General features: G+C 43.4%; 2 long non-coding RNA genes across 2 annotated transcripts; both read left to right on the plus strand.

Moving 5' to 3' along the window:
- Positions 1-7,882: 7,882 nt before the first annotated feature.
- Positions 7,883-47,349, plus strand: LOC114686126. Its single transcript, XR_005091531.1, has 3 exons — positions 7,883-8,045; positions 45,449-45,551; positions 46,206-47,349. It is a non-coding gene; the product is annotated as an uncharacterized LOC114686126 (long non-coding RNA).
- A 12,101-nt stretch (positions 47,350-59,450) lies between these two features.
- LOC119087985 lies at positions 59,451-64,370 on the plus strand. Its single transcript, XR_005091532.1, has 3 exons — positions 59,451-60,050; positions 64,016-64,107; positions 64,234-64,370. It is a non-coding gene; the product is annotated as an uncharacterized LOC119087985 (long non-coding RNA).
- The last annotated feature ends 7,719 nt before the right edge of the window (positions 64,371-72,089 follow it).

Below are 72,089 nucleotides of genomic sequence, written 5' to 3' on the forward strand. Positions count from 1 at the left end.
ACCTTGAACTGTTTGATCCTATCTAAACTAGCCACCACGACTGGTTTGTGACTTTCCCCCTGTAAAACTGAGCTCTTTGAAAACAATTGTAAAAATTGATATTATGTGTATAAGTGTTTTGACTGCATGAATGTATGTACCTCATGTGTGCAGTGTTTTTGGAGGCCAGAAGATGGTGACAGATCCTCTGGAACTGATGGCTGTGAGCAGCCATGTGGGTGCTGGGAACTGAACTGAACACAGGCCACGTGGCAAGGTATAGATTTATAGAAATGGGTTAATTTAAGATATAAGTACAGTTAGCAAGAAGCCTGCTGTGGCCATACAGTTTATAAGTAATATAAGTGTCTGAGTGATTATTTTATACTTGGATTGTGGGACTGCGGGGCTTGGTGGAACCTGGAGAGAAGCTCTCCAGCAACACTGGCACCTCAGCATTTGTGGCTAAAGAGACAGCTTAAGGGTGGACAGGAGCCTTTCATGTGAATATTGCTGCTGTTGAGCAAGAGCCCCCTTTAATTCTCTGGCAACTGACAGCCTGTCACCAGCTGGGTGATGTCAGTTTGGCTAGGAGACAGTATGGAGTAGTGGAGAGATTTAGCCTTGGCTGCTGGGGAGTCATGTGGCCTTCCTGAGTCTCAGTTTCCATGTCTGAAAAATGGAATAAAGCCCTTCTTCGCCTCATTTGGAATCTTCAGGTCCAGGGTAAGAAGGAAAGGACTCAAGATCTACTTACTGTAGGAGTGAGAGAAGGTGCTGTGAGGTATCTGAGAGTGTAGGTCATAACACAACCTTGATGTCTTCCAGGCTCTCTTCCCAGATATGAGGTACCCTGTCACCAGGGCTACCTCTGGTTGTCTCTGGTCTCACCCCAGCTGCTCCAGCCCCTCCTAGCCATGCCTTGCTTCAGATTGGAGGCCAGATTTGCTTTGTGGTGTGTGAGTTTAGAGATGCTTCTCCTTGTACAGAAGGAGGTAAAGCCCAATTTAGTTCAAACAGACTTCTTCAAGTTGGTTGCAGCACAAGTTTTGTGTTTGGCTTCTAAGGCTCTAGGATGTCTGCAGTCCAATGAAATGATCTTCTCCTTAGGCTCAGCTTATGTGGCAGTAGTGATGCTGGAGTGATGGTGTGTTTTTGTTCTTTGGTCTTTTTAAACAATGTTCCAAGCATATACAGGAAAATGGCTTGAAGTATTAACTTCAGTTGCTCAGATGCCCTGTGTGTGTGTGTGGGGGGGAAGCTAGAGAAAACTTTGAGATAACTTGCTAAAACAACAACCACACAACTTTGTAACAGTAGCTGAGGAGATTGATGGTGTGCCAGAAAGTGTGCTCAGTGCTTTAGCAGCATGAATGCCATTTAATTCTAAGAATGACCCCAGGGAATAGAAACTATTATTATCCCTGTTGGGTCAGTGAGGAAACCAAGGCACAGAAAGGTAGCTGAGTAAATAGCTCACCTGTAGCATGAATCTTAAAAGTTCTTATTAATAAAATCAAACCTGAGGCCAGTTATTGGGGTGAACACTGGAAGATCAGAGAGCCAGAACAAGCCACAGCTACCTCACCTCGCTGGATCCTCAGCTGGTCTTGTTTCCTCAGACTGGAGGCTTCTGAGTCCTCATCCAGAATGGGTCTCAGCTGAACTGCTGCTCAAAAGCCTGAATGCTTAACCAGACCAAATGCTTCTAGTTTCTGGTCATCACGCCTTATATACCTTTCTGCTTTCTACCACTACTCCCTGGGATTAAAGGCGTGAGTCATCATGCTTGGCTGTATCCTTGAACACGTGGATTTCTGCCTATGGAATGCTAGGACTAAAAGGTGTGTGCTACCACTGCCTATCCTCTTTGTTTAATATTGTGGCTATTCTGTTCTCTGACCCCAGATAAGTTTATTAGGGTACACAATATTTCAGGAAACACAATACCACCACACTCACCCTTAGGTCAGACCAAGGTAGGTCTTTTCTAGTCCATCTTAGAGACCTAGACATGCACTGAGAGAAGGGGCACTCATCCCCTCACCATGAGTCCACTCTTCATTGTTAACTCTCTCCTACCATTAATGGCATGAATGATGCATTGATTTTTTTTCATAGGGGCAGAAGTTTTTACCTAGATATCTCTTAAAATATTTTTCTCTCAACTCCAAACTGGGGCCTTAAGTTTTAACACATTAATTTTGGGGACATATTCAGACCACACAAGAGAATTTGAAGGTGGAACTCATCTATGACCAGGTGGAGGTCCCTCATCCCCACCTGTTCCTCTGAATGTGCATGGCTGCTTCATATGCATTCACACATTAAAGCAGGCATATCACTTCTAATGTACTGGCCACCTTCATGAAGCTGGTGTCCATGGTTTTTACAGAACTCTGGGGTCTCTGAACTGCTTAGTGATGGGGGAGGAGTTTCCAGAGTAGTCAGAGAAGAACGGATCAGGTGTGAGCCAGTCAGCATGCCCAAGAGACTGAATCAGGGTATATCCAGGTGTAAAGACAAGCAAGAGGTATAAAATAGTTTAGGACTGATTCTCAATCAATAACAACTTTATTCCTGCGTCCTGGGGGTAGTTAGAGATGTTAGGAGATATTTTTGGTGTCATGGTTGTCATGGAAGTGAACGGATAACTACTGGCCTGTTGTAGATTGAAGCAGTTTAACAATTGCTCACATTGTCAGGACAGCCTTTATTGACAATGAATGATCTTGCTTCACATGCCATTAGCAATAAGAGGAACCCTAGCCCAGGATCAGTGCTGATGACTTGAGGATATGGAGAGGGAGAGACTCATGTGAGCCATGACTAGGCAGATTAAGATCTTTCAGAAGCTGTCAGCTAAGGTTGCTGGGCATGACCCACTGTCTCCAGGCCAGTACCACCTGGAATTTAGAATATACCTTAGAGGGACCTGCAGGGACAGGGACCTGCCACTACAGCAAGTTTGTGAAGAGGCTGCTTGTAGCAGAAATCAATTAGTTTGATCCATTTCTCTTCAAATGTTGTGATTTCCTTCTTTTCAGCCAGAAAAATTTACATTGTGCACATGCAACACATTTTCATTATCCATTCCTCTGTTGATGGACATTTGGCTGCTTCCATTTCTTAGTTATTGTGAATAGTGCTTGCACGTGTCTTTGTGGTTTACACATTCTTATAGATCTGAGCAACAGCTTTGTTATTGATGTAAACCTAATCCAACTTCTCAGAATTGTCTTATTTGACTCATGACTAATTTGGATTGCTATCCTCTTTTTTTTTCCTTATGTAGTCCTGGCTGTCCTGGATCTCAGAGAGATCTGCCTGCTTCTGCCTCCTAAGTGCTGGAATTAAAGGTGTAGTGTATCACCACATTTGGAATGCTATTCTCTTTTAAAATTATTTATTTTTATATATTTGGGTGCTTTGCCTGCATGTGTGTCTGTACCACAAGCATGCAGTTCCAGGAGAGGGCATCAGATGAGAGTTATAGATGGTTCTTAGCATCCACATTGGTATTAGGAACTGAACTTGGTGCTCTGCAAGAGCAATAAGTGATCTTGACTCCTGAACAATCACACCAGCCCCACTATCCTCTTTTTTTAAAAATGAGAGAGAGAGAGAGAGAGAGAGAGAGAGAGAGAGAGAGAGAGAACGAGAACACCTGGGTCTATGTATACATGCCCCAGAGTATGTGTATGTGGTGATCAGAAGACATCATTCAGGAGTTGGTTCTCTCCTTTCACTGTGGGTTCCAGGGATCAAGCTCAGGTCATTAGGCTTTCATGGCATCTCACTATCTCACTATCTTCTTCCTATCTGGGGCAGAGCTGGAGCTCAGAGAAGGGAAATATTGTACCAGGTTTTGGCTGTTTGGTGGTAGTGCTGCCAGGATGCAGGGTTCATGTCCTTGGCAGATGTTCCCAGCCATGAATGGAATTCAGAGCCCAAACTTCTGCATGCCTATTCTTGGGCTAGGTAGCCAGTCCCATGGCTCCTTACAGTCCTAGCTTAGAAACTCTCTGGGACAGGGACAGCAGAATTGTCATTGTGTTTTCAGCTTGTTCTTTGCCAAGGCAAAGCACTCATTTCCAAGCAGACATAAGAAAGCTGAACCATCCAGATGCATCAGCAGGTAAGCCCACACTGGGCATCTAGAGGAAGAAGACTGTAGCTGGAGCAACACCTCTTTTGGTCTGAATTTCCTCTCTAAGGCCTTAGGGGTTTCTTCTTGCCCCTTCCAGAAACCAAATAGGAACCTTTGCACACGCTTGCAAAGCACTACAGAGTTTCCGAGGTGCTTATAGAGGGCTGCCTGACACATGTCTTCAAAGTAACATGGGATAGTGATACCAGCTTCCACACTTGTATCTGCCAGGGTCAGTTAGGGCATCCCCCCTCAGGGTACCCCTAACACCATGTAGCCAGGGTTCCATTTGATGGACTGTGCCTTGCTTCTCCCTGGAAGAGCACACTGTTGTTTTCCCAGGTCAATACTTAAATCTGCAACGGTCTGTGATGCTCCTGCAGCCATCTAAAATGGAGATAAAAGGAAGTGCCCACAGAAAGGCTCAAGAGCTGCGGTGATTTACTGGGAGGCCTCCAGTGAGGCACCTGACCTGTGCCTCATTTGGATCATCAGTAGTTGGAAGTAGGGGCTCCATGTGCAGATAGAAATGCTAGTGCTAACAAAGACAGACAGTACAGTGCCCTTGACCTTTCCTTCTCATTGCTGATCTCTCCAGGTAACTAGGCCCTGCTGCCAGAAGGTGCGGCAGCCTGGGATCTGGAGCTTCAGGCCCGGACATACTGACTGAAGGGTGCCCCCTGGTGTCCATCACTCAGATCTTTAGGCTCCAGTGAGATTGACAAGGTCAAGGATTTTCCTTTCCCTGACTTTGCTTCAAGCTGAAATGGAAGAAGACACATAAGCTGGGAAGGTACTGGAGCATGGTCTTCCTGCTCTTCAGTGTCTCCAACATGAAATCTTTGCTTAAGCTAAGGTCACAAAAATATACTTCCACCTGACTTCTCGGAAACATCTGTTTTACTTTTCAGGATTTATGCTTAAAAAGAAAAAGAATCAGAAATTTGTTTAAAGGCAGATATTGAGGGTCTGGGGATGTAACTCAGTTGATAGAAAACTTGCCTAGCATGTCTGAGACCCCAGGTTCCATCTTCAGCATTACCAAAACAGGATGTAGCAGCACATACCTGTAATCCTACAACATTCCAACCTTTCCACAGTACTGCAGTTCTAATCAGTCAATCAGGCTCTGCAGACACAGCTTTTTTCCAGGTGTTTTCAACCACACCTGCTTCTAAAATGTTGTTCCAGCTGTTTCTTATTCTTCTTGTTATGGTGTATTTATTCCATTGTGGAGCTGAGGGTATAGCTCAGTGGTAGAGAGCATGCTCAGCATATATGAAGCCCTGAATTTAGTTCATAGTGTACATACCTGTATGTATGTGCACGCGCATGTGTGTGTACGTGTGCGCGCATGTGTGTGTACGTGTGCGTGCACGCGCACACACACACACACACACACACACACACACACACACACACACACACTGTATTAGTTGTTTTCCTTGTAACTGTGACAAGGTGTACTTGGCAGAATATCATCATAATGATAGGAGCAGATATAGGGGGAAGTTCTTATTCAATGGTGAACAGGAGTCAGAGATCTTGAGACAGGAGGTAGCTAGGGAACCTCCTGAGGATTTCCCACTAATGACCAGTTCCTTCCAGCCAGGTTCTACCTCCTAAAGCTTCCAGAACTTGCCAATGTAGTGCTACTATCTGGGGACCCAGGTGTCTACACATAACCCTGGGGGGTGCATTTCAAATTCAAACTGTATCAAAGCCCTTTATAATGATTTTAATAACAAAGACTCCCAGGGGAGTCATTGTTTTGGGAAGAGCTTATTTTATCACTTTTGTGTGGATATATGGTGGGTTACTTTAATTTTAGGGATAGGCTCATGAGCTAATTACAAGTCAACTTCTCAGGTGTAATTTATCTTCTAAGAGGTACAGATTATACTATGAAAAAAACAGCTTTTTGGAACATTTCATGTAAGTTGGCTTGTAAGAGAAGAGTCTTTTGAATGCTCATGGGACAAACTTCAGTTTTGTTTTGAGACAGGGTCCCATGTAGCTTAGGCTGGCATCATAATCAAGGATGGTCTTGACCTTCTTATTCTCCTTCATCTTTCACACTTCTGTAAGTGACCCTAACTTACATTTCATAAGCAAACCCAATAAACTCATTGGTTCTTGGAGTTGGACTTTGGTACAATTGTTCTTTGGTTTGGAACCCTCCTATAAAGAGGGGATAGATGTTCATGTATGTCTCCCCAGGGAAAGAGTTCCTGAAACAGCCATGCATTCTAGGCAAACACTCTAATAACTGAGCTACACCCCCAGCCTAGAACAAGCTTGTAAAAGAGCTTGTTTTCCATTTAGCTCAGAAGTGTGACAGATTGTTTCATAAATGCTGCTGAGTGTTAAGCTTGGGGATGTAACCCACACTTATTGCCATGTAAGTTTCTAGTCACAATTGCTGTTGGAATGTGTTTTATTGGCTGTCTTTCTGGAATAACTAGACTTGGGCATTTGATTTTGATTGGATATAAGCACTGCATTCCTCAATGCACAATGCTGGGGTATGTAACGTGAAGAAAACATCCTAGGTGCTTGGAAGAAAGGAAGCAGAAGCCTTCTTAAATGATGCTTTGTATGCTCCAGGGTCTTTGTATGAAAGAGTGACTGGACTGATTCTCTGGGATTCATTCCTGTTATACCTTGGTCTCTGATGCTAGTAATGAGGCTGCATTTAAAAGTCCTTTAACATTTGGTAAAACTACTTTCTTCCCTTGAATGATGTAGTGGCCAAAAGCTGATTCATTGTGTGATTGCCTCTGTGTCCTTTCCAGTTGACCACAGGACATGTGGTCATATTATTCCACTAAAGAGGAAGGATCCTACTGATGAATGCATTTGGGGAAAAATGCATTAGGAAATTTGAAAATGCATTTGGAAAAAATGCATTAGTTTTCTGAGACCCAAAAGAACTTCTAACCAGGAATTTGAATCTCAGGCTCTGTGTGAGATTGCTTTTTCCTTCTGCCTTTCCTGGGTGCCCTGCCTGTGCAAATGGCTGGGCAGCCAGGACTTCATTTGTGCCTTCTGTTCCCTTCTTGCTGGAGGGTGAGAAGGAATCCTTGTGCAGGATGAGCTTCTCCAGCCCACCCTGGGAACCAAGAGGAGTTCATTGGCAGTCTTAGTCATTGCCTCACTGTTGGGGGCCAGGTGCAGCTTTCTTGGGGTGAGTTGTCTAGTAGTGGGGTGCCAGTAGGGTTGGAATTCTGAACTGGGCCTCCACAATGTGTGAGTGCAGTGGACAGTTCTTGTGTGGTCTGAGAGCTGTTAGGTGGAGTTATGGGCTGAATGAGAAATGTCCCTGAGAGGTTCATGTATTTGGTCACTTGGTCCCCAGCTGGTGACATTGTTTACATAAATAATAGAACCTTTGGGTGCTGTGGGATAAAGCTTTTGTACACTGGTGTAATAAAATGCTGACTGGCCAGTAGTCAGGCAGGAAGTATAAGCAGACAAAGAGAATTCAGTGAAGAGGAAGGCCAAATCAGGAGATGCCAGCCAGCTGTCCAGGGAGCACCATATAATGGCACACAGGAAAAGCCATGGAACACATGGCAACATATAGATTAACAGAAATGGGCTGAGTTTAAGTGTAAGAGCTAGTCAGTGGTAAGCCTGAGCTAATTGCTGAGCAGTTTTAGTTAATATAAGCCTCTGTGTGTTTACTTGGGCTTGAGTGGCTGTGGACCAGGTGGGACACAGGAAAACTTCTGGCTGCATTAGGGACAAGGGGCCTAGACATTGTCCCCTTGAGTATCATAGTTCTATTCTGCTGCAGGTCCCTCCCTCTGATTCCTGATCCACTGTGATGGAAGAAGCTGTCCCATAGCTTCCTGCCGCCATGGATGGAACCACTCCAATGACCCTGCTTCCTCTGCCATAATCGGCTGTGGACGTGAGTCAAGACACACCTCTCTTCCCTCAGTTACTTCTATCAGATGTTTTGTTAGTGATAGGGAAGCTTGGTGAACTACAAAGCTGAGACCCTCTTTGAGGGCAGTTGTGTTGGCCAGCCTGGCCCCTAGCCTCTGATCTCGGCACCTGGACACCTTGGCTCCCATCCTGGCTCCAGCATCTGGCTTCCTGGAACCCTAGAAAAGTCTTCTCCTTCAGGTTTTTCATTAGCAATACCAGGAGGCGGTCATGAAGTGAGGTTCCTGTTGGCTCTAACAGTGCAGCATCATTGCCAATCTGGAGTCCCTGAGCTTGTGTCCCAGTGACAGACCTACAGCAACAGCTCTGAGCCCAGAGGCTTTCAGGGTCTTCCTTTTCTTCTTCTTTGTCATCGTTGTCTCCTCCTCCTCCTTCTTCTCCTCTTCTTTCTTCTTCTTGAGACATGGTTTCTCTGTGTAGCCCTAGCTGTCTGGGAACTTGCTCTGTAGATCAGGCTGACCTTGAATTCAGAGATCCACCTGCCTCTGCCTCCCAAATGCTGGGATTAAAGGTGTGTGTTATGATGCCTGGCATCCCAGCTCTTCTTGAAGAACACTGTGTCCTATGTATCATGGTCTCTAGAGGAAGGTAGGAGGGACAATTCACGTGGAGTTGCTGATGAGTGATGCCCAGCACATCTGTCAGGAAACCTCATGTTTATGCCCTGTCCTCAGATACTGACTGAGCCCATGTCCTCTGAGGGACAAAGTATACACCTAGCCTGCTCTCACTTTTTTCTGCTACTACATAAACTGCCATGAACTGGCTGCAAGAAGTCAAATCTATAATTTCTCAGTTCCATATGTTAGGAGTTTGAGGTGGCTTTTCCTGGGCTAAAGCCAAAGTGTGAATGGGTCTGGCTCTTCCTGGAAGCTAGAGGACAGAATCTGTTCCCTAGTCTTTTCTGTGGTTCCACTTCCAAAAGGTTCTGTTGCCATACAGCAGTGCCATCAGATTGGGACCAAGTCTTCAACATGTGAATTTTGGGGGAATATTCAAGATCCAAACCAAGAAGGGTTGAATTATGTTCCTTATCCTACATCACATTCTGAGGGTCAGACCTAAATGCTAGAACCTCAATGTAACTTTACCTGGAGACAGGGTTGTTGTAGAAGTAGTTGAGATAAGGCCATCCCAGAATGAGAAGACGTAGGCAGAATTTGGGGGATGCTTCTTCACACCATAGTATGAGAACCACAGATTGCCAGCATCCACCAGCAGCCAGGAATGAGGTCTACCACAGATTCTCACAGTCTCAGAGAGAACTAGCTCACTGACACTTTGGCATGATGAAGGGAGAGGATATGTTTCTATTGCTGAAGCCAGTCAGCTTGTGGTACTTGATTTGGCATTTCTAGGAATGATGTTGGCCATAAGCCAGAGGGGAGGGTGCCAGGGTCACTAATGCCAGGCATGGTTGGCCTTCCTGTGCTTCCAGTTTTATCATCCCTACCCTCTGTGGATTCAGCTACACCAGCCTTTGCCATACTCAGTTTTAACAACTTTCTGGTTACTTTTCTTGCTGCTGTAACAAAATACCCAACAAAAGCAGTTTAAGGGAGTTTATTTTTGTGTATAGTTTGAGGGTACAGTCCATCATGGTGGGAAAGGCATGGCAATAGGAGTATGAGGAAGCTGATCATACTGTATCCACATTAAGAAGCAGAGGGAGGCAAAGACTGGTGCTTGTAGTAGAATTTTATTTTAAGGTGTTACTTTTGTTTATGTTGCTTTTGTTTAACTCTGTGAAGCTGTGTTACTTTGCCTGTCTGAAACACCTAATGGTCTAATAAAAAACTGAATAGCCAATAGCAAGGCAGGAGAAAGACTAGGTGGGGCTGGCAGGCAGAGAGAATATATAGAAGGAGAAATCTGGGAGAAAAAAAGAAGTGGCCAGAGAAGGAGGAAGACTCCCGGAGTCGGCCACCCAGCTATATAGCAAGCCATGGAGTAAGAGTGAAAATAAAGTTACAGAAGTAAAAAAAGGTAAAAGCCCAGAGTGGTTTTTACATATGGAATAATTTAAGAAAAGCTGGAAAGAAACAAGCCAATCTAAGGCCAGGTATTCATAATTAAGAATAAGCCTCCGTGTGTGATTTATTTGGGAGCTGGGTGGCGGGCCCCCCAAAAGAGTAAGAACAAACAACAAGTGTTCAGTTTACTTTCTTTTTATCCAGGACTCTAGTCCATGGAATGCTGCTCATATTTATAGTGGGTCTTCCCATCTCAATTAACCTACTCTAAAAACTCCCTCACAGACATGGCTAGAGATTTATTTCCATGGTGATTCTAGGTCCATCACAAGAGCCGTATAGGAAAGCTGCATCAAAGTGTGTTGTTTGGCGTTTTTTTTCCACATGTGTTGGCACCCATGCCATCGTCACCTCACCAAGATAATAAACTGATCACCCTAAAGCCCTAAAATTTCTTTGTGCCCCCCACTGTCCTCCCATCCTAGGCAACTATGGACATATAATTAGCTTGTATTTTCTGAAGTTTTATGTGAATGGAACTTTGAACATGGATTGGGCTCTTTTTTAAAGTCTTGGAGCCACTCTTTGCCTTCTTCCCTCTCCACACTGTTCCTGCCCTCAGGACAGCTGACATTCTTCCATCCCAGCAGTTCCTGGGAGAAACTTACCCAGAGCAAAGATGGAGAACTTTCCACCACATACTCTGTTGTGTCCTTCCTCTGAACCCTTAGTCCTGTGCAAGTCCAGTGTCTGTGTGACTGGCCCCAACCTCTGCACTTAGGGGACAGGCTATGATAGGCTCCCAGTACTATTCCTGGCTCCTGGGAAATGCCCCCATGGCACAGGGGGAGCCCCCGAGGAACAGAGGCACACCTGTGCTGGAATCACAAAAGAAGTCCAGGACAAACCTGGCTTTCTGACCCTGTGATCTCAGGCATTATGGCTAACCCTTCTTCCCTTCCTCTTCCCTCCCTCCCATCCTTCTTCCTCTCCTTCCTCTGTCCCTCCCTTGTTTCTTCCTCTTTTTCCTTCCTTCTTCTTTCCCTTTATCTCCTCCCCTTCTCCCTGCTTTGCTCTCATTTTCTAATCCTTAAATTGGGTTCAGTAACAGTGCCAACCCCCCAGGCTACTGTGAGGTCTAAGAGAGGCCATGCATACAAAGCATTTCCAGAGGTTCCCAGCACATTAATGATGGTCAGACATTTTTGACCTACCAAGCATCAGGCAGTTCTGTTACCCAAAGCTGGCCTTCTCATTCTCCTGAGTAAGGGGACACTCTTCTCCCTCTTGTTAACAAGACACATGGTTACAAACTTCTTGATGGCTCAGCAGTTCTGAAGAAGTGATGGTTGGGAGATCCAACACAGGAGATGTTTTTGGTACAGTGTTGGGATTTTATTAGCTGCAAGTAGTGCCAAGTCCTCAAATTTTCCTCTTGAGGAAAGGGCTGGGTTTATCTAGTGCAAAAGTTCCAGTATTGAGCCCTGTATGTATAATGGCCCTGCAGAGCCTGGTAGAAGGTGGAGCTCATTGGTGGGAAACTTCAGGCATGGGGGTGGGTTTCCCACTAACCTGACATCAACAAAGCCCTATACCTTCAGGCTCTGAGGTAGAGTCTGCCTAGGATGATGGTCATGGCCATCTGAAGGATCCCTGAAGGCAAAGTCAGGGGTTGTTGGCTCCCAAGGAACCTGGGGAGATGCTGGCCTCAGTTGAGTTTGAACACAGTATATAACTCTAAATATTGTAGTCCTTATATATGGTGTCTCTGCTCCATCAACGTTGTACAGTAAAGAGCTCCCTGTCTGGCTTGTTGGAATATGATTTGAGTTTTAAGGAGTATGCTCTGACCCTTAGGGACATTAAAGAAATCAGTGAAGAGTGGAGAAAGGAAGTCAGTGATTTGTGGGCAGAACAGAGGACACAGAGCTCATCTGTCCCCCTCAAGCTTAGTACCTTGGACCCATATGAGGAATATTGGACATGCTGCTGGTGCTGTGGACTGGGGTCACTCTGCACAGTGCTGAGTAAGTTAGGTAAAATACTGCTTTCATTTTCTTCCCTTGGAACGTTGTTGAGTTATGAGTTGTTGGGTTGAGGTGAATCTCAAACCCTCTCATCTTCTTCAAGTTACCTTGGAGCCCCTGAGGTCTGGTGACAATAAGAGAGCACTAGTCACCCATGTACCAAGTAGCCTCATGAATCTCAAGTGTTCGGAGATGATCCTGCAGGGAGACAAATGCATCCCAGAAGGCAAGGTCATTTCCTCCCTTACTGCTGTACCCTCCCTTGCAGGACTTTCTAAACTATATTCAACAGGAACAAGTCCTACCAGAAGCTTTGAGAAAAGGGTTCTGTGGTCACATTGATGTGGTGTTGTTGCTCCTTTGTCCCCTCTAAGGAACATTGGCATATCAAGGTCCTGACTAGTCCTGCAAAGTAGAAGCCCACAGAACTCCACTTAATCCAGAGTTTCCCTGACTGACCATGAAACCCCCCCACCATGGAATGGTATTTTTATTATTACCTTCATCCAAATTTCTTTAGCTGGATACACTTCAGGAAATTCACAGGCACATCATGTTCAGAGGCGGGCAGAAGTGAACTTCAAGTATTGCTCACCTGGCTTTTGTTTATTTTGAAAGGGAGTCTTTCTACATAGTCCTGGCTGTCCTGGAACTCACTATGTAGACCAGGCTGGCCCCAATTCATAGAAATCCTCCTGCCTCTGCCTCCTAAGTGCTGGGATTAAAGGCATGCATCACCATGCCCAGCTCCACCTATCTTTTTGAGGCAGGATCTCACTGATTCAGCTAAACTGGTCAGGCAGTGAGCTGAAGGGATCTGCTTATTTCTGTATCCCCAGAGCTGGAATAATTCCACTTTTACTTTGAGTTACTACAGTTTGTATGGAGCATCAGCAGATAAGCTGCTCCATTTTGAGTACAAATGCTAATATAAGAGAATGAGACATCTTATTTGTGCCAATTACAGCCACCCCCTGGCCAGGATAACCACAAGGACAGATTGACAAATGACTTCTTTTCAAAACAAAACAAAACAAACAAAACAAAACAAAACAACAACAACAACAAAACACCATCTGTGAACTTACCAAATTAAGTCAGGAGTTCAGAAACATATACTTACCAGACCATGTCAGAGACCCCAGGCACATGAGCTTATCAAACCAGACTAACATGATAGGGCCCTTGGCCTAAGCTGCACAAAAAGGAGACACACCCTAGGTTTCAGCAGAGCACATCATCCTGTCACTTGCCATGAGCCCCTCTGGTTTATCTGTTGCAGCCTCTGTCTAGAAGATCACCAGTAATGAAATTCCAACTGCTCCCTAACTCAGTTCAGTTTTGGTTGCAGCCAATTTGGGCTCAGGCTGTGCACATCTGGTATGTACTTGAGAAAACTGGGTCAAAGCCAGATGTGCTTCCCACCTTCCTCCTAAAGCTGTGCATCTTCATTCATTCACAGGAGCTGGGGGTGGCTGTAGTTATAGCCTCTGATGTGCTGGGAGGACTTAGACATCTCTATTGAGATAAGTGAATGACATGGTAATCTGAGGGGGGAGCTCAGTTTGGGGCAGGGAGCAGGGTCTCTGATCCCAACACTGTCACAGCTTGACATTTGAAAAATTCTGTCAAGCACTCTCTGTCCTATGACTGCCCTGGAAGTGACACTATTTGCAGATTTAGGTTCTCTTTGCAGTTATGTTCTGAAGGATAATCAATTGTCACAGCAAGTAAGTCCCCAGGCTTTTACAGGAAACCAGCCTGTAAAGAAGTAACTGTGCTTGGCAGCCTGATAAATTGGGAGTTTGTACGTGTCTTGAACTCATTGACTTCAAGCACATCAGCTTTCACTGTGCTTCAAGTCAGGGTGGAAAGAGAAAAGTGGAGTTAGGTTGGGGTGAGTCCAGGTAGGTTCAGACCTTGGCTAATTCTTTATTAACTTGGTGGAACCTTGAGCCAATGAGGTGGCTTCCTGAGCCTGGTGTCTCCTCTGAGAAATGGGGATAATAATATCATGTAGCCTGGTAGCCTGAGGGCTGTCTGGCTTTCAGGTCATTAGAAAGGAGAATTTTAAAATGTGTGCATGAAGGATGTTTTCTATTGGGTGGGAGGGGGAAGAGCAAGGTTTGTGGGAAGTGTGCCTGCTGAGGCAGAGAAAGGATCTGGCAGGATGGCCTGTGTTGTCTGTCTTCCCATTCTCAGCTTCAATGCCAGGTTTGAGCCCTTTACAAGCAGGAAACAGTAGCTGCCTCGATAAATATCATAAGATTTGAGGCTCAGGTGACTGCCTGGGGACAGCATGGAATCCTGACTGAGATAGTCTTAATATTCTTATAGGCTGGAATGTGGCCAGGGCCAAGGAAGTCAAGCTGTCTGAAGCCTGGTAGGTCTTGTGGTTCAGGTACTCCCGAATATATAGGGTCCTGAGCACCCTTGTAAGGATCAAGTAAAGCCTGTCCATCAGAAGATTGTGGGTAGCAGTAGGGAGGCCAGAGTGGAGGAGGTGGCCTTTTGTGCCGGAGACACCCAGGAGCACTCAGGGAGTGGTTCATAGAATGATGGAGACACTGAAGGTGGTGGCTGAGAACCAGTGAGATGTGATCTCACTGTCCTATACACCAATAAGGTGGCAGAGAACACAGAGATCAGGTGAAGAACCCATGAGAAGGCATTGTGATACCATGAGTGTTTTGACAAACTCCAGGGCATCCCACTAGCCACCTATTGGTGGCTCTTAGCCTCAGTTTCCCCATTTATGAAATGGGGTTGATGAGGATAATTGCCTTGACCTTGGTTGTTCTAAGGATCATGTTTCAGAGATGGATGACATGCCCATAGTCACAGAGCCAAGAGCACTGGTGCCCCATTCAGCTGCTTGACCTTGCATTCAGTGTGTTATATCCCTATGAAGTTGACACTCAGTAACTTTGGTCAAGGAAATAGGCAGATTTTGTTCTCTGTTCCATATAGCACTCTAAAGCCCTATTTGGTGAAGTCTTGTTCAGAGGGCCTCATGGGAACCCAACAGATCCTAGTCTTTGAGCAATGAAGGCAGGTCACTGTGGGCTGGCCTCCTAGCTCTTGGGAACACCTCCTTTTGCCCTGACAGTGATCCTATGAGACATATATTTTTATTCTAATTCCATAACGTGGAAAACAAGGTTTGGGAGAGGCTGAGGGATTTGCCCAAGGCCATAACGAGGTTAGGGACAAAGCTAGGGTGACTTACTCTGTAGCCTAGACTTTTCTCTTCTCTTCTCTTCTCTTCTCTTCTCTTCTCTTCTCTTCTCTTCTCTTCTCTTCTCTTCTCTTCTCTTCTCTTCTCTTCTCTTCTCTCCTCTCCTCTCCTCTCCTCTCCTCTCCTCTCCTCTCCTCTCCTCTCCTCTCCTCTCCTCTCCTCTCCTCTCCCCTCCCCTCCCCTCCCCTCCCCTCTCCTCCCCTCCCCTCTCTTCCCCTTTTCTTTTTTTTTTTCTTTTCTTTTCTTGTCAGGGTTTCTCTGTGTAGCCCTGACTGTCCTGGAACTCAATCTGGGTGAGAGCCTGGCCTTGAACTCACAGGGATCCCCTGCCTCTGCCTCCTGAGTGCTGGGATTAAAGGCATGGTACTACACACCTTTAACACCAGGCTTTCTATTTCATGATTTGGTAGTTGACAAGATCCTAGAACTTGGCTCCTGGATCTAGTGGGTGGACCCTGCCTAGATGCTACCTCTGGTTAATCAGCCAGGACCACATTGTACTGTACCACTAAAGACTGGGTTGCAGACCCTAGACTTCCACCAGGAATTATATGCGAGGGGACAAAGAGGCAAAGATTGTTTCAGAATAGCTATTGGAGCCAACAGTTATTACTTTTGTATGCACAATGGGTAAAATTTGCCTCTCCTTCCTTTTCCCCTGCTCGAAGACTCGATTGAATGAGTAAGGGAAACAGCCATGCGTTGTATTTGCAAACTGTTCAGTGCAATTATTGCTGCAGATTTTACTGAATTTGAAAATGATAGATAGTAAATCTTAATTTCTCAAGCTCTCCATCCTGGCGAGCAGTTTGTTAAAGACTAGCAGTGCAGCTAATTGCTTGTACATAATGCCCACCAATACACAGTCTTCCTTTACATATAATGCATTATGCTAATCACCTGGTATTCCATTTTTCAATAAAAGGTCAACAGAGCACTGTTTGTTCAGAATGTGCAATTTAAACTTCATGTCTGTGATTAGAGATAATCTAGCTTTTGCTGCATCAAGTGGGGTTGCCATAGAAACCAGACCCACAAGGTCTGTTTACAGCCTTTGGAGAATAAACACTCTGCATTCATATGTATGGGAAGGAATAATAATAATAATAATAATAATAATAATAATAATGACTCAAACATCAAAAATTGTCGAACAATTAAATAAGGACTGAAAACAAAGAAGTGATCGTGATCACCAAGGGGCGGGGGTGGTGGGGGAGAGATGGAGGAGCTCGAGCATTGCCGTTCATCAAAAATCAATAACTGCCACACAGTTGGTCTCTGGAGCATTCAAGCAGGAGATTGATGTAAGTAGCCAAATATTTCCCCTGGGAAGAGCACTGTGTTATTATGCTGAATACAGAATTAATTTAAGTGTACTAATGGGCTTTATTCAAGCTATTATACCCTTGAAAAATATTTTTATTTTTTGTGAATAGCATTGAAGTGATGGAACAGACTTTTTATGCCATGAGTTTGGACATTCAGTTGTGAACCCCACATAGCCCAGATGATTTTGTGTCATGGTTTCTCTGATCTCCCTTCTGTCATCTGTAAGGACCCTCCCTGGAAGCAGTTCAAGGATCCTGGGCTTTACCATCCTAAGATCTGGCCCAAGTTAGCATGACTATATTTATCAAATAAAATGGCAACTAAGCTCCATAAAACATTTTTTTTTTTGTTTTGGTTTTTCGAGACAGGGTTTCTCTGTGTAGCTTTGCGCCTTTCCTGGAGCTCACTTGGTAGCCCAGGCTGGCCTCGAACTCACAAAGATCCGCCTGGCTCTGCCTCCCGAGTGCTGGGATTAAAGGCGTGTGCCACCACCGCCCGGCTTCCATAAAACATTTTAGTCTAACCATGCCCCAAATATGGCACAGGGCATACTTCTACTGAAATTTTTTCTTTGCTTCTCTGAAATTCCAGTATATCCCAGGATTCACTGTTCAATTAGCATCTCTGTGAGGGCGGGGCCTATAGGGTTTGGGAGGCAATTCTCTTCTGTTGTCAACCTCCAGCCTGAGTTTCACAGGGCAGTGACGTGTATGCAGAGATGTGTGTGGTTGACTAATCCTATTAAGTTTCAGTGTAATTGTGGCTCTAATTTGCTGGAGGCACAAGCAAAGTCATGTTCAAAGAGGTAACCCCTCAGCACAGCATAGTGGGGCAAGTCTTCAGGTTTTTCCTACTGAAAGAGGGCTATGGACTCCCTCTCCTGTGGAGGAGCCAAACACCCCCAGTTACTCTTGCATCTGGTCCAGAGAACGGGCCCAAGCTTAGTCTGGAGCTGTGATCATCAGTCTGGGGCCACAGAGGTACGGTCATGTGAGTTTCAGCCCTGGCTGATGGCAGCCTCACTCTTGAAACTCTGCTCATATCACACTGATACAGGCATGGTAGAAAATGGCTTCCTTTGACTATTCTCCTGGATTGAGGTTGACAAATACCAACATACTTCAGTTCAACAAGGAAGTTAACATAGGTTGTCAGTCCTCCTCTGATAACTCAGCTGTGGGGAGAAAGGCTAGGACAGATGTCACCCTGGAGCCAGGAGATGGGGTAGAAATCTGAGGAGAGGCAGAAATGAAGTGCCTTAGGAATGTGGGGAAGACAGGAGGACTTTCACTCTGGAGGCTGGCAGTCTTCTTGGAGGAGGGGACTCTCAGTTGATCTTGACTGGCTGTTATTAAATCAGATTTGTCATCTCTAGAACTCTCATCTGCAGGCAGATACCCAAGTGGGATCAGGAAGTGGAGTTGGCAGAATTAGTTAAAATCTGAGGACTTGGTAAACCCAGCTCCATTTTAGGTCAGAAAGTGCAGAGGTTAAGGTAGACTGTGGGAGCCTGGACTTAGGTTCTTGCCCTGCTATGGGAGAGGCTGCTACCGATGTTTGCTCCACTTCCCTCTGTGTGATGTGAGGGATGGTTGTGACTGACGGTATGTACCTCATCCTTTCAGTTGGATGAGACCACATCAGAGCATCTGAGGTGACCTGCAAGAGACTCTCACAAGACAGTGCTTATTAACATTCTTTAGTGTGTATAAAGCTCATGGGACTCATGAACCTCCTCTGATTTTTACTAGGGCTCCTTCCCACCCTGAGCTTATATGAGAAGCAAACAGTTGACTAGGATGGGGCCCTTTGGAGGTGTGGCTGCCTTAAGTTGCCGGAGGACTTCTTGGTGGTATAGTTTTTGTCACCCATGCTCTCTAAGGAACTCTAATAAATTCATTGGTTCAATCAAGCTGGACTTGAATCCTTTCTTTGGTCTGTTGGTGCCTTTTCTGGGGCAAATAGTCATTTCTGGTTTTGTTTTTATGTGCACATATATAGTATGCATGTGTATATTCATGTATATTCATACATATGTTTACATGTGTATGGGTGCACATGTATGTAGGTGTACATGGAGGCCTGAAGTTCATGTCTTCTTATGTCTCTCCACTTTATCTATTGAGGCATGGTCTCTTCCTTAACCTGGAACTCACCAATTTTGGCTAGTCTAGCTAGCCAGCTTGCTCTGGGGATCCCTTGTCTCTGCCTCTTAAAATGCTGGGATTACAGATGGCTGTCATACCTGCCCAGCTTTTATGTGGGTTCTGGAGACCTAAACTCTGGTCCTCACACTTACAAGGCAATAAATTTATCTACTGGGTCATATCCCCATCCCTGAACAGACATTTCTTTATGTCTTCCCAGGAAAAGTGATGTAATACTGAATCATCAGTACTATGAGAATCAAATGAAGTAAAGTGAATAAACTCTTGGCTCAGGTTTCTGTGTGCCTTGAGGGCTTGTCCATTGCTTTTAGCCAATTGGATTCTGATCCTATCTCTAAGCCTTTGTCCAATGTGAGCTCGAGGCCCAAAAGTGACATCCTTTACCATCTGGCCCCCTGCCACCTCTGCTCTATCCCCAAGCTCAGCTTGCCATGAGCTGTGGGTCTTTGGAGTTGCTACAGATCATAACTTTTGTCAGTTTTCCAAACCTGTGTCCTGGGCAGCCACAGGAATTAGTGGTCTGGAGAATGTCCAGGGTGGCTCCCCAAATATCCCAGCCCTGTGCCCTGTGCCCCAGAAAAGGCACCAACAGACCAAAGAAAGGATTCAAGTCCAGCTTGATTGAACCAATGAATTTATTAGAGTTCCTTAGAGAGCATGGGTGACAAAGGCTATGTCACCAAGAAGTCCCCCAGCAACTGGGACAGAAATATCCTTGGCTTCTGGCTTGGCTCTGTCTTCTCTTTCTGGGTCTGGAGATTAGAGAAATCCTCCAGGTAGGAGGAACAGTGTGAGCAAGGTAAAGAGATAAAAACACAAATGACAGATTAGAGACAGGCAAGTGGTCCAGAATGGGGAAGCCAGAGAGTGCCTGGAGAGTTCAGGTAATAAAGGAGGAAAGGATGACAGCTGAGAATGCAGCTCTGCCCTTCCCTTCTATGTGGTCTTTGTCAGGTTGTCAGTCATGGTGACCTATATTCCTGGAACCTAGATGGTTCAATAGACTTTGGGATCCCTTGTGTGGGGGCTGGGCATAAGGCACAAGCAGAGCTAACTATTGTCCTTATATTCTTTACCAGGAGTTAGCTAAGTGTATCAGTTAGTTAGCCACAGTAATGTTGTGTAACAAGCAAGCACACATCTTAGTGGCACATAACCCTGGCACGCCACCTAATTTTCAAATCTGGGACTCAGTGGATCTTGTTTCGGTTTGCACATATTGCCAAACACCAGTTGTTAATCAGTGCTGGCTGTGGCAGGGATGGCTGGGGCACATAAGCACCATGCCAGGTGCATTCTCAGTGGGCTAGCCCAGGCATGTCCTCAGGACAGTCACAAAGGAGCATTTGAAAGTGCTCATTGCTTTCTCAAGACTCTGGCATCACCACTGTGATCACCCTATTGGCCAAAGGAAGCCAATATTCCTTTGGCTCAGATTCAAGGCTTAGGGCAACAGACTCCACCTCCTTAGTATTAGGAACTGCAAAGGAGATAGATGTACAGGGGTCTGAAGACCAGAGGATGAATTATATGCTGCTGAGTGATATAGTATATATGTAGAAGGATATTATTCAGGACACTGCTGACCATTCTGCATCCAGTGGGTGAAAATGAAACTTGGCAGAGAGGCTGAACCAATGAGCCAGAGCCCTGATCTAGCTGTACTCTCAGCCTCATTAGAAATTCCTCCTGTGATCTGAATTCTTACTATTTTCAGTGGAAAAGAGCCCGACTCAAAACTAACAGTGCTCTAAATGCAAAGCAAAGATGTTCAGATATTAACAACATTGTTGTTTGAGGCTAGAACTATGCAGAGAAACTCAAAATGCAAGAAGGATGAGGCTCCGATTAGGGTCTGAGCAGTACGGAGAGGGAAGAAGGGACAGGTAGGATATTTAGCCTAGGTGGAGTTAGTATGGAGGATGAGGAAGCTGGTATGATATGTGCTAAGGGACTATGAACAAAATCCTTGTTTTTTTTTTTTTTTTTAACCTGGAAACTGGAATAGGGTGTGCTGTTTCACTGGCTCCAAAACATGAGCCTTTTGTTGGTATGACTTGCTGATTTCATTGGTATAATTGCTCCTGTTGTGGCTATTTCAAGGAACTTAAATTTAGCCATCAGCAGGAAATATCCTGGCATATTTAGTAATTGGCTCTGGATATCTGGGCAGACAAACTTTATTACACTATTGGTTCAAGGTCATGGTTACATGAATTGGAAAGCAGCAGTCTGTGGAAGCATTGAGTTGGAGCTGCCTGCAGGTCTTGCCAGTGAAGATTCATAGCTGACTTTTCAGGTGTAGTTTGGGGCTCAGAAGAGAGGCTCAGATTGTGGACAGTTATTGGGGAAGTGACACCATCATAGTTTTGGATGAGAATATGTGGCAGGAAGTGCCTTTCGATCCCACCTGACTGACTGGTAACACAGAGACCTCACCTGGCACACAAGTAGATTTTGTGTGATGAAAAATTCAAGTTCAATGCTGTTTTTGTTTCCCAGGACTGATATATGAACTTTCCACAAACAGGCACCTTAGCACAACTGAGGTGTAATCTCCCACATTCCTGCAGGCCAGGCATCTGCAATCATGGTAGGTTCCTCTGGAGGTTCAAGGAGAGAGAGGGGGTCCCATGCCAGTTTCCTGGCTCCCTGTGTGGTTGCTGGAATCTTTGGTGTCTTTGACATGCATGTGCACTTTCCAGCCTCTGTCCTCACATAACCTATGTGTCTCCATGTGTTCCCTCTCATAAGAACATTTGTTGGATTTGTAGTTCATGCAAATACGATCTTAACCTTTACTTCACTACACACACTTGGGACTCATACATTCTTGCAATTTCTTGGTAGAATGATTTATTTACTTATTTTGGAGACAAGGTTTCAGGTAGCTCAGATTGGCCTTGAACTCAATATGAAGTCAGGAATGATCTTAACTTCTGATTCTGATCCTGTTTTCACTTCTCCGATGCTGGGATTAAACTTGTGAAGTTCTGGCTTCATGCATGCTTAGTAATCATTCTACCAACTGAGCTGCATACCCAGTATAGGTGGCAGTGTATTTTGGACAACACTATTGAATCCACAGTAGTGACCAATGATTATAATTTGATGAGTCTCACCAATAATCCTGAACATTGCACCTGGCTGGAGGGCCTGCAATGACGTGGGATTGGTGAAGGCAGGTACTCATCCTAGGTTCTGGGTGCTTCTCTGGGCCCTGTACCTACTCAGCCCTTGCTGTGACTCATGGGGCCAATGAGGCTGAAATCTGCTTTTTGGTCTTCCATCTCCTCCTTGATGTTTCCTTAGCAACAGGCATTCATTTATTCTGTGCACAAGCCACTGTTTAACGGTATTTATTTCCAGAGTCAGAAATATTTGATTCTAATTAGGGACAGCAAATTGAAACCCAGGCAATGTTAAAGATGCAGGTCAGGCAATAATGAAGAGCCGTGTGACAAAGGACAGGGAGAGAGAGCTCAGGCAACACAATTGAGTTTCCAGTGTGCTCTTGGACAAGTAGCTCAGTTTTGGCTAGTGTGATGGTTTGAATGAGAAATGCCCCAGATCTTGGACACTTGTACTGTTTGGAGAGGTTTGGGAAGTGTGGTCTTGTTGGAGGAAGTATGTTACTGGCAGTGGGCTTTGAGAATTTAAAGTCTCAACATTTCAAGTTTGTTCTCTCTGCTTCTTGTTTAAAATTCAAGATGTGAGCTTTCAGTTTCTTTTTCCTGTTGACATACCTGCTGCTTGTTGCCATGCCTCTGCTACCCCTTCATGGACTTTTATCACTCTGGAACCATAAGTCAAATAGGTCTTCCCTTCTATAAGTTTACTTTGGTGGTAGAGTTTGAGCATAGCAACAGAAAAGTAATGGACTCAGCTGGCTTCAGTTTCAGACCCGAGGGATGGATGCAATCATTCCTGCCAGTGCTGTGGGATCTTGAAATACTGTGCACAAAGGCCTAGTGTGCAGTCAGGACTCAGGGAATGGTGCAAAAATCATGAATGAAATAGTTATTCGAACTTTGTGCATCCTTGCTTCATACACACACAGACACACACAGACTACACATCACAACCACATATTGACATTATGGATCAAGATAACAAAATGGTTCCATCACCTCAAAGATCCTTCATTTTGCCCTTTTATAGTCACATCTACTTCCCTTCTACTCCCTGTCTCCATTGTTACTGCAGTGTAACTGACTCCTAACAACCATGAACCTGTTTTCTGCTTATGTTTTTGTTATTTAGAGAGTGGTACTGAATAGTATGCAATTTTGGGGGACTGGCTATTTTCACTTAGAACAAGTCTCTGGAGAGTCATGCAGCTATTGCGCATATTAGCAGCGTATTCTTTTATTACTAGTTACTCTAGAATAGGTATCACAGTGTGTTTAACCATCCATCGATTGAAGACCATCTGAGTTGTTTCCAGCTTAGTGCTGTTATGATTAAAACTGTTATAAATCTCTATGTACAGTGGCATTGTGCACATTACTCTTCTTTTCTCCTGCGTCCTGATAAGCATTTAGAGTCCTGCTATTTTTTTTAAAATTGAAGTCACTTGATAGGTTCATAGTAATAGTTCATTTCAAATTTGCATTTAGTTCCATATAAACTAATGATGTTGAGCATCTTTTGATGTGCTTATGTGACAGAATGTGAAAAGAAGTAAAATCTGTTGTATTTATTCATACTTTTGCTTATTAACTCCTCTCACTTCCTTTCCTCTGGTCCAAGGTTTCTTTCTTTCCTTTCTTTCTTCTTTTCCTTCCTTTCTCTTTCTTTCTTTTCATCTTTTAATCATTCACTTAGGGTGGGAAACATTCTCTTAGTTTCCCTGCATATGAGAATGTCATGATTTCTTCTGCCCCGCCCCTATCCTCCTCTGTCTTTTTGACCATGATTTTGTTGTGTAACTCAGATTGGTCTTGACTTTGCAGTCCCTTGTGGCTCAGTCTCCTTCATATTGAGGTTATAGAAATGAACTACCACGTGTGTATCTTCTATTCTTGAAGGATATTTTTCTAGGTATAGAATTCTGGGTTAACAGTTTTCCTTCCTTCCTCCTTCTCTCCACCCTTACCACAGCCTTTCCTTCTCTCTCTCTCTCTCTCTCTCTCTCTCTCTCTCTCTCTTTCTCACTCTCTCTCCTCCCTCTTCTCTCCCCATTCCCTCCTCCCCCTTTCCACTTAGAAAATAATGTGCTATTTCCTTTTAGTCCTCACGATTTTCAACAAGAAATCCACTCTTATTCTAATTGTTTTTCCTCAAAGGTAAGATGTCATTTCCTTCTGACTGTTTTTAAGGTTTCCTTGTTGTTAATTTTAGAAGTTTAATTATGACATGGATTCATATTGAATTATGATGTGTATTTGTCTTAGGATTTCTACTGCTGAGATGAAACACCATGACCAAAGCAGTTTGGAGAAGAAAGGGCTTATTTGTCTTACACTTCCATATCACTGGTCATCATTCAAGGAAGTCAAGGACAGTAACTCAAACAGGACAGGAACCTGAAGGCAGGAGCTGATACAGAGGTCATAGAGGGGTGCTACTCATTGTCTTGTTCCCCATGGCTTGCTCAGCCTGCTTTCTTATAGAACCCAGGACCACCAGCCCAGGAATGTACCACCTACAATGGGCTGGAACCTCCCCCATTAATCACTAATTAAGAAAATACCCTACAGGCTTGCCTATACCCTGATGTTATGATCTTATGGAGGCATTTTCTTAATTGAGGTTTCCTCCTCTCAAATGACTTTAGTTTGTGTCAAGATGATATAAAACTATCCAGCACAGTATTCATGGGGCTTGATTTTGTCATATATTTGGAGTTCACTCAACTTTAATTTTTTTTTTATTTGAGCTGGGTATGGTGACACATGTTTTTAACCCCAGCACTGGGGAGGCAGAGGTAGTCGTATCTGTGTGAGTTCCAGGACAGCCAGGACTACATAGAGAGATCCTATCTTAAAATAAAAAAACAAAGAGACAAAAGATTTATTTCTATGTGTGTGTCCCTGAGTGAGTTTATGTGCCTATGGTAGGTACCTGAGGAGGCCAGAAGAGGCATAAGATCACCTAGAACTAGAGTTATAGTTATGAACTGCCTGGTGTATATACTGGGAACTTAACTGCTGTCATCTGCAAGAGTGGCACCTATTCTTAACTACTGAGCTACTATGAGAACCAAGGTTACGATTTAAGTTTTAATTACTGTGCCTAAGAGATCCATAAACCAAAAATTCCTCTAACCTGTAAGCTCCTTGTCGAGAGACTTCCTGAAATGCTGGAGGCTATGGTTTATAGGAGGTAATAAGCCACAAGTTTTCATTCCCCTAAACAAGTTTGTTTGACCAACAAGCACCGGCTGTGCTTGATCTCATGTGGGCAGGAAGTACGTGGGCAGGAAATATGTCAGGATATATGCTTGCCCTTGATTCAACCTGATGGGAAATGTGAATTGTATAGGTGAAATGCAGAGGTTTTGTCTTTTTAAGCCTTTGCAAAACATGACTCATGGCCATTTTCTGGGAACCATGGGATGGTCCTGGTCAAAGCCCATCCTCCTGGCCAGTATTTAATAAAAGCTTCTTCAAAGTTGGCTCAAAATTGTAGTAGTGGTCTTATTATTAACCAGCGGGATTAACATTATCTCTTTAGCCCTTTACTCAGTTTTTAAAGCTGTAGGACTACGCCTTTTTTTTCTTTAACAGAAACTTTCAGCCATCATTTCTTTTAGCGCTTTTCAGACCCATTCTCTTTCTTGTTTGTTGTAGAATATTAGTTAAAGATGTATTACATTTGTTTATGCTGTGGTCTAGCCTGAATTCCTAAATGGTCTTTTAATAAAAAACCCAGTACCAGATATTGGTGTAAATGCTGAAAGATCAGAGAGACAAAGGAACAAGCCACCCTTTACCTCTAGGACTCCTCAGCCTGAAAAAGCTTTCCTCAGCCAAAAGGCTTTAGTTGCTGTCTCCTCACACCTTATATACCTTTCTCCGCCCACCCATATCATTTTCTATCTCAACTTTCCTAGTGCTGGGATTAAAGGAATGTGACTCCCAAGTATTAAGATTAAAGTTGTGTGCCACCACTGCCTCGCTCTGTTTCTCTCCTAGACTGAGTAAATATCATGTAGTTCCAGGTGGCTTTGAACTTAACAGAGATCCAGATGGATCTCTGCTTCCCGAGTGCTAGGTTTAAAGGTGTGTGCCAAGCCGGGCGGTGGTGGTGCACGCCTTTAATCCCAGCACCCAGGAGGCAGAGACAGGCGGATCTCTGTGAGTTCGAGGCCAGCCTGGGCTACCAAGTGAGTCCCAGGAAAGGCGCAAAGCTACACAGAGAAACCCTGTCTCGAAAAACCAAAAATAAAAAAAAAATAAATAAAGGTGTGTGCCACCACTGCCTGGCTTCTATGTTTAATATAGTGGTTTGTTCTGTTCTCTGATCTTCAGGCAAATTTATTAGGGTACACAATATATCACCACATTGTGGACTATTTGTTTAATGATACAAAGATGTGTTGCATTCTTTTATGTTGCATTTGTTTAACTCTGAGAAGCTGTGTTAATTTGCCTGTCTAAAATACCTGATTGGTCTAATAAAGAGCTGAATGGCCAATAGCCAGGCAGGAGAAAGGATAGGTGGGTCTGGCAGGCAGAGAGAATAAATAGGGGGAGAAATCTGGGAAGAGAGGATCAAGGAGCAAGAAAAGAAGGAGAGAGAACATCAGGGGCCAGCCACCCAGCTACACAGCAAACCACTGAGTAAGAAGTAAAGAAAGATACATAGAATGGAGAAAGATAAAAGCCTAGAGGCAAAAGGTAGACAGGATAATTTAAGTTAAGAAAAGCTGGCTATAAACAAGCCAAGCTAAGACTGGACATTTATAAGTAAGAATAAGCATCCATGTGATTTATTTGGGAGCTGGGTGGTGGGCCCCCTAAGATTAAAGAGTAAAAAAAAAAAAACAACCAAAAACACCCTTTTCCCTTTGGACTTTGATCATATGAATGTCAGATCTTTTATCATAGCATCAGAAATAGAGTCACTTAAAACAATTCTTTCTGTTGTTCAGGTTGTATAGTTTCTATTAGTCTGTTAAACAGAATAATTCTTCTGATTATTCCTCTGCTTCCTCTAGGAAGCTAGGAGCTCATCTACTGAGCTTTTTGTCTCATATATATTTTTAAATTTCAATAAAAATATCAATTAACTGTATGTGTGCATGTGCATATACACAGGCATGCATGCCATGGCATGAGTGTAGCAGTCAGAGGACAATTTTGTGGAGTTGTTTCTCTCTTTTTACCATGTGGGTTCTGGGGATTAAACTCTGGCCATGAGGCTTGGTAGCAAGAACCTTTAGCCACTGAGTCATCTCACCAGCCCTAGTTTCAAAACTTTTGTTTGGCTCTTCTGTGTTTATTTCTTTGGTGAGATGTTCTGTTTTCCCATTTTCTTCCCCTTAACCTTTTGAGGACTGTGTCTTCAGGATTTTGGTTTGCTTGGATTTCTTTGTACCTCTGCAGCAGGGAAAGTCTGCTTTGATCCTGCTAGGTGGAGGAAGAAGTCCGGCTTTCCATTTGACACCTGATGACACATGAGATGAAGGAGTCTTCACTACTGCTAGGTAGCAGATTTGGCTCTCTGTCTGACCTTCACTGACATTGTAGGGGTGAGCATCAATGTTCATTCTCACCTGGCAGAGATAGAATGAAGTTCCTGGCTTCCTGCTTAGTCTTCTGTGGTAGTGTCTGAGCAAGAATGTTGGGACATTTGGGTACAGTTTCATGCAGTGAAAATTTAGGTTTCCCACTTTGCCCTTGCTAATGTTGGAGGCACAGACAACAGATTTTACTATAGTGTTGTTATAAGTAGAGTGGCCTTTGGTTAAAGTTCTCTGTCTTGCTAGGCTTGTTCTTTGATGACTTTTAGTGGAAGTCATCTTTTATTTATTTAATTAATTTTTTTTTTGGTGTTTTGAGACAGGGTTTCTCTGTGTAGTTTTGTGCCTTTCCTGGAACTCACTCTGTAGCCCAGGCTGGCCTTGAACTCACAGAGATTTGCCTGGCTCTGCCTCCCTAGTGCTGGGATTAAAGACATGCACCACCACTGCCCGGCGAGGTCATCTTTTTGTTGGGACTGTGTATGTGTGGTAGGATGAGGTGCTAGAGATGAACCAAGGTGTTTGGCAGAAGAAATTTTTTTGTTATTATTAACATATTTTTTAAAAAATTGATTCTTTGGAAATTTTCACATCATTCACTCCAGTCCCACTCATTTTCCAGTCCCTCTGTATCCACCCTTCATCCTTGTAGTGTTTCCCCCTAAATGGAGACTAAAAAAGAAATAATAAAAATAAGATACAAATAAAAAATAAAAATAAAAAATGCAAAGAAGAATATTAATTAACAAACAAAACAAACAAACAAAAAATGCTTCACTCCATATTTCCTGACTCTTCATTCATCTTGGTGGCATTGGGAGCTGCTGCGTATTATGCAGTATACCATTTTGTCCACACAGCTATGCTGGTAAATGTTCATTGTGTAATGTGTTGTCGGTCAGGATCGAGGACTCTGGCTTCTGGTACACCATCAATACTGGACCCTCACTGAAACTCCTCTTGGATAACCTGCCGTTGCCCCAGTCATGGAGATCCTGTGGCTGTGGTTCTGTAGGGCCAATCCCTTCACATGCTCCAGCAGGTCATAGATCGCGTAGATGTTGGAGAATGCTCACTCAAAGCTCTGCCGTATGACTTGGTGGTGGCTGGGTTGTTCTGACCAGGCTGTTGGGACCACATCCTAAGGGGTGGAGCCTGCTCTCCCACACCTGTGGTAACGGGGGTGGGGCCATCTTTCCTGTGCCAGGGTCACCTGGGATCTGTTATCTCAGGGGTGCGGTCAGCTCTCTGGTGAGGGGTGGGGCCAGCTCAGCACAGGCAGTGGACATCAACACAGACCTCAGATGTGGCAGGACCATGGATCCAGAGGCCAGCAGCAGCAGCTTGATGCCACTATGGCACTGGATAGCAGCACAGGCCTCTCAGATTGGCACCGGCCCAGCAGCAGCATGGTCTCTGGACCCCAACATGACTCCAGGTGGCAGCCCAGACTCCTGACAGTCTTATGGCTTATGGCAACAGGAGCCATGGACCTCAACACAGACCCCAGCTGTGGCCCAGTTATCATTCCCCACTCCCCCCACCCCCATCCCCAGCTCGGGCCTAGATGGCAACATGGTCCCAGGTGGCAGTGCAGGCCACTCTGATCTGTATGGCCCCGGTGGCAGGTGTGACCCTCAGGCACCAACATGGCCTCAGGTGTTGGCCTAGACCCTGGGCAGAAGAAATTTCAAGATAGCATAACATTCCAGCTATGGCATGGTTATCCTTCACTGTTTTTTTTTTTATTGCATTTATAATTAGAATTCAAAACAAGAATATTTGAAAAATGTGTGTTTGGAAAAGGAAAAAGTGTGGATAAATTAAAAAGTTATGGATAGCAAAAAGAGGATGCTGGCAAAGGTAGTTGCAACTGTAGAAGAGCTTGGTACCATTAAGGAGAGAAACCTTGCATTTTGCACTGGGATTATTATTTTTTTTTAATATTTTTATTTTATAATTAATTTAATTTTACATATTAGCCATGGATTCCCCTGTCCTCCCTCCTTCCATCCCCCAACTTCCCCCGACCCAATCCACCCCCATTCCCACCTCCTCTAAGGCAAGGTCTCCCCTGGGGAGTCAGCCCAGCCTGGTAGATTCAGTTGGGGCAGTTCCAGTCTCCTCCTCTCTACACCAAAGCTGAGTAAAGTATCTCAGCATAGGCCCTAGGTTCTAAAAAGCCAGCTCATGTACCAAGGTCAGGTCCTGGTTCCACTGCCTGGGGGCCTCCTAAACAGTAGTTCAAGCTAATCAACTGTCTTACTTATCCAGAGGGCCTGGTCTAGTTCCATGGGGGCTCCTCAGCTGTTGGTTCACAGTTCACGTGTTTCCACTAGTTTGGCTATTTGTCCCTGTGCTTTTTCTAATCATGGTCTCAATATCTCTCGCTCATACAAACCCTCCTTTTTCTCTCCGATTGGACTCCCGGAGATCTACCTGGGGCTTGGCCATGGATCTCTGCATCTGCTTCCATCAGTCACTGGATGAGAGTTCGGTCATAACAGTTAGGGTGTTCAGTCATCCAATCACCAGAGTAGGTCAGCTTGGGCTTTCTCTTGACCATTGCTAGTAGACTATAGGTATCTTTGTGGATTTCTGGGGACCTCTCTAGCACCCTGCTTCTTTCTATTCCCATGGGGTCTGTGGAGGACGGGGAACACTCCTCCACTGTTGGTGGGAATGCAAACTTGTACAGCCACTCTGGAAATCAATATGGCGCTTTCTTAGAAAATTGGGAATCAACCTCCCTCAAGACTCAGCTATACCACTCTTGGGCATATACCCAAGGAATGCTCAATTATAACACAAGGACACATACTCAACTATGTTCATAGCAGCATTATTTTTAATAGCCAGAACCTAGAAACAACCTAGATGCCCTTCAACTGAAGAATGGATAAATAAAATGTGGTACATATACACAATGGAGTACTACTCAGCAGAGAAAAACAATGACATCATGAGGTTTGCAGGCAAATGGATGGAACTAGAAAATACCATCCCGAGTGAGGTAACCCAGACTCAGAAGGACAAACATAGTATGTACTCACTCATAAGTGGATACTAGATGTAAAGCAAAGGATAACCAGACTGCAACTGACAACTCCAGGGAGGCTACCTAGTAAAGAGGACACTAAGAAAGACACAGGGGTCGCCCAGCGACAGAGAAATGGATGAGATCTACATGAGCAAACTGGGGGTGGGGTGGGATAATGGAGGGCAAGGGTTGAGGGAAAGAGAGCTTAGGGGAGCAGGAGGTCCCAGCTGGATCAGGAACAGGGTGGGAGAACAAGGAAAGAGATACCATGAAAAATGCACTGGGATTATAAGAAAGGTGCCTAAAAGGCAAAACTCCACCCACCTAAGGCTCCAACATAACAATGCAAATTCATTCTAAAGGAGAGAGCCTAAATTGAAAATGCTACCACATGGGTTCCCCATTCTAAAACAGCCACCCAAGGAAGTGTTTGTCCAGGTTCAGAGACAAGGCATTTAGAGGCTACCATAGCTGTGGTCCAAAGGGGTCAGGCTACATCTCAGGTGAGCAGCAGAACTTGGCATTGTCTAAACCGTGCTAATTTTGTAGGAATGCACCAAGGTTCCAAGAAGATGCTGACACCAGCGGGATTGGATTTCTTGCATGGAACTCCTGAGTGGGCTGTGCAGGAAGCTTCAAAGGTAAAATCCAAGTTGTAGTAGAGACCTCAGGGTATTAGAGATGCCAGAAACATGGGCATTCATGAAGGCTCCAGGTATGTAGTGGGGTTGACTCATGAGAGAGGCCACATGTGTCTAAGACAACACAACTGTGGAGTAGGGCTACCCAAGCACGTTGAAACATGATGCCATCTCAAGCCCTAGATACTGGACATGGCACTGTGATGTCCCATGTTTGTTGTGTTGGATTTCAGTGTTACTTTGTCCCCAATTTTTCCCTTTTAGGATGGAAATAAATCTTTCTCTCTTAAGGTATGTTTTATCACTATTTAGTTATAGCAATGAGAAAAGTAACTAATATAGCTGCCTTCCTTCCCCCACAATTTGGTTTTCCTATGCATTCTTTATATTTAGTGCAGGGTTTTTAGCTGTGTGTTGAGAGAAGCAGAGAAAAGTATGTGTATTTCATCTTCATAGATGGAAGTCTCTTCTAGATGCATGAGTATTTATGTTATGCCCAGATCATGGGGACCCCCAAAAGACCACCATGGAGACTGAATCCTATATATAAAAGCAAAGAGCCTTTATTTCAAAGAGAGCTTGGACTCTCTGTCTGTCCAAAGCAGTGGTGAGAACAGAGAGCCCTGAGCCCAGGCAGGGTGGGGTTTTTATCATAGTAGAGGTTGGGGAGAGGGGATTTCCAGGGTTCAGGATCCTGATTGGCAGACATTTGTCTAGGGGTATCTGTAAAAGGGAAATAGCTATGTGGTAGGCCCAGGGACATCTGGTGATCTTATCTAATCTTATCTGACACTTGGAAGGAATGTTTTGGATGTCAGGTTCTTTCCCTCAGATGCTGGACCATCCCTGGGTAGATCCATGGGTGGTGTCAGCTTATGGCTTTTCCTGGTTGGGATGTTGCCTGCCAGTAAGCCTGTCATGGCAGCTATGTGGTCAAACTGCTTTGGGCTGTCCACATTTTACACTTTCAGTTTTAATCTAATGTTACTCTTTTGTTGTTGTTAAAAAATGCATAGCTCTGGTCACTTGTTATTCACTATTCTTCATTAGAATCTCTCAACTTCAATGTCTAAGGAATTCAGGAACCCCATAAAAGGGCCAGGGCTCCACTTCAATGAGGAAGGAAAAGCTTGTCTTCTCTCACTGGGCTTTCAAGTCTGTGTAAGCCAACTTCCCATCACTGTGATGAAATAAGTTGTTTGGAATAAAGGCTTATTTTGGCTCATGGTTTCAGAGGTTTCCATTCATGGTTGGTTGATACTGTTGCTTTAGTAAGTATATCATGGTGGGAGCACATGGCACAGGAGGACTATACCTCATGGATGTTAGGGAACAAAGGGAGAAAAATGGGACAGGTGAGAATTCAGCTGATCAAGCCTCATGACCCGAATTGGATCCCTAGAACTCATGTAAAGGTGAAAGAGAACTAACTCTACAGATTTGTTGTCTGTTCTCCACACATATGCTGCGACACCCCTGCCAATAATAAAATTACATAACTTTTAAAAGGGAGAAAAATGAAAGACACGGGTTCTGAATGTCCCCTTCAAGGACCCATCCCCAGTGACAATAACTTCCTTCAACTATGTCTACCTCTTAAAGGTTTCACAACCTCCCAAGTGTTTCTGGGTTGAGAGTAAATACTTCAACCAGTAGGGAATATTTATGAGATCTGGTGCCTTCTTTTGGCATGCAGGTATACACGTAGGCAGAATACTGTATATATAATAAATAAATAATTTTTTTAAAAAAAGAAGATCCAAACTATAGCAAAGTCCTTCTTCCATCAGGCAGCTTGAATAGAGGCCTAATTTTAGTTTTTAAAAAGTGTTTGGTACTCATTTATTTTTTAATTTATGTGTATGAATGTTTTGCAAGCATATATGTAGGTGTTGGGAACTGAACCCAGATTCTCTGTAGAGCAATAAGTACTTTCATGCATGGAGATGTCCCTCCAGTCCCTAGAGGCCCAATTTAAAGTTGTTCCTGTGGTTCTTCCAATCTCTGCCAGACATAAATTGGAGTGGGAGTAATTAACCAATTGCAGGGCAAAGGTCCCAGACCCCTGCCTCTTCTCCCTCCGGTATTGATTCTATCTGTCTGATTGTGATGTTTCTCCCCCCAACTTTAGCTGGTGAGGAGATGAGATACAGCCAATGTGATCACTTATCTGTGATGACAGCAACTAAGCATGAAGAATGTGCTGGGAGAGGCAAAAGGACAGTGATCAGAAAGGCTTTTTCTTTCAACCTAAATCATGATGTTTTGGGCATCAGCTAGAGTTTTCCAAGTTATTTATAACTGTCCATCCCTGTTAGGGGATATATGCTTTATCTAAAAATAGATCATCACTTCCTAATCAGATGATAAATGTGTGTCCCAAATGAAAGCCCCATAGTTAGCCACCTCGTTAGCAGATGTTCAGGTGAGTAATGAAACTATTACTAGCAGGACATTGGATCAGATATTGCAAGCTGCTCAGTGTTTGGATGTTGGGCTCTTTAGATTTTCTTGGGTTGGGCCCTTTATGTTACTGAAGTAGCCCTCATCACCCAGGTTCTTCAGGATGACATTTAAATTACCTCTTACTCCCAGCATGCACTGGGACTATGATGCATCTTGTTGGAGTTTATGCTGGGACCAGGCTCTTTCTCTTCCATTCTTCTTAGGGAATTTCAGTGATGCATCAAAGCCACAGGCTTAGCAGGTGTCCAAAACTCATCTCCTCTTTCCATTATTAGACAATTCTCAGGGTAATAAAGCTGATGTGAAGCTACCCACTGCTTCTTAATCCTAGCTTCTCATTAGTGATAGCTGAGAAGTAGTTCTGTGGCCAAGAGAAATTCTGTGCCTTTGCCTCTTGCTTGTCCCTGTAACTGCCTCAGCCTCCATCCCCAGTGCCTCAGCTAATTGCTAATACATAGTAGATGGTCAATTAAAAGTCAGCTGGCTGCCTGCAACCAACCTGTTGGCTTTTCCCTTCTGGGTGAGGCCTTCTGCATTGTTGCTCTGTTCTGAGTGAACCATATGGCTCTCCAATAAGTTAGTGTATCAATAAAGCCTGCTATTTTCAAAGTAAGTGATCTTATGAATGGAACCCAGAGCAGGAACACAATTATTCCACCCAAAGAAAGAGACTAATTAAACACAAGACTGCAGTGTGCACATTTTCAGGGAGAACTGAAAGTGTTCAGCTGTGGGGAGACACATTGCTCATTCCTAGAGTACGGTGAGAGGAGGAAGTCTTCATCATTTTTGTAGTGATCAAAGATGTTCTTAAAATCAGTCCTTTCATTAACCATGTGATGAATGAGGCTGACTTGGTGGGACATTTCAAGCAGCATGAATTAATTATGAATTGCTTCAAATGATCAACCAACCTTTACCCATGCTTTTGCAGGAAGGGCCAGAGGCAGCTCAGCTCACACCATATGGTGGCAAATAGCAGGTAACAAGAGCTGGCTTCATGCCACTCTTTTGAGAACCACTTGGGAATGTCTTGTCTGAGTCTGACCACTTCTGCCTGGCCTTGCAGCAGTATCAGAATTTGGGTAGACACTGAGGAGGCCAACCATCCAAGTGTGACAGGACTGTCCCTGTTTCTATACTGAGAGTTCCTTAGAACTCTCATTTTCATGAACAGCCCCAATGGCCAGAGACAGGAATAGTTGTGGAAAAACTACAAGATCCAGTTGAGACAGAGCCCAATACAGCGCTGTTTTGGAGTTGAGTGGTACTGAGCAGGTCATTCTCCTTCTGTGACTACTGTAACTATTCCCCCCTGACTTCTGATGGTAGGAACCACAGGTGGCCTTTTAAAAATGCCTTTGCTTACCCTTGTTCAGTACCTGGTCTGAAATTCATATAGACAAAAGCCTGGCCTCTGGATTTTGGATCTGAGTGTGTTTTCTCATTTGAGCTTGTGTTAGTCATGTGGCCTAGGGAAGCTATCTACCTGTTCTGAGATTTAGTTTTCCTATAAGCAATGAGATACTAAAAGCACCACAGAGATTTGCAACAAGCATTAAATGAGGCAATACTTGTAATTGACTGCTGCCCACTGCAAAAGAAGCTTTTGTAACGAAAGCAGCACTAATCTATGGCTATAAACAAATGTTTAGAAGGTAGTTTAACAATACATCTCTTTAGCAAAACAACAGTAGTAGGTTTCCCTCTAGGGTCTATAACCTGTACACTCATGGGACTTTGACTAGATTTATATGACCAGGCATGAATTACTTCCTGGGGAGCAGGCCATAAATTCAAGCAGAAAGCAGTTACCCTGTAACTGTCAAACCACTATTATACCAGTAGGCACATCTTGCTTTGCAGGTTGGTAATATAGTATGTAGGGTCTACCACTGGGTAAGTCCATTGATGACTTTCCTCCCTGAGCATCTTTCATAGCACCTTCTGGCTCTATAAAAGCTAGCCACTAGAGAAGAAGTTTCCAAGTAAGTTCCAACTTGATTCCTATATGTTCTCCAACCAAAGCGTATAATACCTTGAGCAACAGGATTATCCATCTAACTATGGAGGACAACCAAAAGCAATGGCAATAGCTTGTGTTGTCTTGGGGGCCTCTTGGGCCTTCATGATCAATATTCCAGGAGGCATCCCACACTTGGCACTGAGGTTTTCATTTAATAACCCATGTATTCTGGGAGAAGCATTATCTACTCATACAGGGGTGTTCAAACTTCCTTTTTAAAAACAGTGGGATTCCATAAGCTTTTCATATATATATATATATATATATATATATATATATATATATATATATATATATACTTTTCATGTGTTTATTTCCTGTGTCTTTATGACTCTTTGTGGTGTACAAATATTTTGATCAATTTTTAAAAAGTAGGTTTTTGTTCTCACAGTTGAATTTTGAAAGTTCTTCATATAACCTGTATTTAGGATTTTTTTTCAGATACATTTTGGTTTACTATTATTTTCCATCCTGTGTTTTGTAGTTGGAGTTTTCTTTGGGCCACCAACCAGCTCCCAAATAAAGATGGAGACTTATTATTAATTATGAATGCTTGGCTTTAGCTTAGGCTTGTCCCACTAGCTCTTTTAACTTAATTTGTCCTGTTTGTATTCATCTATGTTTCGCCTTGGGACCTCTTTCACTCTGTATGTCTTACTTTGCTGCTTCTTCTGTGTCTGTCTATCTGGCCCCTGGTGTGGTGATATCGTGTTCTCTAATATATTGTGTACCCTAATAAACTTATCTGGGGGTCAGAGAACAGAACAGCCACAATATTAGACATAGAGGCTAGGCAATAGTAGCACATGCCTTTAATCTTGGCATTCCAGAGGCAGAGATCCATTTGAATCTCTGTGAGTTCAAAGCCACACTGGAAACAGCCAGGTGTGGTGACACATGCCTTTAATCCCAGGGAGTGATGGCAGGAAGCAGAAAGGTATATAAGGCATGAGGACCAGGAACTAGAGGTGGTTAAGCTTTCAGGTTTTTGAGCAGCAGTTCAGCTGAGATCCATTTGGATGACTCAGAAGCTTCCAGTCTGAGGAAACAGGATCAGCCGAGTTCCTTTTCTGTTGCTGTGATAAGACACCATCTCCAAGGCAACTTAGAAAGTTTTTAATTTGGCTTGTGGTTTCAGAGAGAGCCCACCGTGGAGCAAAGGAATATCTGAGAGCTCACATTTTGATCCATAACTGAGAGGGGGGGGGAGATTGCTTACTGGGAATCATGTAAGTCTTTTGAAACCCCCAAACCAGCCCCAAACCTCCTCCAATGAACCACACCTACTAATCCCTCCCAAATAGTCACCAACTGGACATCAGGTATTCAAATATATGAGCCTATGGGGCCATTCTCATTCAAACCATCACATCCTACAATATTGAGAAGTGATGGGCACTTGTCTTATTCCTGATTTTTTTTTCAAGACAGGGTTTCTCTGTGTAGCTTTGCACCTTTCCTGGAACTCACTTCATAGCCCAGGCTGGCCTTGAACTCACAGAGAGCTGCCTGCCTCTGCCTCCCAAGTGCTGGGATTAAAGGTGTGCGCCACCACTGCCCAGCTTATTTCTGATTTTATAGGGAAAGAATTTTAGATGACAATGATGATTATTTTATTTTGTTTTGTTTGAGACAGGGTCTCACTAAGTAGCCCTGACTGGCCTGGAACTCCTAGGTAGACCAGGCTGGTCTTGAATGCATAGATATCTGCCTACCTCTGACTCCTGAATGCTGAGATTAAAGGCATGTGCCACCATGGTCAACTTTCTTTTATCTTTATCATTATCATCAACTGAGCTATATATTTTTGCCTGTCCCTGCACTCACAATTTTTCTGCCTTAGGCTCCAAGTGCTGGGATAACAGGTGTACATCACCATCCTCAGGCTTTTAGTTTTAGTCATTAAATATGTTAGCTCTATGGTGGTTTTTTTGTAGATCCCTTATAATTTTGTAGTTGTTCTCTTTCTTCCTATGCAATTATTTTATTTTCAAAATTTATTATTATTTAAAAACTATGTGTGTATTTGTGCATAGTTTGTGCACATGCATGTGATGCCTACAGAGGCCAGAAAAAGGCCACATCAGATCCTCTGGAGTTAGGTGTGTTTGTGAGCCACCTGATGTTGTGAGTGCTGGGAACAGAACTCCAGTCCTCTGTAAGAGTAGTATGCTCTTAACCACTGAGCCATCTCTCCAGTCCTGGGAATTCTTTAAAAAAAAAAGAAAAAGAAATAGATGTTAAATTTTTGTAAAATACCTTTCCTGAATCTGTTGAGATGATTGGTTTCTATTTATAGTTTATTAATATTGTGGACTAAATTGATTGATTTTTAAAAATGTTAAACCATTCTTGGGTATCAAACCACTATCAAATCTCACTTATGATATAAAATAATCATATGTATTGTTTGATCAACTTTAAAAAGTTAATTTTCAGATGGTTTGTTACTTGCTTTATTGGTCAAATTTTTGGTAAATGTTGAGTGTGCACACAAAAAGTGTGTGCCTCCTGCCATGTGAAGTCTCCTGAGTATTGGTGTGGCCAGGTAAATTGACAACATTACCTCTTCTGGACCTGTAGTGCTTGCATCCTGCCTTGTAAAGTCTCCTGAATGTCAATGTGGCCAGGTGGCTTGACATTACCTCTTCTGGACATGTAGTTAAAAAGGGATTATTATAATATCTCACTTGATTTATAGATTTTTTTCCTTCCTGTATTTGACATTCTGCTACTTGGGGCAGAAACATTTGGAATTGTTCTATCCTCAGAATAGGCTTGTTCTTCATTATGAAATTATTTTATTTATTCCTAGAAATGTTCTTTGCTTGGAGATGTATTATGCATGCCTATAGTCTCAGCACTTGTGAGAAAGTGAAAGGAGGATCAGAAGTTCAAGGTCATCCTCCCCTATATAGTGAGTTTAAGACTAAGCTGGTTACAGGTCTTAAACAAACAATAAAAAGGTCACCTCACTTTCTTTTATATTGTTTCTGAGGAACAATATGCTTTAATTCTTTTCTTTGTTCTTTTGTATGTAGTATGTCATTTTAAACTCTGGCTGCCTGTAAGATTTTTTCTTTATAATTGATTCTGAACAATTTGACTATAATGCACCTGGGAGCCATTTTCTTTATATTTCTTAGGTTTTACTGTACTAAAGCCTTTTGGATCTATGAGTTAAAGTTTTCATTAAATTTGGAAAAGTTTTATCCAGGATTTCTTCAACTGTGTCTTTCCTTTGCTTTCTATCTTAGTTTGGGTTTCTATTTCTGTGAAGAGACTTGATGACCACAGCAACTCTTATATAGGAAAACATTTAATTGGGAGTAGCTCACAGTTTCAAAGGCTTAGTCCATTATCTTTATGATGGGGCATAGCAGCATGTGGGCAGACATAGTGCAGGAAAAGGAGCTGAGAGTTCTACTCTGGATCCACAGACAGCAGAAGGAATCTGTGTACTGGACATAGCTTGAGCATATGTGAGACCTCAAATCTGCCTCCATAGTAACATACTTCCTCCAATAAGGCCACAACTATTCAGCAAGGCCACACCTCCTAAGAGTGCCAATCCCTATAGCCAAGCATTCAAACACATGAGTCTATGGAGCCATACCTATTCAAGCCACCACACCCTCCTTTCTCCTCTCTTCAGAGGCTCCATTACACATGGACTAAGTTGCTTAATGTCTCACAATTTACTGATAACACTGATTGCTTTTTTTTAAAGTTCTCTTTTCCTATTTTTCATTTTTACAAGATTTTCATTTCTTATGTCTTCTCTGATGCCTAGTTTGCCATTGGTTGCAGTAAGTGTATTTCCTCTATCTTCCTACTCTGGCTGCCATGGAGTGTTTCTCCCCTTACGGTTCTTCCATAGCCTTCATTCCAGTGTACTCCCTACTTCTCTTCAGTCCCCGAACTCTCCTAACCCAAAGCTTCTTTATCCTGGGTTTGTCACAGGTATCTCAGCCATCCATTATATACACAGTGCATGGTATTTCTATAAGGATGCACATTTCTTACCAGGGCACACATTGTACGTCTTCAGTCAGTTACTCCTATTGTCTTCTGAAAGTGTGCTCAAGGGGTTTTGAGTTCCCTCCTCTGTAAACTTTTCTTTTCCACACACTGATTGGCTGTTTCCTCCTGTGTCTTCATGAGCATGTGTCTTCTCCCCTCACCATTGTACCTGCCATTTTCTTCTTGGCAATTAACTCTGAACTGGTCCTATCTTATTAGCCTGTGACACTTTTGAAAAGGCACCTGGATAAGAACACCTAAGAGCCGTATGAAAAATGTTCTGTGTGCTATCTTGGTGTGCTCTCTCCAGCCCTTTCTCCTTGGTTCACTGCAGCCTTACCTGTGTTTTTCTAGCTAGACTAGAACCTTCAATTTCAAGTCAATCAGCCTTGGGATAGGTAGAGGACTTACCAAGCAAACCTGGGCATCAAGGCTTCCTAAAAGCCAGCCCCACCCAGGAGAATCAGATACTTTGATGAACTACAAGAGATACAGAGGTAAGTAAAACAGGAGCAAAGCATAAAGGATGTTCATAACACAGGAACAACTGAGTCCTGAAACACTGGGGATCACACTTTTCTATCTACTGGAAATGGTCATTCACTTTGATGAATGGCTTTTGAATTAATGTCTCCAAGTTGCTTCCTTGACTAAAGCTCAGTTTTGAGTCCCATCATCTTGAACATCTTCTGAACATAACTTTGAAATGAATGTGATCATATGATCTATCAAACATCAACTCAGTCTATTTATACTTTCTGGGGGAAGGCGGGAATCCCCTGGGTTTACATGTCATACAATGCCTATCTACATAGTCAGACACATTTAACTAGACAGTCTAGATTAAGGAAACATTTGAATCCTAATGGATACTTTCAATAATTCATTGGATTTCATGGGACTATAGTTATAGATGGTTGTGAGCTTCCATGTGGGTTCTGGGAATTGAACTCAGTATCCAGGAAGAGCAGCAAATGCTCTTAACTGCTTTGCCATCTCTCCAGCCCCATAATTTCAGTAATTCATGTTTTTTTAAGACCAATTATGGCTTGTGACTACATAGAAAGAAAATCTCTGGCTTAAGTATGTGTGATTTACTAGGAAACATAGGTATCCATGGTTGGGATGGCTGAAGACACAGACTTGAGACTACCTTCAGCACTGACTCCCACAGCATCTAGAATGGGGCCATCCAACTTTAGCCCCTCCATGGCCAGAGAGTTGTTGACTGAATAGGCCTTTGTCCCAGCCCTGATCTCTAGAGCTGTTATGTCCATCTCTGCCAGGAGCCATACCAGCAAAATGAACGCACAGCCTTGCTTTCTATCTAACATCTTCTACGTCAGAGTCTAGTGAATGTACTTCTCTCTCCATGTACCTTAATTTTGAACCATGGTACAAGGGACCATAGAACCTGAATGACATTTTGAAGTCTAGCTGCAAGACAGTTTGATAAACCATTGTGTGAGGTTTCCTGCCTCTGTGCAGAAGGCATCTGGAATAAATGTGGAAGAAACATTTTTTCTTGTATGAATTCTTCTTGATGTCTCACCTGCAGAAGTGTTCAGTAAATATTCATTTAAAAATGTTCACTTAGGCTGGGTGAGGGTGGCATATCCTTCTACTCCCAGAAACAGGCATGCTTCTGAAGACATTTTGTGTGACTTTTTCTGGAGAGACATGAACAAACACCTTGATCACCCCAGATAGATAACCAACAACAGACCTAAGTAAAGATTCCACCAAAGTATAACTTAGTGAACCAATTAATTTATTGGGGCTACTTATAGGAGTATGGGTAAGGAGTTACTTACAGGGGTATAGATGACTCAAAGGTTAGCTATATCACTGAAAAACCTTCCCCAGCCTGAGTAACAACTTATACAACCCTGGAGCTCTCTGCCTGACTTTCAGGCAGCTTGATAGTTTAGAGAGTCTTTTACAGGCAGCTGGGCTGGTCAGGTCTCCTTTCCCCAGCTGTTTACTGTCTCCATAACCTTGGGGAGGAGCCTTGTGAATATTGTTAGTTTTAGAAACTTCCTAAGACCTTTGAGTTGTTTATTTCCAGTATCTCATGAACCTACCTACTCCTTACTGGAGGGATTGATCAGACATACTGTTGTTGCTTTTGCTCCATTGATTTGGCCAAAGTACATCACATGACTCAGTTCAAAAATCAAAGCGTAGTAAACATGACAGGAGAGGAGTTCTAAAGTAGTCATATGCCTGTGCTGGTACAGGCAGAGAATCAGGACACTCATACAACTGGTCTCACACATTAACCATGAGCAGGAGAAAAGGAGGGAAGGGGAAGGTGGTATGTAAAAGGAAAGAAAAAAATTTAAATAAAAAATTATAAAAAATAAAGCACAAAGCATTAGAATCCCAATATTTTCACTTGAAAGTGACAGAAACACCTCAGAGACAAAGCTCAAGCTAGGGGGTAGAGGGCTTAGCTGGCAAGTGCCACTGTTTATGTGTAGCTAGATCCAGGGGCTCAGATGAGATTGGTAGGGCTATGTTTCTCTTCTGTCCTCATGGCTGTGCATCCTGGTATGTTGCCATTATCCTGCAGATGGCAGGTAGATAAGATAGCTCAGTTCCAAGGTTTTCTGGTGTTTATTCTTGCCAAGGGAACACAATTAGTAAGTATATACCCAAAGTCTTGGGTAAGTCTTTGATTAGCCCAGATTAATCCATATGACTTTCTCAAAAACAATGGTGATAATGGAAGATATGGAGTGTTCTGATTGGTTAGTCTGTGTCACATGTCCAGCCTTATGTTAAAGAGGTAGAAGTATTCACAAAAGCCAAAAAAATCATAACTAAAATGGGGAAAGATGGTTTTCCCAAGGGAACAGCAGAATGGTATTACTAGCTGGTAGAGAGTGGGGTGTTAAATATATACGACACAGATGTTTTCAACCTTCCAGGGTAGAGTGGAGTGAAAATGATGCTGTGGAATGTGTCTCCTGTTTGCCTCTTATAGCAGCCTCACCTCATTATGGTCCCATCCAATCTGCAGTTTTTAGGGACAGTACAGTGGTTAGGTGTAGTGGTTTAAATAAGAATGGCTTTCATAGGCTGTTTCTTTGAATGTTTAGTCACTAGGGAGTGGGAATTATCAGAATCACTGTTACATAGATCCTGTGCTCCAGGTCTGCTGCTCTTCTTGGAAGGTACCTCACAACTCTGGCATCTCCAATATCTTGGGGGCTTCACTATCACAGCTTCACACACCTGTGAAGGACACCCCTGACACACACAGTGTGGCTTTCCTTAGGCAAGGAGGGAGATTCCTCAATCTCTTTTTTTCTTGACTCTAAAGCCAGAACTACATGCCTTAAGCTGTCACCTGTAGGCAGTTTTCCTGTGCTAGCAGTAGCTCCCAAATAACCACGCAGTGGTTTAATATTAGTTGTAAATGCTCAGCCAATAGCTCAAGCTTGTTACTAGCTAACTCTTACATTTAAATTAACCCATATTTCTTATCTATCCTCTGCCACATGGCTCATGACTTGTTACCTACACATCTTGCTTCCTCTGTGTCTGCTGGTCTCTCCTCTGATTCTGCCTCCTCTGACTCTGCCCTTTTTCCATCCCAGCATCCTTAGTTCAGTTGTCCTGCCTAGTTGACCTGTCCTTCCTGCTTTGCTCCTGGCCAGTCAACTTTTTATTAAACCAATTGGAGTGACAAATCTTTATAGTATACAAAAGGATTATTCCATAGCAGCCTCCTTTTGCTGCTTGGTGAGCCTGCAACTTGGCCCCTCATTCATTTACATTGGCATTAGCTTTCTGTTGTTGATGGTTTCCTTCACTGCTTAAACTTTTCTTTAATTCTTTTACATAAGTTGGAAGTGTAATTGCATAGGGACTTGCCCTGAGGTTACCACACCCTTTATTCCATTTAGCATCAGGCTTTTCTTTAAACTTTTTATCTCCTTGAGCACAGGACTTGGCTCCAAAGTAACCCTTCCTCATGTTCTTTTTCTCCTCATACTGTACATTTTGTATTTCTTTTCGTCATTATAGATCTGTGTAACTAATAACTACCAGATATAGTCAATACTAGGCTGTCTTGAAATCTCCTCTGCCAATGTCATTAATCCAAAACTTCAATTTAGCCTCAGGCAGATTTTTAGAACAAGGGTAAAAAGCAGTCATGTTCATTGTTAAAATATCACAAAACCAATTTCTACACTGGCTGCTAATATTCTTCCTCTCTGGATCCTCTTGAGCCATGCTGTCATAATTTACATTGTTCTCAAAACTGTTATCTTCTATCTATTTCCTATACTATAGCCCATTAAACCCTACTTAAAGCATTCAACTGCTCTCCTAGTCCAAAGCCCCCAAGCCCACATTCCTCCAACAAGCAGCATGGTCAGGCCTGTTACAGAAGTATACCAGTTCTTGGGACAAATTTCTGTCTTAGTGTTCTCTTGCTGTAAAAGACACTGTGAACAAGGCAACTCTTACAAAAGAAAGTGTTTAATTGGGGCTTGCTTGCAGTTTTAGAGGATCAGTCCATTATCATCATAGCAGGAGGCATGGTGGCACACATGCATTGGAGCAGTAGCTGAGAGATACATCCTCATCTGGAGGGAGAGAGAGAGAGAGAGAGAGAGAGAGAGAGAGAGAGAGAGAGAGAGAGAGGACAGACAGACAGACAGACAGACACACTGGGCATGGCATGAGCTTTTGAAACCTCAAAGCTTGCCCCAAGTTACACACTTCTTCCAACAAGGCCATACCACCTAATCCTTTTAACCTTTCAAACAGTTCCACTCTCTGGTGACTAAGTATTAGTCACCATTCTTATTCAAACTACCACAGAGTCAGAGCTCTGAATAGCTCTTTGACATCAGACATGGAGATACAGAATTTAAAGTTTGCCATGCTGGATTTCATCCCTACTTTGTTCCAATGTTTTCTCATTATGCTTCCTTTCCTCCATTTTGGAATGGTAATGTATATTATGTGCCAATGTATGTTGGAAGTATATGATCTGCTTTTTGATTTTGATTTTATAGGGAGTTGCAATTAAGAGATTGCCATGAGTCCCAGAAGAGACTTTGGACTTTTAAATAGTATTGAGACGGAGACTATGAAAGACTTTGGGTTGGACTTTTGAAGTTGAACTAAACACATTTTGTGTTATGACGTGGCTACAAATCTATGGGGGCCAGGAATGGAATGTGATTGTTTGAATAAGAATGGCCCCCATAGGCTCTTGTATTTGAATGCTTAGTCACCAGAGAATGGAACTGTTTGAAAAGATGGATGTCAATCACTAGGTGTTGTGGATAATCTTTTTGTATACTGTAAAGATGTGTCTCTGCCTAAAGTGCCTTCTGTTTGGTTTAATAAACAGCTGAATGGCCAATAGCTAGGCAGGAGAAAATAGGCAGGACTTTGGGGGAGAGGGAGAAACACAGGGTTAGAACCTGGTGTGGCAGGAGATGCCAGCAAGAAGACACAGAGGGAGTTGGACATACAGAATGAAGGAGAGGTAAAAAGCCACATGGCAGAATGTAGATTAATAGAAGCAGGTTAATTTAAGTTATAAGAGCTAGTTGGGAACAAGCCTAAGCTAAAGGCCAAACTTTTCAGTCTCTGTGCCATTATTTGGGAGCTGGTGGTCCCAAAAGAAAGTCCAACTACAACTGGGGGTAGACTTTGAGGTTTCAAAAGCTTATACCAGACCCAGTCTCTCTCTCTTTTTTTCTCTGCCTTCAGATCAAGGTACAGCTCTCAGTTCCTGCTCCAATGCATGTGTGCCACCATGCTCCCTGCCATGAGATAATGGACTGATCCCCTGAAACTGTAAGCAAGCCCCCAAGTAAGTGCTTCCTTGTTGTAGAATATTATTTTAAGGTGTGCTACTTTTGTTTATGCTGTCTTATTTAACTTTTAAAAGCTGTGTTACTTTGCCTGTCTAAAACACCTGATGGTCTAATATATAATTGAATGGCCAATAGCAAGGCAGGAGAAAGGATAGGCAGGGCTGGCAGGCAGAGAGAATATATAGCAGAAGAAGCAAGAAAAGGAGGAAAAAATAGTCAGAGGAGGAGGAGGACATCAGGGGCCAGCCACCCAGCTACATAATCAGCAACAGAGTAAAAAACAAAGAAAAGTAAACAGGGATAGAAAGGGAAAAGCTCAGAGACAAAAGGTAGATGAGATAATTTAAGTTAAGGAAAGCTGACCAGAAATAAGTCAAGCTAAGTCTGGGCATTCATAATTAAGAATAAGCCTCTGTGTGTGATTTATTTGGGAACTGGGTGGTAGGTACCCCAAAAGAGCAAAAACAAACAACACTTCCTTTTATGTGTTGCTGTAGTTATGATTTTTTTTTTCATAGCAATAGAACACTGACTAAGACACCAGGGATGTATTAGGGGCAGAGGGTCATTACCATGAAAAAGTACAAAGGATAGGATAATCCCTAGTGCTGCTGCTCAAATGGGTATTGACAAAGCACTTTGCCATCCAGGAACAGGCACCAAGTGGAGCCCTTGAAGATCTGTAAAGTACCTGCCAATTCTTGTGATGTGTGACCCTGCATCTGCCTCCAGTTGCAAATGTGATGGGACATCTGGAGGGTGACTTTTCAGCTCAATTCTGTGGATGACACATGCATGTATGGTAATGGCCAGGCAAGTGATGCCAAAGTTGGAGAGTGCATTCCACCACTGGTGTGTTTTGGGGGTGTGGCAGCTTTGGCCATCAGCAACCACAATAAGGCTAGGGTGAGGAGTGTGGAGTGTGAGTCCTTTGTCTCTAAACACTCATGAGCATAAGTTGTGAAGGCAATACAGACTCCATCTTAGGGTAGGGCCACCATCTTAGACCACCTGCTGTACTCAGTTCTAGAAAAGACCCCAGGAATGTGCCAGGACAATTCAAACAGATATAGAGCAGTATGCTCCTGCAAACATTCTGTCTGCAGTTTATGGCCCTTGAAGATATTTTGATAATCCTGTTGAGCAATCCAGATGATCCTGCCCAGTAAGTTGTGGTTCTCTGCCAAAAAGTCCAACACAATAGTTTCAAAAAGTCATCTTGCCCCATATTCCTTCTACCCAATCCCAAGATGCCAAAGCATGTAATTCCCAGCTTCTGGTTATTTCCTATAAAAACTCTCTATCCCTGGGCCTGCCTCTGCTGCCACATTTCTCTCCATCTGCTGCGTGATGGCCCAGGTCCAAACATGACAATAAAAGAACCCTTATGTGCTTGTATTGGAAACTGGCTCCTTGGTGGTCTCTGGGGGTTTCTTGAAATGGGTACAACAACAGGCATTGCAAGGGTACAAACTAGATATTTTCTCTGCTCTTAGAAAGAAGTCCCAAGTTTCCATCTTGATCAAGTCACTTGGCCTCCTAGAGCCTCAATTTCCTTGTCTGTAAGATTGGGATGGTGTATACTCTGCCAGTATTCCAGGGCCACTATGAGTGCTGGTTTATAGAACCATAAATATATTGCATTATTTTTTAAGGTATCATTTGCTTGTAAGAGACTCTATTCAGATACTACCACTATCTAATTGAGATCAACAACTGCTTACTGACAGCTGTATACTCTAGAAGTTCTAAGAATGTACCCACCAAATGCCATTGAGATATTTGGCTGCAGAAAAGCACATGGTGTCAGCAGGTCATGTAGCATGTCAGATAGAGTGCTAGTTAGTGCAATTCTCTGAACTTTACCTATAGCCTCTTTAGTGTGATCCCCTGTGGTAAGACCAATCCTGGAAGGCATTAAGAAGCTTCTCTGGTATGTTCTAGATGCCAGTTGCCTCATCCTTTTGCTGGGAATGTGATAAAGGAAAGAGAGATCAAATATTGTAAGTGGCTGCTAGGACTCCCTGCCCTGATCCTCTGCCCAACTGGCCTGTCCTTTACAAGAGTTTCCTTCTCTTATTCTGCTCTTTACGGCATGGGAAAGCTTGTCTTTTAATTAGCACAATTGCTATGCAGGAAGGGTGGGATGCAGCTATGAGGACCTGCCCAGGATCATCTTGGCCAGACATAGTGCTTATGTCTTTGAACTCTGTCAGGGTCATGGGTGGTGCAGAAGGAAGCTTCAGTTTCAGTATGGTGAGAAGACAGCAGATAGGATAAGTGTGCTGGCTCTTGCTGGGTTCTGGGTGGACCATGCATGCTATCTGCTTCCATGAGGCACAGGCATAAAGTTACAATGAAGTTTATGTGTTAGGGATATAGGGACACAGAAAATAAAGACAATGGTGTAGTGGGTAGCCATTCCAGCTTGAATCTGGAAGTTCCAACCCCCATTGAGACTCTGGCAACTGTCATGCCTATGAGGCGGGGCCAGGAGAGGCGCCTGGAGACCCGAGAGCTGGATGGGCGAGCGCGCGCTCTCTCTGTTTCGGGACCCTAGTGGTGGAGGTGGACCGAGCAGAGCTCCAGAGAACACTGCTGGACTTCGATACACCTTCCCCAGACCCCACAACCTACCTTTCTCTTTTTTGTTAGTTATCCACTAAATAAATCTTTCTTTTAACTACATGGAGTGGCCATAATAATTTCACCAATATCTGGCACCCAACGTGGGGCACGAACCCACGACCCTGTGGAAAAAAGGAGATGTATGCAGAAGCTAGAAATCTATTGCCTATGATGGAGGTCTAGACCTGGCTCTGGCCTGGCTGGTAAGCAAAAGAAAAAGTCAGTGTGACAGGGTTTTAGTGTCTTTGTCTAAAAAGAAACAAGTGTTCAGATAAAGCAAATTGTTTCCCTCTGGCACAGTATTCTAGAAGGATGTTATCACTAGGAATTCTATGTTCGAGAACACCCGGTAATAGAAGTAAGCCCCAACAAGCTGGGGAAAGGTGTTCTTAGTAAGGGTTCTATTGCTGTGAAGAGACACCATGACGATGGCAACTCTTTTTTTTTTTTTTTTTTTTAAGACAGGCTTTCTCTGTTTAGCCTTAGTTGTCCTGGAACTCACTCTGTAATTGGGGCTAGCCTTGAACTCTCAGAGATCTGACTGTCTCTGCTTCCCTAGTGCTGGGATTAAAGGCATGTGCCACCACTACCTGGCTAACGGCAGATCTTTTAAGGGAAAAACATTTAATTGGGGTGGCTTACATTTTCAGAGGTTTAGTCTATTATCATGGCGGGACATGGCAGTGTGCAGGCAGACATCTTGATCAGAAAGCAACAGGAAGTGGACTGTCCCACTGGGAGTGGCTTAAGCATGTATGAGACCTCAAAGCCTGCCTCCACAATGACACATTTCCTCCAACAAGGTCACACCTGCTAATAGTGTCACTCCCTTTGAGGGCCATGTTCTTTCAAGCCACCACAGAAGGCCTTGCCTTACTGGCTGGCACATTATAGGCTGATACATTTATGGTCTTTGTGGCTTTATTTTCTTTCATTGTCTGTTGCCTCCTTTCTCTTCATCTCTTCCTCCTTTTCCTCCTTCTCTGTCTTCCTGTCCTCACTCTTTTTCTTTTTTTCTTCTTGCCCTCTTACATTGTTCCTCTCTCTGTCCCTCCCTTTCTTACCCTCCTCCCTTTCTTTTTCTCTTCCTTCTCTCTTATCACGTCTCTTCTTTCCTCCCTCCCTCACTCCTTCCCTCTCTCCCTTTCTGCCTGTCTGCCTTTCTTTGTCCCTTCCTCCTCTCCTTCCTTCTTCTTTCTCCTTTCTTTCAAATAGGACCTCACTGTACAGCATACATTGACCTTAAACTCTCTGTTTAGCCCAGGCTGAATTCAAACTTTTGGTCCTCCTGCTGAACTGGTCTGCCGTGTTCCTGGTCTTTGCTGTTTCAGTGTCTGTTTCCTGCTCTGTGTAAACAGCGATATGGTTCATTTTGCTGATGGTAAGCTTCTGCACATTTTCGAGGTCCTCAAAGGGGAATACTAAGAGAATTTAATGAGACATCAGTATTTTATAGACTATAGGAGGGAGATCTGACTCAGATCCTAGGATCAGTTAAGGGGAAGATGGTTCCCTAGGGAAAGACACATGTCAGTCAACTTAAAAGATTAATAGGATTTAGAAAGAGAACACAAGGAGAAGATTCAGAAAGAGAAATAAAACCCAGACTCAGTTCGAGGTTAAGATGGAGAGCAGGATGGAGAGGGTAGAGGGACAGGTAAAAGCCTTGAGACTGCAGACAAAACTAGTCTCTACTTGGGAGGCTTTGGGCAGCTCCCAAGTTCAGACATGATCACTGGGCTTTTTAAGAGATGATCATTTTGAATTTGAGGAAGACTATGGTGGCTTACTCTTCATTGTCAACTTAACTGGATTTGGAATCACCCAGCAGATACACTTTTGGGCATATTGTGGAATGTTTAACTAGAGAAAACACAGCCTGAATATAAGGAACTCCATCCCTTGGACTAGGGTCCAGGACTGATTGCAGGGGGGAAAAGTAGGTGCTTATCTCTCTCTGCTTCATGAGGAGGTAGTGTGATCACTGTCTTATGCTACTCCCACCATGGCTAGAGCTACGCTTGTGTCTAGACCTTACCCAATGTGACGGACTGTTCCTTCAATTGTGAGCCAAAACAAATCCTTCCTAAGTTTCCTTTGTCAGGTATTTGGTTACAGCAACAAGAAGAGGAACTAATAAAACTTGGATGACTACAAGGTGGTGCCACACGCCTTTAATCCCAGAATTTGGGAGGCAGAGGCAGATGAATCTCTCTGAGTTCAAGGCCAGCCTGGTCTACAGTGTGAGTTCTGGGACAGCCAAAGTTACACAGAGAAACCTTGTCTTGAGAAACAAACAACTCTCCCCCTAAAACCCAGAAAAAACAAAACAATTTGGATGAGCCAGGGACTTGGGTGAGGACCACAGGTTCAGGGATAGAGTGAATGGAGGGCTTGGAGAAAAAGCATAAATTGGAAGCCAAGTTCAGCATCTAACAAGATGGGGTTGATGTTGAAGAAGGCAGGAATCTAGAGGCGTACCTTTTTGGATGACTGACGACTGGTGAGTACTCATTAGATGAGAACACTGAGGAGAGGCAGACTTTCCTGGGGGAAAGGTTGAATCTGAGGTGCCATATAACACTCTAGAACACATGCCTTTCACACAAGGATCTGCCATTGGAGAGAGCCATGCCAGTTACTCAGTGCTTGTGAGTCACCAGCATATAGAATTCAGGTGATGTGATTAAAGATCTCGGGAGAGGCAGAAGAATCAATGGATCACTGGGGTGGTTGGGGAGAGTATAAAATGAGTGAGTGTGAGTGTGATGTGAGGAAGGCACAAGGAAGTCAGCCTTCAAATCTGGCTGGTAAGACTTCCAGGAAGTAGAAAAGAGCCAACTATGCCAAATGCCACTAAAAGATCAGCAAAGATAAAGACTGACAAACGCCTTTGGCATTTAGTGATCTGGAGGTCACTGATGATCCTCACATGGGGTGGCAGAGTGACTAGGTGATAGGGGCTGGTGATGTGGGAGTGACGGTGGGGTGGTTGGGTGGTGGTGAGTAATAGTAATACTGATGCAAATCTAGTGGACCTGTGAGACAGAGGAGTGGGGACAATTGATACAAAGAAATGTGTGTGTAGTGGGTAGCCATTCCAGCTTGGATCTGGAAGTTCCAACCCCCATTGAGACTCTGGCAACTGTCACGCCTACGAGGCGGGGCGAGGGGAGGTGCTGGAAACCCGAGAGCTGGATGGGCGAGCTCTCTCTGTGCCTGGACCCTGGACGGTGGAGATTGACTGTGCAGAGCTCCAGAGAACACCGCTGGATTGCGCGATACACCTTCCCCAGACCCCCGCAACCTATCCATTCCTTCATTTGTAAGTCATCCACTAAATAAATCTTCCTTTTAACTACGTGGAGTGGCCTTTATAATTTTCCCCAATATGTGTGTATTAGAGGAAGGAAGCAAGCGAGGTAGTTGGAGAGCAAGGTGGGCAATGTGGGAGTTTTAAATTCATTTGTCTTTTGAGATAGGACATCACAAAATTTATGTACAATATTTTCAGCTGCAGTATCTGCTTGAGATACAGAAATGACCGTTGTGGAGTAGTCTCATCTGTGAGTTCTTCAAAAAATTTCAAAGAGATATTTTAGGAGGGACTAATGTGGTCCAAGAATTTTGCGAGACTTTCATTCCTCAGGGGAGGGAGTTCTGGAGACCCAGAGAGGGAAATGGCACCAGCGAAGCACAGCATTGTTAGGTTCAGGGAAAAGAGCAAGGTGGGATTGAAATGAATGACAAACGGCGCTGGTTACCCCGTGGAAAGTCACGGTCATGACAGAACCCAGTATTAGTTCAGAGTTTTATTAGGAGGAAGGGAGTGGGAGAGCACTGCGGATAGTGAGGTGGGGGGAGAGAGAAGGGGGGGGGAGAGAGAGGGAAAGAGAGAGAGAGGGTAGGGTCTGCGTCTGGCTTTTTAAGGGCTCCCAGTGAAGCGAGCTTATGGAGCTACACCACTCATGTGCTGATTGTGTGACCATGCCACGTGTAAGACGCAAGACCCTTTGCTTAACTCCTGACCTGTGCCTGTGTGGTCCTGTAGCTGGAGTGAGGGCAGAATTCTAACAGGGATGACCAGGTACCCTCTGCGCCTGGCTTCAGGGTTCTAAGACTGACTATCCATGGGCCTGCTGGGAGGGGGCAATGGGCAGCCAGATTATGCAGGGCAATATCTGATGGGGAGTGAGGCTGTAGAAGCAAGGGAGGGGACGCATATCTATCCATGTAAAGTTTTTCTTTCTAGTCTCTTAAAATAGAGTTGAAGGGATGGGGGAAGGGAAGAGAAAAACAGAGTGTAAGACATAGACCTATAATCCTAGCACTCTCAAGGTGGAGATAGGAGGATCAGTTCTAGGCCACCCTCAGCTACATAGGGAGTTCAAGGCCAGTCTAGGCACATGAGACTCTACCTCAGAAAAGCAAACCCCAGAAATTACCAACTTAGGAAGTATGTGTGTCCTCACTGTAGTAATCGTGAGAAAAATGAGAGGGCTGACTACTCCCCCAATGCTCCATTTATGGGGAAAGACCATCTGGTGAAGAAAGAAAGGTGATATTCCTGATGTGTTACTGGAAAAATCCAGAACCACGGTGAAGCCTCAGCTGAACCCCTTAATGCTACATTGAATCCCTCCGTCTTTTGCCCCTACTTAGGGCACCTGGCTAATGGAAATTAGTATTGAGCCAGACATTCAGCCACAGTCTCACTCCGGGATTTTTGGGCTGCAGACTTTCATTAAATTGACTGAATGTTTTCTGTATGGGCCAGGAGCAGTGATGCAGGGGACATAGGATCTGTTGTTTGCTGCCCTGAGTACTTGGAGATGTGATAATCCAATCAAAGCCTGTTCTGTCACAGCTCCCCCACCCCCACCCCAGCTAGGTCACCCACATGGTCTCTAGCCCAGCAACCAGACGGACCTTTGAAATGAAACAATTAAATCTAAAGCAGGCTGTCTGAACTGATTTTTCCCTCATGCTCAGCCAGCACTGTGACCCTCTTCCTAGCATTGTCTTCATTAGCAGCCAAGACAGTCTCTACAGGACTCAAACAGCTGGCGCCAAATTGTGCTCTCTGTGCTCTGAGTTGCAGACGCCTGTTCTTACCACCTGCCCAGGCTACCTCCACATCCCTCTTCTGACTTCCTGCTCTGAAGTCAAAAGCTCTGGGTCTGATGTCAAGGACCTGGAAGTCACATCTGGCCACCTAGCAACCTGGGTAGCCTTTACTTGAGTCTGGTGTGAATGGCACCCCCTGGAGCTGTGTTGGTGGCAAGTGTTCAGGGACTCTTTGGCCGGAAAGAAGGGACTGTCTGTGAGATTCTTCCAGGTTTTGCCTACAGAGGTAACCAGGAAGGGAGGGAGAAGGGGCTTCCTCTGTAAGCAAGAAGAGCTCCATTTTGTCAGCTGCTTCCTTCTCACCCCATAACTATATTCGTTGCTGGTGACCCCTCATCCAACCTCAAGTGTTTGCCCAGGATCAGGAAGAAAAGGATAGGAACAGGGTTTGAAGAGACTTTGGGCAACGTCTAGTGTAGCTTTTTAGAACCATCAAGTGATAGTGTTCAAGATGGGAAAACTGAGGCTGGAAAATGGCGAGGGAGGGCCTAAAAGCAAATTGGAGGCAGACCAGACATTGTTGTCTCATGAGCCCCTGGGCACAGAGCTCTTGGGCCCAACCACAGTTCCTAGCACTCAGTGGGTTCTGGGTAACGTTGGTTGGTGGACTGAACTAATGGGAACAATGGAGATACATGTAGGAAGAAGTATTAGACCCTGAGTGTCTCAGTATCAGGGTCATATAAACTTCATCTTTACATCCTCAGGACTCAAAGCAGAGCCCGAGACACAGCTGCTCAGTACAGGTTTAATTAATTCAACATAGTTGGAAACAATATGACTGGGTCTTCAAACCAGGAGTCCACACACCTGTAATTTTGGGAATTTGAGAAAGCCATCCTTCCAGGACTTTAGGTGTAGTTAAAGGAGGCTCTGGGGTGAGGAATGTACTTCAGTCACTGACTTGGGTGTCAGGAAATCTAGACTCCTGTCCCCTGCCTTTCTGTCTATGGTGGGTCAAGTCCATTATCTTCTCTGGGCTTTACTTTTTCCTCTGGCTGTGTGGTTCTCCAAGTTCCTACCAGCCCCAACATCTTGAGAATAAAGGCTGGGGACACAGAGCACACAGGTCTGTGGTGCTAGTCTTTATAGGTGGATCTGGGGGAGGTATAGAGAGAGCTCTGTATTCTTTCCAAACCCTTTTCAGGCCAGAGGGCACAGTGGAAAGCAGCCTGCATCTCAAGGATAGGAATGAGAAGGAAAGGAAGTGGAGCCTTATGTTCTGGAGTAGTTGCCCAAGGAAGGAAGGCCACGGCACAGGGACAGGGCTAAGTGTAGCAGGAATCTTAAAAGTTCTTATGGATAAAATCAAACCCGTAGCCAGGTATTGGGGTGAACTGGAAGATTAGAGAACAAGCCACAGCTAACCTCATCTGGTCAACTTCTCAGCTGGTCTTGTTTCCTCAGACTGGAAGCTTCTGTGTCCTCATCCCAATGGCTCTCAGCTGAACTGCTGCTTAAAAGCCTGAATGCTTAACCAGCCAAATACTTAACCAGCCAAATGCTTCTAGTTTCTGGTCCTCACGCCTCATATATCTTTCTGCTTTCTACCACTACTCTCTGGGATTAAAGGCTGGCTTTCTGGGATTAAAGGCGTGTGTCACCATGCTTGGCTGTTTCCAATGTGGCCTTGAATTTACAGAGATCCAGAGGGATTTCTGTCTCTGGAATGCTAGGATTAAAGGTGTGAGTACACCATTTTCTAGCCTTTGTATCTAGTGGCTGTCTGTTCTCTGACCCCAGATAAATTTATTAGGGTACACAATATTTTGGGGAACACAATACCACCACAGCTAAGTCTGGACCATAATGGCCCTAGTGCAAGTAATACTCCAGCTCCACCAGAGACATGTTGCTGATTTTGGGTCATTAAGTGTCATTTCAAATGCCAATACTGTTGATGCTATGGCAAGGACACATTGAGGGAGAGGACAGAACCCTAGAGGGCATAATTCATGGTTTAATGTCCTTTGTGGCCCCTGGAAAGAGTTTGATTATGTATGACTATTGTGAAATATTATTTTAACTGGGCAAAGATGTATTACATTTATTTATGCTTTGGAATATTACTTTAACTGTGAAAATGTGTGTTACATTTGTTTATGCTGCATTTGTTTAACTATGTAAAGATGTAGTGCATCTGTCTCACCTTGCCTGCCTAAGGCACTTGATTGGTCTAATAAAGAGCTGAATGGCTAATAGCTAGGCAGAGAAAGGATAGTCAGGGCTGGCAGGCAAAGAGAATAAGTGGGAGGATAAATCTAGGCTTGAGAGAAAAGAGGGAAGAACAAGAGGAGAGAATGATGGACATGCCTGGGCAAGAAGCCAGGCAGATGCCAGCCAGACATACAGAAGCAGTGAAAATAAGATATGCAGAAGTAAGGAAAGGTAATGAGGCCTGAGGCAAAAGATAAAGAGAAACAGGTTAAGTTAAAAGAGCTAGCCAGAAATGTGCCTAAGCTAGGCCGAGCATTCATAACTAATAAGTCTCTGTGTCATAATTTGGGGGGTTGGTGGCCCTAAAAGAAAAGGCCTGGTACATATGACTTCAGGGTAACTGTAAACTTCTCAACAAGAGCTGAGGGTGGACAGGGAGTCCTAGTGGTGACCTAGAGCTTTGTCCCTAAAATGACCAAGTAACACCTGTCATTGACTGAACCCGTGACTGAACAAGGTCACATGTAATGACCCTTGTATCTTCTCCAGCTGTTTTGGGGTTTGCTTGTGCCCTTTAAGTTAAGAGTGGGCTGTTCATCAACCCTTGCTGCATGACACCCCCATCTGTGTTGATCCAGCAGCATCAGTTCATAGTCACAGGTGCCGAGGTTTACCTCTCATGTTGAACACACACACACACACACACACACACACACACACACACACACAACTCACACACACTCTCACACACACACTCTCACACACACTCACACACACACACACTCTCACACACACACACATACTCACACACACACACACACTCACACACACACTCACACACACACATACATATATTTCACAACTACACATTACCATATCACACACTTCAGAGCTTCTTCAGCACACACACATACACACACTCACACACACTCACACACACACTCACACACACACAAATTACATATGTATGTGTGCACAGACTACACATGTACCTGTGTAGTCACACAGTTTTCAAGAAGCCGGGTTCTGTTCAGGGAGTCTGCTCCTCTCCTCCTGCTGTGTCCGTGTTCACCCAGTCCCGTGTGGCACTCTCCAGAAAGCCCTGATGCTTCCCCCACCTGAGTGGCTCTGGGATCCTTCCTACCACATCCCGTCTGCACTCAGAGCTGCTTGCTTGTGTTCTCTGGGCCCTCTGATGATGCAGCTGCAGTACTGACTTCTTTTCGGCCACTTTACGTCCCCCACTTTCCTGAAGGGCCTGCCTCCATCCTCTGTCTGGCTCCTTCTGCTTACATCTCCCCTTCTCTCCAGCCCCTGGTATTTCTATAATTTGAAATTTATAAAAATAAATTTCTATAATTAAACATGATGGTTTTTACAGGTCATCTGGACTCATTATAGACATCCTTCCCCCTTTCCACCCTCTACAGCATGGATTATCACAAAACCTTTGTGATTTTTGTGTCATTCTCTATAGGCATCTCCCAGTTTATCCTCACATTTATATACTGTTTATTCATTTATATATATTACATACCCTTACATCTCTGCCCTTGCTGGGCAGAGAGCTGTCTCCTGTGTCCCATATTGTAGGTAGTATTTTGTGGAATCCTGTGGGAAGCAGCATTAGGGAGTGGCCAAGGACATGGACTTCTAGTTTATATGCTGCCTACAGTACTGTATAAAAAGAGGTTTAAAGTCTTGGTGCTTTACTTGTCACCAAGAATGGAGTAGTATTTGTCTCTTAGCTTTATGAAAATTAAACAGGAAAACAGACATGTAAGTCATTCTTAATGGCCTCTGACAGAGTAGGTACTACATTCCATTATTTTCCTTTTTGTTGTGTTTTTAAACTCATCTCTATCAATATATTTCATGAAGTAAGCTTACTGGACCAAAGGTTAGAAGGTCTTTGAAATGTTTTGACAAATTGCTTTTGAAAAGTTAAGAGCTGTTTGTACCTCCTGTCTTTTTGTGAAGAGTACACTGTAATTCAAAGCCCTGATTGTAGAAGTTGGAAATGATGATGGAGTCTATTCTTAAGCTGTTAGATCTTTCATCTACTCATGGCCACTCAGCTCAGTCCTACACTCCTAGGCCAATTCTCTCTTCCAGCAGATGTTTGGCACTGTGTTTTCTTTAATCATTTTATAATTTAATGGCTTATTAAGATATTCACTTTTATTCTTTCATGGCAACTAGCATCTTTTGCTTTCTATTACAGGATGAGAGCTGTGCAGGATAGTTTTATGTCACCTTTACACATGCTAGAGTTATCTAAAACTAGGGAACCTCAGTTGAGGAAATGCCTCCATAAGATCCAGATGTATGGAATTTTCCTAATTAGTGATTGATAGGGGAGGGCCCAGCCCATTCTGGGTGGTCCCATCCCTGGGTTGATGGTCTTGGGTTCTATAAGAAAGCAGGTTGAACAAGCCATGGGGAGCAAGCCAGTAAGTAGCACTCCCTATGGCTTCTTCATCAGCTCTTTCCTTCAGACCCAGGCTCTGAGTTCCTGTCCTGATTTCCTTGGATGATGAACAGTGATATGGAAGTGTAAGCCAAATAAACCCTTTACTCCCCAACCTGCTTTTGATAATTGTTTCATCACAGTAATAGTAACCCTAAGTAAGACAAGTAGGCCAAGCCTTGCTCCCTTGTATGGCTAAGTTTTATGTTGCAAGGAATTCTGGAACTAGGGTACTACTGAATGACCATTCTAGAACCCTTTACCTGGCTGCCTGTTTTGCCTCCTCACTTGGAGTCCAGCATATGTTCACACTAAAGGCTCTACCATTGACCTCCTGAGATTGACCCCTTTTCCCAGCTCCCAATCTTCTTATTACAAGTGGTCAGGGCCTAGGAAGGAGACATTTGGATTGTCTGTCATGACTCAAACTCTATGTGTTGAAGCACCTAGAGAGGGACCAGATTGGCAGGGGCACTTGGGAAGCCAGGGGATCTTGCAAGCTGAAGACCAGCTTCGTTCACAGAGTGAGTCCTAGGCTACCTGGGGCTACATAATGAAACCATGCGGCAAAAACCAAACCAATAAACAACACACGAGAGTGAAAACCCTGTCTGAGAAGTTACCTACACACATGGGAAGACAGTGAGGGGTGCTGGGATCTAGGAATGGTCTGGTTCCATCTTGGTTCTGCCAGGCTTCTGGTCTGTTCTAAGCCGTGCTGACTAGAGGCCAAGAGAGACCCCAGGCATGACCATAATTGTTTCATCTTTGAGCCTTGGTGCAGGTGGTAGCAGCAATGTCAGCAGAAGGTGAACATCCCTAGGCCATCAGTCAGGACCAACATCTGAGAACATGACTGCGGCTTATGAGCCTGGAGGTGCACAAGTGCCTGGTCCCTCTCTAGAGCCATCCTGACTCTATTGCCCAATTCTGTGGGCTGCTAAGAACTACTGTCCTGATTGGTATTCCTTCCTCTGGCTTGGACCAAGTGCATATCACAGGGGCCTCGGGCTGATCAGGGCTCTGTAGCTTTTGTAGATGCCTGTGCTTATCTCTGGTCATCCCAGGGCCCCATCCAGCCCTGGGCCTATAGTAGGAGGTCTTCTCAGTGGCTTCTTCAGGGATCCTCCACTTGTCAGGCTACTGTGGTATTCCATCTAGAACCCAGGGAACTTTCATTTTCCTCCCAATCTTAGAGAGGCAGCACCTCCCTGGCCAACTGTCTGATGCTAGTGCCCTCTGAACATAAAATCACCGGTTTACTCAAAGAGCTGATGCAGCCACAGCAGCCAGACAGGGAGACTTTTCTGCAAGTAGCCTAGATATGTTGGCTTCCTTTGAGCTGTGAGGCACTCAGTCCTGGCTACTTTCATGGAGGAGAAGTATATTAGCTATTGCTTTTCTCATTACTTGATAGAATACCTGACAAAAACCCTTAAGAAAGGAAGGGAGGGTTGGGGGTTTAGCTCAGTAGTAGAGTGCTTGCCTAGCAAGTGCAAGACCCTGGGTTCGATCCTCAGCTCAAAAAGAAAGGGGGGGGGTTATTTTAGTTCGGTCTGAGGTCTGTCACAGCAGAGAAGGCATAGTGGCAGATGTGTGAGGAGGCTGGTCACACTGAATCTGCAGTCAGGAAGCAGAGAGATGAATGCTGGTGCTCAGCTAGTTTTTTCCACTCTGAGACCCCAGCTCAGGGAATGGTACCACTTACATTCAGGGTGGAGCTTCTCTACTCTGTCAGACCTTTCAGGAAACATACTCATAGGCAAATCCAGAGACTGTGTTGCCATGGTGATTTGAAATCCCAACAAGTTGACAATGAAGAGTAACCATCACAGGGAGATGGAAGTACGGGTATATGCAACAAATGCTTCAAACATAGATTATTACCCCAGTAGTCAACCTTGTCACCCAGCATCAGCTCCCTGGGCATATGGTAGGAATTTAATATGTTTATTGACTGACATCTCAGACCTGTCTCCTTATATTACAGAAAGGGAGAGACATTGGTGTCTCCTATTTGGAGTCACAGAAGACTTGAGAGAGGCTGAAGTGGGATTTACACGGATTGGATTTGCATTGGCTATAAGGCCTTGAACGTCCACAGAGGCTGTAGGTGAGTTAAAGGTTTCTACTTAATATCACATTTGTCAGCCCAGGTTCCCAAGCTAGGAGCTCTCTAGCCTCTCTCCCCACTGGACTCCACCATGCAACCAAGTCACCATAGTATGGCTCTAGAAGAGCAGCATGAAATCATTCATTGGGCACTGGCCCAACAAATTGGGGTCAGTCCTTGCTAAGTCATTTAATGGATAATTACATGCTGTGTAATGCCAAAATGCAGCCAGATCCTGTTAAGAATAAATCCAATTGTTTGCAAGGCATATGATAGAAATTCAGGTTTGGCATTCTTCCACTTTAGGGACTGTGGTATTGAGGCTTTGGCAAGGGAGAGACTTGGAAATAGAACTACTGTTTTTATAACAGCCCTTTTACCCTTAATGCCCATTTTATCCCTGTAAGTGCAGAAAAGTATGGAAATATTGCCATGCTCTTTGGCACAATTTTCTGTGATTTTTTTTTTCTGTTAAAAGCCCCAGAGAGAGTACATTTCTCTACCTACTTATTTGCCACTGTCAAAAGATAACAAAATTCATGAAAGTCTCTTCTGTCAATCCTCAACAAATATGCAATTATTTCAGGCTAGCTTTAAGGAAAAATTATTTCCACGACAGAGACTTGCCTCTTTTCTGAACAAAAGCAGGTTGTTGTTGTCTCCAGATGTTTTCATTCTCTGAGGATTGCAGGTGAACATCTGCTTCAACACATGCAGGTTACTTTCCTCTAGGTGAGCTGGCTCTGGTGCCTTTTTGTGAATAGCAAGTGGGGATCACAAAGTAATTTCTCTCACAGCCTTAGAAAACCTATCATTTCAGGACATTCCATGGGGATATTGGGCAGTAAGTGATGGGAAAGCTTAAAGGGGAGGAGAAAATAGACGATCTTGCCTACTATAAACCAGGGAAGATACATAATGGGAAGTTCTTGAAAGATACACAATTGACCACCTGTCACAAATAATTGATGACTGAGATCCTGAAGAATGTGGCCATGATAAAAATTCTGTGTAGATACCCACATACTCCACATCTTCCTGACATCTTGCTGGTTTCCTTTTTGCAGAAATCTCTGTGGGATCAAATTAGAAGCACTATTTGCAGAAAGGCAATATTCTCTCCTTCAAGCTTTGAAAGCAGAGCTCCTTGTCTCCTGGGGAGCCTTGGTTTGGCTTTCATCCTTATATTGAACTTCAGCCTTGAACTTTATGATAAATGCATGCAGACCTTGGTCCACCTAAAAACAATGACATAATGTGCATTCCTTTTGGTAGAAGAATAAACAGGACTCACCTGAATACTTGAACTCTGGAATGAATTAACTCAAATCTCTCTGGGGTTTGACAAGTCCTTCATGGAATTTTTTCCTAAAGTGCTCTGGATTCCTTTGCAGTTTTGCTTGAATAAAAAAATTACCATTGTGCATGGAAGGAGCAGGGTGGCTGCTTGCAGCCAGGTGGAAGTTGCAGGAATGTTATTGTTGGCTCACTGCAGGGAAAACCTTTGCTCTTTGACAGGAGAAATGAGGGTCACCTTACATGGTTCCTTATTAGTGAGGGAAACTGTGGATAGAACTGGAGGGAGTCTTGGGAGGGCCACTTAAGAGTCTGTGCCAATGAAGCAAATGATCTTTAAACGTGGTGACATTGGTGATCTGCTTACATTCCCTCATCCAACTGCTAGCACCTGAGAACATTTTTGTGGCATTGAGACTATTTTGCTTGCCCATGATGCTAGTGATGGAAACACCAGGAATGAATGTCCCTATTCCAACGATCCTTGCTCTCTCATGCTTCCGATGGGTAATGCTTTGTTTTGCCTCTGAGAGCTTTCCCTAGGGGATTAACCTTCTTGCCTGCAGTGCTAACTGGCTTGATGGTAGCCCTGTCTACTGGATGAACCTACATCAGGTTTTGGGGTGACTCCTCTTCTCTGTTTTTACTCTCAGTCTCATACCCATTTACTTTTAACCTTCCAAATAAACTATATGTCATTTTTCAGGCACTTTTTCTAGGGTAGCCTAGACTAAGATGATGTTTATCTTGTCTGAACAGCACAGGGGCCATGGCCTGAGATTGGGCCCTTTTAAAGTGAGTACTACTGAGTATTGTGCACAGTTCCAGGGTGCTATGTTGTGAGAAGACCCTGCAGCTCTTATGAGAATAGAAATGACTTGCTGACCATCTCTTGCCTGCTATCCCACATTTTTTGTCTGCATAACAGGGAACTTAATTGGTCTTATAGTTACCTGCTGCTCACTGCCTTGCTAGCATGCCTATGCTATGTGAAGTGATACATTAGCTTGGTTTGTTATGACATTCTGCCTCCATCTGCTTCCCCATTCTTTAGAGCCAAGGATCTGTACTTACTATAATATCAAAGTCAGGGGGCCTTTGGCTAAACTGCTCTAGAAGATTCCTAAGAGTGGTCTTCTGCCCACTTTGGCCTCCTGAGATACTTGTTCTGAGACACAGTTCTGGCAAATCCTGTATAGACAGCAAGATTAAAGACTAGAGGTATCATTTAGATATTGAGTTTTACTGTAGGTTTAGGGGTAGATCTCTCAGAAAGCCAGGCTAAACCTGTCTTGCCTAAGCCAGATATGAATGTCCTGAGACATCATCATGTTTATTGTCTTAACTTTAAAGTCCAGAATCCTGGTTAACTGAAAAAGATAGTATTGAGCCTCCATGAGTTCACAGTCCTCAGTTTCTCTGTATTTCTCTGACTATGGAATTCATAGGCAAGGCTGCGCCTGGTGGTGTATGTGCCTATATTCCAGCTACTCAGGAGGCTAAAGCAGTTGAGGCCAGCCTGAACAACATAATGAGGTTCTATTTTAAATAAAATCTAAACATGCATAGGAGAAAGAAAGACCATGAGCAAGGCCTGTTTCTGGGTATTAATAACAGAAGTAGCCTGAAGTCAGCTTCTCATTCAAGGACTGGATAAGAAGTGCTAGAATCCATTGCTATAAGCCAACTGTAAATGCCTTATTAAGCTACTGAAATGGGCACAAGTTTCCACCCATTTCTGCTTCCCTTCTTGGCATCCTTCCCTTGTCTCTACTAGAAGACATTTGTTAGGGCTCCCCTGCTTCTAAACAGCAGAATGGGTCACCTGTTTGTCTCATCACAACTCTTTAACATCCTTTAAAGAGTTTATGATTAGGCTAGGGAGATGGCTCAGAGTGATTGGTGGACAATTATAAAGACCTGAGTAAAGATATTTGCCCCGCCTACAGGGCTACAACGGGTTCTTGACCACCCTAAGGAGGGAATGTAGGGACAGGAGATACAAAGGAAAACACACCAAGTCTAGATTCTGATCAAGGTGCCACTTTATTTCTCTTCCAGAAAGGTTTATATAGTTCCGCAGGGTGGGGGGAGCAAGAAGCTGTCATCTGCGTAAGGTGGGGCAAGCTAACAGGATGTTTGTATAGGATGTTTACAGGGTGAAAGGGTCAAGGGCTCTGACTCAATGTCCTGTTGTTAGGCAACCTGACTGTAAGCTGATCTAGTTCCCTGTCTTATTGGGGGTCTGTATTTTTCCACTAACTAGAGATTCTGTCCTTGTCCCTGCCAGATATTAAGCATCCACATTAAGAGGCAGGCATGATGGCATGCATGCATCTAACCCCAGTAGTAACCCAGGGGTGTTTGTGGAGATAGAAGTCTAGGATCACTGAAGCTTGATGGTTTCCAGCCTAACTACAGCTTCATTGAGAAACCCTGTTTCATGGGAGAGTAATAAAGTTGGGCTCCTTTCATCCTCCTCTGGCTCCTGTGTATGCATGGATGTGCTTATTTGCATATGTGAATATATCACTCCCCATACACACAAAGACTTTATAAGCCTTTATATGATGTTAACTATTCTACCTGTTGTGGGGCTGGAAGGGGTTCAGAGTTTCCCACTAGGCAACTGGTCTCTCCAATGATTTCCATTTCTTCGTTTGTTTCAGAGACTTACCTCAGTATCAACTTCAGCAAGTTAAACACTGATGTGCTGAGGACAATTTCCATGGGCTTCCTGTGCTCTGCTAGAAGACACTTGGTAGGCAAGCCATCTTAAACCTGTAAAAGTAGCATGGCATTAACATGGACATTTAAAAAACTTCTTTGAACTTTCACTTTCTTATTTTTCTTATCTTTCTTTTTTTCTTATTTTTCATTTCTACAGGTTTCCTTTCGGCTCTCATGTTGTCATGCAGACCTCATGCCAACATTGTCTTTTCTCTATTTCCACAAACACTTTACAGCAGTGGTTCTCAACCTTCTCAATGCTATGACCCTTTAATATAGTTCCTTATGTTGTAGTCACCCAGCCATAAAAATATTTTCATTGCTACTTCATAACTGAGTCATAATGTAAATATCTGACTTGCAGGATTTTTGGATATGTGACTCCTGTGAAAGGGTCAATCGACCCCCAAAAGTGTCACCACCCACAGGTTGGGAACTGCCGCCCTGCAGTGAATTGTGTAATGGCTTCAAACAAGTTTTGCCAGTGTAGTCCATCTTGTAGGTGATGAAGGACATTTACAGCTTTGAGATTTAGTAAGGGACACCTTAACAAGGGAGCTGTTGGCTTTCCTGGAGTTCCTGCTCTAGCATCCATTCCAGGGGGTGACATCATCCAGCAGAGACTGGAGACACTTCTCTGGATTTGGATAAATATATCCACAGTGCTTTCCAAAAGGGTGAGTCCATGCACTCTGTCGTCTCCATGGACTCTACACAGCTTGGTGCATCCATATGTATAGAGTAATCTAGAAGAATTCCCACCTCTCTCTTATTTGGAAAGAAATTGTCCTCATCCTCCAGAGGAAGAATTAGACATGATCTCTTCAGGGGCTGGGGAGATGGCTCAGTTGGTAAAGTGCTTGTGACCTAAGCATGAGGACTCAAATTTGACTTCCTGTAACTTGTATAAAAACTCAAGTATGGTGATATACATACTCCCAGAGCTGAGGAAGTAGAGACAGGAGGATCTGGGAGTTTGCTGGCCAGTCAGGTTAGCCTATTCAGTGAGCCCTAGGTCTCAATGAGAGACTTCTCTCAAGGGAGTTGGATAGTATTTCTAAGGAGAACATACAAGGTTTTCCTCTGGCCTCCACAGGCATCACACTCACAAACATTTGAGCTTGCACACATGAAAAGAAAAAAAGAAAGAAATTTACATACACAGATACTAGTAGTTTTTAACCATACAAAACATACTGCAGACACTCATCATTTTGAACTTGCATCCCAACCATTGCAGCCTCTTTGTAACAGGATTGGTTTCTCAACACATTAAAATAAGTCACTACAGGTCTGTGTATATACACCCACTGATCCGTCCAACAATCCATGCATCCACTCTTTCCTCTGCTTGTGCCCAGCATGGTGCCAGGGACTGAAGACAAAGAAACTACTATGATGAACTTCCTGACTGCAAGCTAGTAATTAGATCCTAATGGGAAGATGGTCTGCCATTTTGAGGGCTCCTCTGATTTCTATATAGTACCCTTAGTATGACCATATAACTCAACACCAATGCCAACCAATGATCTTTTCATAAAAACATACTAACCATAACATTTCCCTGTACTCTGGAAAATATCTTCAGTATTCAAGCTGTATCTCTATTTCATTTAAACTCCTTGTATTAAGATGCTGCTTCTAAGGAACTAAATTTAGTTTTGAAAAACTGTTCTGAACTTTGGAGTCATTAAATGTAGCCTTTGTGTGTGTGTAATATGACAGAGAAAAATTGCAGGCAGTAGCATCTATATTGAAAATTCTGCTCTGGATTGCCATCAATTGCTAATAATACATCATAATTATTCTTATAGGGTTAAGCTTTTCTCTTTCCTCTTCCACCTGCCTTGCTGAGATAACCTCTAAGGATGTCCGGGAGGATAGGAGGGCTGGAATTCAAAAGCTTTCATGACAGCTGAGCTTTCCATGCAATTCATTATAGTGAAAAGATGGGGAGGGGGTTGTCAGCCAAGATAATGGCTGTGCAATTTCCAGTCCATTCTCCTTGCAGCCAGATCTTGGAGGCAGCCCATGGACCAATTTCATCAAGCAGACCCTGCTCATCTCTCATCTGTCTATATTGGGAAAGAGGTTGTGTCTGGCTTGAGCGAGAGCAGGCTGGCATCAGGGCTAGAGTGGGGGAGTTGGAGAGGGACAGGCTGGAGTGGTAGACAGGCTCATCCCCAGAGCTTCAAATCTTGGGGTTCTTGAGTGTGGTACTGACTGACATCAATGCCAAAGGGACAAAGGCAGAAGGTGGAAGATGTACGTGTGTGTGTGTGTGTGTGTGTGTGTGTGTGTGTGTGTGTGTTCCTAGATTTCCCAGCTTTGACCCCAGAGCCAAGCAAAGCAAAAACTCCATAATGTTTGTTGTCTGAATGATTATGATGGAGAGGGAGAAAACAAATGCAAGGTATGGAATTAGTGACAGCCATGAAATTTATGCCCAGTTCTTATGGGAAATGAAAGTCACAAGCCTCTTTACTTCTGCCAAAGGAATAAGATTCTTTGCAGGAGTATTATAGCCTAAGAGCAGGGCTGATGTGAAATTATCTGGTGAGAGGAATCTCAGATATCTCTAATACCATTTTTATGGGGACTCAAGCTTTTAATAGAACACTGAGGTTGTTGCATCTGTTGCGACAGGCTAGACCCAAGGAAATCCCGTTCACACCCGAAGGGAAGCCAAGTGGATCTTTGAACACAAAGGCTGTGGTTCCTTCCAGCTGGAAGTTGGCAGGTGTCACACATGTGAATGTTTTGTGTAGGTTTCCACCCTCATTCTCACTTTAAGAGCTGTTTCATTTTCTCCCCTAGCCCTGCTACCCCCCTTCCCTTATGGCCCTTTCCATTTGTATGTTCTTGGCAGATTCTCAAGGTTATGGTCACTGCTGAAATAATGGCCTTTCCTTATTGCAGTAAGGAAAATCCAATCTTAAAAACTACAGCAAGTAGCACTGGCAGGGAAAACTAGAAGAGCTACTGGATAATAAGTGTTTAAGTGGAGCTGGAGAGATGGCTCAGAGGCTAAGAGCACTGGCTGTTCTTCCAGAGGACACAGGTTCAATTCCTAGCACCTACATGGCAGCTCACAACTGTCTGTAACTCCAGTTCTAGGGGATCCCTCTCACAGACACACAGGCAGGAGAAACACCAATGCACATAAAATAAAAATAAATCCTAGATAAATAATTAAAAAATAAGCATTTAAGTCTTTCCTGCACCCAACTCCTTCAGAAGAAGGCAACAACAGATGGTTTTAATTGTCCTTCTGCATAAAGTCTCTGCGATTCTACAGTAAAAATACCTCCAAATTTTAAAAAAGGTACAAAGTTGCTTGGAATGAAGTCTGTTTTTTCAGTCTCTCATATCCACTGTGACCATGTGACTGAATTCTGGTTTGAGATCCAAACACAAGTGACAGATCTAACCTCCTTTGTTTTCTTTTCTTTCATTATTAAAAACAACTAAGTATGACAGTGCTCACTGATCATGAGAGAATGATTTCAGGACTCCCTCCCAGATGCAAAAATTCACAGAATTTCAAGACTCTGAAATCCAATGGTGTCACAATCACATATAAACTATACATATCCTTCCTGCAGACTTGAACTCTGGATTACTCATGCTTGCTACCTTATGCAATGAAGATGTTATGAAAATGATTGTTGTGCTGTATTATTTATGAAATAATAACAAGAAAAATGTCTGTGTATATTCAAGAGATGAAAAATATTTGGTAGTTTTGTTTGATGTGGTTCTAGGGGTTAAATCAAGGGATTTATATACACTAGGCAAGTGCTGTACCATGAATCTCTATCTCCAGATCTTTAATATAATATTTTTGATCCAAATTGGTTGAATCCTATGGACATAGGGTCAAGCATATAATTTACATATGTTTAGTTGTATGACCCAAGAGAATTTGACACATGTTCACACTCTACTTGAGACAAAGGATTTTTTTTATTATCCAGGACAGTCCCTTATATCTCCCTTTTTGATGCATCCTTTCTCCCTGCCCTATTCCAGATGATCCTCTAAGTCTCCCTAAGCCTGAACCAACTACTAGTACCTGTAAGTTTTGCTGACTCCTGCTTTTGAGATAGGGTCTTCTATGCAGCCCAGGCTGGTCTCAAACTTATAAACTGTATGCCTCAGCCTCTAGTGCCTGTTCTTGAAATAGAAATGCAGTTTTATAGCATGTCTATAGGCTTTTGGTTTCTGGCTCTTTTCATTTCAGCCCACTGTGAGATTTGTTCATGTTGTTGCTTGAAACTATTGTTTATTCCTTTTTATTGCCAAGTGATGGTTCCTTGCAGTGATATATCATATTTTATCTATTCTCCTGTTGACAGGCAATTGGTGTTTCTGGTTTAGGAATACTAGGAATAAGGCTGCTGTGGTGATTGTTGAATAAATCTTCTTGTAGAGTATTTTTATTTCTCTAAGGAATGGAATTTTTGGGTTGTGGGTAAGGGTGTATTTGATAAGAAATTGCCAAGGAGTCTCTCAAAGTCATTTTATTTTGCAGTTTCTTCCAGCAGCATAGGAGGGTGAAGTTGTTTCACATCTTCTATTATGGATATTTTTAATTTTAGCCATTCTAGTGGGCATTTTGTTGGTATATATTGCAGTTTTCATTTGCATTTCCCAGTTGACTGTTGACAAATCTCATGGAGTCCTTCTGTATGCTTACTGCCTATTTATATTCTTACATACCTGATTTGCCCACTGAAAAAATGGATTGCTTATATTTTAAAAAACTCTATCCACTTCTGATGTAGAGTTCAAAGAGTTTTCACAAGCATGTGTGTTGTTGACCTCTACCAAAAGCAAGACACAAGCATGTCCATTCTCTCAAGAATTCCTTCAGATGCCTTTTACAGCTAACCTTCATCCTTCCTCTCTACCCCTGTGCCTAACCCGCCACAAATCTGCCTTTACTGTTAGCCTTGTAGGGTTTCAAAAGAACAGAATTATACTGTGTATATAATTAGTTTTCACTCAGCATTTGTGTTTTCGAGTTTTATCCACATAAGAGTTGTATCAGGGGCTGGAGAGAGAGCTCATTTAGTTAAGTACTTATTGTGCAAGCATTAGGGTTTGAGTTGGGTCTGCAGTATCTCATAAAAACTGGGCATGGTGGCGTGCATCTGCAACCTTAGTGCTGGGGGCCCGGGAGACAAGCTAATCCCTGGAGCACACTTGCCTATCAGTGAAGCCAAATCAGTGACCTCTATATTTTGTATTTGTCTCAAAAAATAAGATAGAAAGCAATAGAGGAAAACCACCTCATATCAACCTCTGGCCTCCACATGCTTACACATGCACACACACACACACACACACACACACACACACACTCACACTCACATACACACACACACACCTAGCCTATACTTACTGCCTGGCTACTGGCCAATCACATTTTATTTATATAGAGGGATATCCACAACACTACTGCTTGAGTTACAAATTCTTTTTTATATTCTAGATACAAGTCTTAAAAAATATTTTTGTTGTTGTTGCCTTTGCTGGACTGTAACTCCATGTAGATTAGGCTGGTATTGAACTCACAGAGGTCTGCCTCTGCCTTCCAAGTTCTGGGAGATTAAAGGTATGCAGTACTATACCCAGCCTGGATACAAATCTTTTATCAGCTGTGTATTGTCTATATATTTTCTTCTAGTCCATGACTTGCTTAAGAATATTTTCCAAAGGAGTGAAAAGTTTTAATTTTGATGAAATGCAAGTTATTTACTAGCTAACTTTTTTTTTTTTTTTTTTTTTTTTGGTCAGGGTCTTATGTAGCCCAGGCTAGCTCTGAACTCACTATATAACTGAGCATGAACTTGAACTTATAGTTCTCCTGCCTCCACCTTGTACATGCTGAGATTAGGAGACTAGAAGTATGTACCATTATTATCTCGTTTATGTCTGGGGCTCGAACCCATGACTTTACATGTGCGGGCCGAGCACTGTCCCAACCCAGCTGTTTTCCTAGCCCCATCAAGTTTGCTTTTTTTGTGGTTTATGCTTTTGTGTCTTCTTTTGGATTAAATGAATGTATTTTATAATTTTAAATATGTTTTATGTGGCTTTCAGTAACATCTCTTAATACTTTTGTGCTGTATTCTCTAAGGATCAACTATGTATCTATACTTTGCCATAGTATTAGATTCATGAACAAAACTTTTTCCCATCTTTTGTGCTATTGCTATAGTTACTATTATGCACCCAACCATATACAGATGTTCCTCTAATTATGATGGGATTATAGCCTGATCAACTCATCATAAGTCAAGAAAATTGTAAGTAAAAATGCCTTTTATTCACCTTACCAAATATCACAGCTTAGCCTCACTTGCTTTAAATGTGTTCAGAACGCTTCCATTAGCCTATGGTTGGGGGCTGGAGAGATGGCTCAGTGATTAAGAGCACTAGCTGCTCTTCCAGAAGTTCTGACTTCAATTCCCAGAAACCACATGGTCGCTCACCATTTATAATGGGATCTGATGTCCTCTTCTGGCATGCAGGTGTACATGCAAAGTACTCATACCTAAAAAATACATAAGAAAAAAAACACCCAAAAACCGTCCAACATGAAGTCTATCTTATGATAAAGTATTGATTAGCTTGTGCAATTAATGAGTCCAGTATTGAGTACCATATAGATATGCTTTTCCACCATTACAAAATTGAAAAAACGATTAAATTGTTACTGTTTTCAGTTCTAGAATTTCTATTTAATTCTTCAAGCCTATATTTAGGTAGAAATAAGCTATTTATCCAGCCATCATTATCAGTCTTGACCTATAAGATATTTAACATGGTGATTTTAATTTCTTACCCATTAATTTCTAATGATTAGGTCACCCGGGGATCTGCTTCTTTTGATTGTTTCTGACTTTCCTCACTTTTTGTTCATGTTCTTATTTTTGCATGCTTCACTGTATTTATTTTGTTTACTTTTCAAGGCACATACATCTGTCTTGCAGCTGACCATTGAGATTCTTCCTATAGTGTGACTTCACTGTAGTCTTTCTTGGGTGCACTTTATCTGTGATGATTCTATCCCAAACTTGTGTCTCCTTCATTTGGTTGTTGGTATTGGAGTTGGGGGGGGAGGGACTGGATTGTAGTTTACTTTGCATTTCCCAGTCCATTTGCCTTGAAGTTGGGTAGAGCTGGGTAATTAGTCTGCAAACTTGCTCTTACATTCTCACTTCCTGAATTGGCAACATGAAGAGTTTGGTCTGAGTAGTTTATTTTTACCTGTGGGATACTTCCAGATCTCATGCATCCTGCCAGCTCACACCATTTCTGGTAGTTCCATATTTCTTCAGTTTGGCCAATCTGGAGCCCTGCTTCCCAGAATTCTCTTTCTTGTGCTTCTGGGCCAGGTTAGGCCACAAGAGACATTGTTCATTAATCTTGAACAATAGAAGCAGAGTTGCAGGCAGATCATTTTACATTCTGAAGGTCAGTGAGGTGCCAGGGATACTAGCTGGTATGGGCAGCAGCTGACCCTAGTTCCCTTGGCTCCTCTGCAGTACCTTCTATCTTTTCCAAGCTGCAGGTCAACATCATGTTCTGTTTCCCCCCTTCTTGTCCTACACAGGCCAAGGGTGACAGCTTTTTCTGTAGCTCATCATCAAATTTAGAAAGACTGGCATATGTGAGTTCCAGTGTCCCCCCACCACTTTGTAATGAGAGTTCTCTTTTTTCTCCTTTCTCATCTTCTTCCTCTTTTTCCTCCTCCTCATCCTTGTCCTCCTCCTCCTCCTCCTCCTTCTGTTTTCAGAAAGGGGTCTCTTGTGGTTCAGGCTGGCCTCTAACTCACTATGCAGCAGTTGAGGGTGCTCTTGAATCTCTGATCCTCTTGCTTCTTCCTCCTCTTGCATACTGGGTTTTACAGCAGTGTGTCATTATGACACATTTGTGAGTCTTGAGGACTGAAGGCAGGCTTCCTGCATGCCAGCTAGGCACTTTGTCAGCTGAGCCATATTC

This window comes from Peromyscus leucopus, chromosome 1, assembly GCF_004664715.2.
Source record: "Peromyscus leucopus breed LL Stock chromosome 1, UCI_PerLeu_2.1, whole genome shotgun sequence".
NCBI lineage: Eukaryota > Metazoa > Chordata > Mammalia > Rodentia > Cricetidae > Peromyscus > Peromyscus leucopus.